This window comes from Microtus pennsylvanicus, chromosome 8 (genome assembly GCF_037038515.1).
Source record: "Microtus pennsylvanicus isolate mMicPen1 chromosome 8, mMicPen1.hap1, whole genome shotgun sequence".
Lineage (NCBI taxonomy): Eukaryota > Metazoa > Chordata > Mammalia > Rodentia > Cricetidae > Microtus > Microtus pennsylvanicus.
Genome location: NC_134586.1, coordinates 11,858,175 through 11,930,263, shown reverse-complemented (window position 1 = coordinate 11,930,263; position 72,089 = coordinate 11,858,175). Strand labels below are relative to the sequence as shown.

At 41.2% G+C, this 72,089-nt stretch overlaps 1 protein-coding gene across 1 annotated transcript; it reads left to right on the top strand.

Moving 5' to 3' along the window:
- Positions 1-43,915: 43,915 nt before the first annotated feature.
- Mgst1 (microsomal glutathione S-transferase 1) lies at positions 43,916-60,109 on the top strand. The gene is made up of 4 exons (XM_075982457.1): positions 43,916-44,031; positions 52,465-52,615; positions 55,169-55,263; positions 59,499-60,109. The coding sequence occupies exons 2-4, from the start codon at positions 52,490-52,492 to the stop codon at positions 59,743-59,745; spliced, it is 468 nt and encodes a 155-aa protein (XP_075838572.1). The 5' UTR covers positions 43,916-44,031; positions 52,465-52,489; the 3' UTR covers positions 59,746-60,109.
- The last annotated feature ends 11,980 nt before the right edge of the window (positions 60,110-72,089 follow it).

Here is a 72,089-nt window from a genome sequence, read left to right as displayed (position 1 = left end):
CAACTAGTTAGCCATAGACATCAGGCAACTTTTAATCTCTGCACTCAGGAGACAGAGGCACCCTGGCAACACAGAATCAATCCAGTCTAAAAGAGGATCAGAGGCAGGTGGTGGTAGCTCATACCTTTAATCTCAGTAGTTGGGAGTCACGTGCCTTTATTCCTAACACTAGGGAGGTAGAGAAAGGAAATGATTTGGCTGGGTGGAGAGAGGAATATAAGGTAGGAGGAAACAGGAGCTCATGGCATTCAGTCTGAGGACTTGTAGAAACAGGGTACCCCATTAGGTCAGAGCATTGGTAGAGAACTAGTGTCTGGCTCTTCTGCTTCAGCATTAACCCTTTTATCTAACTCAGGGTCTTTATTAATAAGAACAATTAGAATTTGTGCTACGTACCTAAACTCTAGAACCTCCCTGAAGGAAAGAGAAGCGCCATCTTGAGGTAAATACTGAGAGTAAGTTCATTATGTAAACAAAGTTGCATGCCAGATGTTCACAGCTGGAATAAATCTTACTTGCCTGAAGCAATTGTACAATCATTTTTGAGCTGCTTTTTATATCTTCAGGAATTTTGCTACCAAGTTCCAAAATTACTCCCCTCACAGCACGGGGGGGGGGGTATAAAATAAATGGTTAGGATGGTATCATGTTGAGGAAAGTTTGATAAAGTGTGTTACACAAAAACAGAAAGAAAGCAGGGATTAATCACTCTGGATAGTTAGTATCCATGAAGGCTGGATAAAGCTTTGCTTTTCTGGTTTGTTATTTTATTTTATTATTTTTTTTAAAGAGGAAAGACTTTGCTCTGGTATTTATACTGAAGTTTATAAAGTAAGTAAAGAATGCTGGGGAGCTCATTTTCAAAAACTAAGCAGGCTTTCAGCTGCTGGGAACACATAAAACCCAAAAGGACAAATTTTACCTATGCTTGCTTTGCTGAAGCCAATTTTCACAACCTGGTATTTAAGTTGAACTTGGGGACACTTGGATAATCCCACAGGCTCTCATGGATCTGGTAGTCATATGTATCTTAGTTTTCTGCTTGGGGATTTGGGATGACAATTACCAGCCTGGGAAAACCACATCACATACAGGTGATTAAGCAGTCCTTAATTATTTCTTCTGACCCTCTTGTATACCAATAAATGACCCATTTACAGTACATTAAAACGGAATTCTTTCCATTAAAAATGATTTCCTTGCTAGTGAACAAGATCTAGGTTTAATGCACAGGATTAGTTAACATGAGGCTGTCCTAATGTACAGTGGATGCTTTTCAGTGTCAAGTGATTGGAATGCTAATTAGGTTTCCGGGCTCAGTCAGTTAACCGGGAGGGGAGATGAGCTTCTCCACAGTGATCTAAATATTGCATATATTCTTAGTTTGTTTTTGGCCAATAACTTTTTGATCGAAAAAGCTGGAGACTGAAGTGAAATTGTATAAAGAGTTTTAGAAAATGATGAGCCTAAAGAGACATTTTAGATCACCTCATCAGGTCAAATTTAAAGTTTTATTTGGACATGCAAATGAGCAAATGCAGTAGCCATTTCCTTTGGTTTCAGGCACACACTTAATCCTATTGAAAGCACTGTGGGTCCCTTGGTGTACATAGCAGGTATCTCATGGTTAATCTGGGGAAATGTAATAATTCCAGGTGTGATTGCTATTACAGAACCAGGTCTGGCTCACCCAAGAAAGCCAATCACAGAACGGTGAGATATGTGGAGGAGGGTCCCTTGTGTACATTGTAGGCATATCATGATTAGTCTGGGGAAATGTAATATTTCTAGGGGTGATTGATGATATAGTATCAGGTCTGATTTGCCTAAGAAAGCCAATCACAGAACAGTGAGGTAAATAAAGGAGAAAGAATTTAGTCAAACGCAGATGGGAGAGCAAGGGCCCACTTCCTCTTCCTGAGGACAGGGTCTAAGTATGTTCGTGGAGTAAAGAGAAAAAGGGCGTTGAGGTGTGTGGAAAAGTTCTTACAAGTGAGAAAAAGCAAGACTTGATATTAGCCCAGTCAATGGTCCCTGTGGCCCTTTGAAATACTCATGCTTTGAAAGCCATGAGATAGCACATTCTGTAGATGACTTTTTGGTTTTCAACATCCAAACATCTCTCACTGGACACCCGCACATGCCCAGGTATTGGTTTTGTGGTTTCAGATCAGTTTGAACTCCCTTTGAGTTTCTGAGAAGTAATTAGAAAGTCATGATGTGTGTGACCCAGACACTCGGGAATCATCTCTAATGGGGTTACAGTGTTCATCTATGTGAACTCCAACATTCCTGATGAGAGCAAATGCCTACACGCCAGTACATTCAGACACTTCCAGTGTCTCTTGGGTTCCATGTAAATTGTTATTCCCATGAACTTAAATTCAGAATTTAAAATTTGTAAAATATTATAATTTGTTTATCTTCCTTTCAGTATCGGGAGTGGAATCTGGGGCCTTAGGCATCATAGGTAAGTCTACTGGCCACAACTGTTCTTTTATTTATTTTTTATCTCTTATTCTTACTTTGAGAATGGTTTTCACTAAGTTGATTAAGTTATCCTTGAGCTCACTCTTAAGCCCTAGCAAACCATGACTTGTATGTTCCTGCTTCAGCCACCTGAGGAGCTGAGATGGCAAGCCCTTATCATCTGTTCTGATGGGACATCAGATGTTAAATGTGGCACTTATTTTAAAGACCAATTTTATTACTTTTAATTATATAACTTTGTATGTATATGTCCGTGGTGCATAGAAGTGAAAGAGTTTGTAGATGTGTTGAATTTCTCTGGAACTAGGGATACAGGCTGTTGTGAGCTTCCCAACATGAACATGAATGCTGGGAATTGAACTTCATGGTTTTGTGTGTGTGTGTGTCTTTCCAGCTTTCCAGACAGGAATTCTCTGTGTATCTCTGGCTGTCCTAGAACCTGGAACTCATTCTGTAGACCATGCTGGCCTTGAATGCAGAGATCTGCCTGCCTGAGCCTCTCGGGTGCTGGGATTAAAGGCTGGAACCACCACTGTGGCTGAACTTTAGTCCTCTGGGAAAACAGTATACATTCTTAACCACTGAGACAACTTTCCAGCCCAAATATAGCTATTGAATAAATAACATAGATAATAGATATTTTAAAACTGTTAGATTGCAACCATACCAGGAAAATCCAGGTCATGAACTCACTAATTATATGCTATCAGGAGGTTAAAGGGAGGATTTAATGTATTTTTGAGTTGCTATGTAGGAATTTTATTCATTGAACAAATATTTACTGAGCTTCAAAAGAAAAAAAACCAGCCACATTCCTTGCCAAAATATCACAAGAATGGTCTCTAGTCCATATGCTAATATTCTTCTACTCTGAAACTTCTTGGCTAAGGTCACAGTAATCTATATTGCTGTCATCACTACTGCCTTCCATGTTCCTACTAATATAGCTCTTTAAGCCCCACTTAACGCATTCAACTGCTTTCCTAATCCAAAACCTAAAGTCCAAATTCCTCCAAATAAAATCACTGTCAGGCCTATCACAGCAATTCCCCACTCCTAATACCAACATCTGTCTTACTTAGGTTTTATATTACTGTGAAGAGACACCATGATCACAGCACCTCTAATAAGAAAAAGTGTTTCATTGGTGCTGGCTTACATATTCAGATGTTTAGTCCATTATTGTCATGTCAGGAAGCATGGTAGTGCATAGGCAGACATGACGCTAACAAAGAAGCCAAGAATTCTACGTGTAGATCAGCAGGGAGCAGGAAGAGAGAAAGACACTGGGCCTGGCTTGAGCAAATAAAACCTCACAGCCCACCCCTGGTGACACACTTCCTCCAGCAAGACCACACCTACTCTAACAAGGTCACAGGTCATAGTTCTTTCAAATAGTGATATTCCCTATGAGCTTGTGGGGACCATTTTCATATAAACTACCACACACATTAAACCAAATAAAGACTTAAAGGTAACAGGGATGCTGCTTTCTATCCTCTCCCTATTCAGCTTTTCCATTAACACTCTGCAGACAGATTACAAAACAGGATCACTGCACATTTGATATCCTAGTACTCATGTCCATGAGATAATGCAGATGGGCTCCAAACCAGCAGCCATTGGATTTGTACACTACACCAAAGACTGGGAGAACAGGACTAGAAAAATGAGGAAAGATCATTTGGGGCAGATGTGTGAGAGGGGCACAAAATGAAGATGCCTTTGTTTCTCATGTGAGAGGTCACCAGAAAACTCTGCTTCCCCAGTGACCAAAAGAACCCAGATGGGTGGGTGAGTGGCCTTGTTTTCTGTCTGCCAATCATACCTGGATTTCTATACCAGAAGGTCGTCAGGCAAAAAAAGGAGTAACACTAAAGGGGCACGGGTCTGACTCTAAAGATTCTCAGCAACTCACATACCTGAACAGGAAAGGAAGTATGTCCCTGAGGAAGGAGATTCTTGGTCTTCATTTGGGTCTTTGGTCTACTGTGGCAACTTAAATAGGCAATTGTAGCCACCGCTTATATCTGAGATATCACATGAGGGCAAGGACTCCAATCAGTTGAGTTTCTGCACAGGGAAATGAGAATGGGTAAGTGAAGAAAGAGATAGAAATTTCAGTATGACTATAGGATTGGTTAAAGCAGTTAAATCTCTGACGTATTTTGAACATAGAACACCCCCAAAGGCATATGCAAAAGGGTATGCATTACTGCTTGGTTCCAACTGGTGGCACTATTTATGATGGTGACAGAAACATTAGCAGGTGAGGACCACCTGACTAAGACAGGTCACTAGAGTAGGGCCCACGGATCCTTGCTTGCTCTGGTCTGGCCACTCTAAGGTGGTAACCTCTATCACTACCTGCTCCTATTCCTGTCGTATTCTGCCACACTTCTACTCCTAGGGAGCAGGATCAGAACCCTGTAAAACTGTAAGCTAAAATGTATTTTCCTATCCTAAACAATCCTCTCAGTTGTTCAGGTCACAGCTAATTGATAACTTCTTGTATATTCCAGAAGAAGAAACAGGTGAGATCCTGGACTGGACAAGTAGCTCTCCCTTGGGGAAGATATGAGGATATCTTAATCATATAGAAGAGTCTTTTATTGTTGATTGGCAGAAACACAACTGCATAGTACTGAGTACACTTTATAAGACTCAGTATAACCTGCTCTGGTAACCTATAAACACAATACTCTAGAGGTGGAGATGGGAATTGAAGGCGTAAGTCACAAAACAATCCCACAAGAGTTTGGAATTATGATTGATAAAAGGGTTATTTATTTAAAGGAAAAACTTACAGATCACCATCCTATGTGACCAGGAAAGGAGTCTAGTAGCCTGAAGCAGAGTCTGCAGCAAGAGAGAGAGCTTCAGGTTGTTTTCCTTTGTGTAGGCTACAGAGAAGCTGAGGATAATGTTTCTGTTGGTTTCCGCATCCATCACATCTTCTTCTATAGGTCTTGATTCAGTTCTATGCCTTTCTTGGCTGTTTTGATTGAGAGATATTTGTTGTACTCTAAACTTATTTTATTTTAATTACAGTATTTTATCCATTGTCTTTTATCCCTCCAACTCCTTCCATATGAAGATCCCATCTCATGCTGCCTCAGTCATGGTCTGTCTATCTATATCTATCTATCTATCTATCTATCTATCTATCTATCTATCTATCTATCTATCTATCTATCATCTATCTATCTATCTATCTATCTATCTATCTATCTATCTATCTATCTATCCATCCATCTATCTATCTTCTATCTATCTGTCTTCTGTCTGTGTATCTCCTGCTCAACCAGTAGGGCTATGCTTAAAGAAAACAATGGCAATAACCAACCAACCACTGAATAGACTTGAAGTTATAGGACAGTTCCTATGATGATGGTTAATCTCATAGATGGGGTTTTATATAAGCCCATGCGTCTTCAGTTGCTCCATGCCAACCTAATCCTCAACTATTTGTCTTTCTTCCTGGCCAAGAAAATCCAGCAATATCCCACCTGGTCACAAGCCTCTACCACAGTGAATCTTCTGGTCTAACAATACTTCCAATAGAAGTAGTCTTGTCAGGAGCAAGGAAGTATGTCCTGGGATCCAACTTTCAAAGCATCTACATAGTGAGAACCAACCATATGTGGGAGTTTTGGTTTTTAAAGCTGTTTGGGAAAGCAGCTGCTACTTTAAAGGTGATTCTCATCTCATTCCGTCACAAGAAGATGGTCCTGGAAATAAAGCTAAGATCTCATTACAGAGTAATGGAGCAGGAAAGACTTGTTGTTCCGCTGTATTAGGTGTTCTATTCCACTTAGATGCCTTAGAGATATAAAGCCTGACCCATGCTTTGGAGTACACAGGCTAGACAATATGAAATCCTAGTGTTCTTCTGATGTTCTTGTATGGCAGAAGAGTCTTTGTTAAGAAGATTTCTCTCAGTTCACCTGATGTCCTCATCCATTCAGTCTGTAATAACAAAACCCTGGAGGCAGGAGGCTTCTAAACAATAGACTCTCATGCCTCACTGCTCCAGTAGGTGGAAAGTCAATGAAAGACTCCAAGAATGCACCACAATTAAACAATTAAATACCCAACACTGGGAATATGCTTATTCTCCAGAGAGCAGTGAAAGGGAAATAAAAGGCTATAGACATACTTGAATTATGAGTTATGTGAAGTTGATAACCAAATCACTCGGGTCAAAGGGAAAGTCTACAGAAGGCAAGGAGAAGAACCAGTCTTACTGGACCAATGCTGACTCACAGAGGGTCATGTGGGTTCATGTAGTCAAGCTATGATTATCTTACAAGTCTCTTGAAGCATATCTGAGTGAGATAAATAGGTTACAATGTTGGTAGAGGCCAATCACTGTTTTTATGATGTGTGGTGTAAAGTCTATTAGGATAGGAAGGAGCCAGTGGAAATGCCTGTATTCACAGTCATCATTCGGATAACAGAGTGCGTCAGGAGCAAGGTTCCATTACAAAAGCAGTCACAGAGATTGGAACCTGTGTTTGCTCCTTTGCCTTGTAGATGTTTCAAGATCCCTGGCAATAGCAACTCGAGAATGATTCCTTTAGCTTCTAGGTTAAAGGTATGTGGTTTCCTATGGCAGAGAAAGAATGCAGCCCTAGAATGAGTAGTTATTGTGTCTACAGTCACTAAACAGAGAGGTGAACTCTTGCTTGCTCTTTCTCCCCTTTTTATTCAGCTTGGGATCCCAGCCTGTGGCATGGTACCACCCATGCACAGGGTGGGCCTTCCTGCTGAAGTACTTCTGTAGAAACTCTAACGGCGTAAATGAATGCAGACAGATTGTAAAAATATATACAGCTTTAATGGGGAAATAGACTTACAGAACCACCATTCCCATGGAGACCAGGAAAGCAGAAGCAAGCCCTGCGAGCACGCTCGCCAGATTTATAGGTAAACATTAGCCCGAGGCGAACACGCCCCCTAAGGGGCTGGACTTATCCCTACAAGAAACAACACAGACAACTCAAAGATGTCTTCCTAAGTATTTTAAATGTGGTCTGGTGGGCAGTCAGGTTATAAATCACAGTGAAGTGAAGGACATGAAGGCAGTCCCCTCAGGTTTCCATTGCACCTTAACTGTTCACCCTCTGACACCAGATGATACAACAGGCTTACTGCACACTTGATGTCTCAGTGCCCGTGTGCATGACATATCCATACTGTCTCCAAGCCAGTAGCCATTGGGTTTGCACACTACAGCAGAGGCTGTGAACGGGGGAATAATATTAGAAAAATGACGAGAGAACATGTGGGGCAGATTGTGAGAGGGGCACCAAGTGAAGACGTTTTTGTTTCTCAAGTGAGAGGTCACCAAAAAACATCTGCTTCTGCAGAAGCCACAAGAACCCAGGTGGGTGAGTGTCCTTGTTTTCTGGCTGCCATTCAGACCTGCATTTCCACAGCAGCAGGTCAGCAGGCAAGATGAGTTACACTGAAGGATGCTTCTGAAGAGTCTCAGAAACTCGGAGTCCTGGACAGGACGAGAAGCATGTCCTGAAGGATGGGATTCCTTTTCTTCACTGGGGTCTTTGGTGGGATGCCACAGCTGAAGCTGGCAGTTGTAGGCACCATCTTGGCTAGAGACTGGAGACCTTTACAATAGAACTGTTGCCCTCCTGGAACAACAACAACAACAAAAAACCACACCATCAGGTAGATTTCTACACAGGATTATTAATGAGGGCAAGTGAAGGGAGTGATTTGTTTTTCAAGATGTCCATAAGATATGTTAAAAAGGTTGAATCTCAAAATATTTTGAACATGAAATACTCCCATAATCATACACACACAGGCATGCTTTGTTGTTTGGTCCCAGTTGGTGGCACTATTTTTGGTAGTAATGAAAACTTTTAGATGTGGAGCCCACTTGGCTGAGACAGGACACTAGAGTGGTGTCCACAGACCCTTGTTTGCTCAGTTCATCCCGTCTGCTGCAAAGCTGCTGTGAAGCTTGGTCACTACATGCTTATATTGTTGTGGTGTCCTGCCCAAACTTCTAGTCCAGGTGAACAGAATCGGAACCCTGGGAAACTGTGCGCTAAAATGTACTTTCCTCTCTTAGACAATCCTCTCAGGGGTTCAGGTCACAGCCAAGTGATAACCCCTTTCTATGTTGCAGAAGAAGAAACATGATCTTGGGATACTGGATAAGTAGTCCTCCTCTAGGGAAGATATGAGGATATCTTAATCATATAAAAGAGCCTTTTATTGTCTATGGGCATAAATAGAACTGAAAAGCACTGAGCACACTTTACTAGACACAGTCTATGTGGCATCCCACACCAGCCTGTCTCTCCTGCCTCTACAAATGATGTTCACCTATTTTTCAGACCTTTCACCTCTGTTGAACCTAGCAAGTGCTTTCTGAATGATGGCCTTTGGACTTACCTTTCCACCCATCTTCTCACACTTCCAATTGTCTCATATTTCTCAGAGGTATAGTTCTCGGCAACTGAATAGTCTATGGAATTCCATAGAAAGCCATGAACTCTCAGTCTGTCTGCAAACTTGAGTGGGTAGTTAAAGCTTCCATTTTCTCCATTGGCAATGGAGAAGGACAGGAAGCCAGGATCAACACGTGGGCTTCACTGTACTAGTGATAGACAATGGACACTTTCGTCCAATCTGCGTCTTCTCCTGTCTTTTCTCCAGCAGAACATCCACTCTCTCCTGTGGATAAGAGCCATTGTTTAGGCTTCCTTGCAAACCTGGGGCCAGCTCAGTAAGAGATGTTCTTCTTTATTTCCCTCCCTGCCTCAGCTGTATCCCCACTCACTCTTCTCGAGAAGGTGTTAGAGCTTACACTTTACATTGAACTCTGATTTTTTCAGAACACTTTGGCTAAGATATGATGATTGAGTCTTGTTGAAGGTTGACTATGGGGGACCTCACGTAGACAGTAAAGAGGGACTGGAAAGTATACAATATTCTTGGGAGATTGGGAAATCTTCGTATTTGATTTTGAAGAGGATTAGGATTGAAGAGCTAAGTGAAGGTGAGACAGGCTATCATGAGGATATCCACACACCTGCCTTGCTGAGATCGTGGTTTGTGGATATCTGGAGGACAAACACGTACAGCTGAGACAAGGGGGCAGACATTGAATATTTCCTAATGCCAGTACCTCTCTGACCAGCCAGGTACTGACATACTGCAAGGACGTAGGGAGCTGCCCTTGCAGCTAATGTGGTGGCGTTAGTAAATGAAAGGCTTGGGTCAGTTTGCTGCTCTGTAAATTTTTTATACACAGATTTTTTACAGCCACATTTCTGGCAGACATGTAGGTGTGTTTCAACAGTGAACAGAACACCTTTTAGAGAATAAATCACCTGGTAGCATTTATTTGAATGTCCCTTGCCCTAAAACATTTTAACAACCCTGTCATTTATTTCTTCCAAATCATCTATCATTTATCCTCTCCTGGCTGAGGCCACATTTATCCACAGGCCTGGCTATAATATGCCATCGAAGGCAACAGCACAGCAGCTCTGGGTCCTGAAAGATCCATACTGCCTTGTTTAAGCTCAGGGTTCACAAAGAGCATTTCTGCTATTGAATAGAAAATGCACGTGGTCAGAATTCTGTGGATCATTACCAGGTGAGGGAGAAGTGAAGCTATAATTAGAGGGAAAGAAGTAATGGCTGAGAAAGAGGGAGCAGGGAGGCAGAGGAAGGAAAGACAGAGAAGAAGAGAAAAAGGACAGAGGGAAGCAAGAAATGATGAACAGTAGGAAAAGGGAGGGGGAACACAGACAGAAGCAAGGGAGAGAGAGGAGAAAATGAAGAAAGGGGAGAGAGAAGGAAGAAGAAGGGAGAGAGGAGGAAGTAGAGTGGGGAAAAAGGAGAGGGAGGTGAGAAGAAGAGTAGAGCACATGGAGAGAGAGAGAGAGAGAGAGAGAGAGAGAGAGAGAGAGAGAGAGAGAGAGAGAGAGAGAGAGAGAGAGAGAATATCTCAAGGATTTCTGAGCAGTGGCTACAGTTCAGGTTCTGTGTTTGTCATTGAACTTGATTCATGACCAGCCGAGTGCACCCTGTTTCACCTTCTCTATCTCTGAAAATCCAGTTCTCCGAGATTCTATTTTATTATGTATATGAGATCAAAAGGAACACTGCAGATGCCTCTAGATTTGCTGTGTGGATGAAATGAACAAAAGACACTTTACTTGTGGCAGCATAATTTTAATTACCATTTTGTTATTATGTTTGTGTGCTACCTCTCCCACAAGCTTCATGATGTCAAGTACCATATTTCCATCTTACTATATTTATATTCCAAGTGGTAAAGAGCCAGCACAGAGCAGGCATCCAGAGAGTATTTTTTTTATTGAGTGAGTGAATGAATAGGAATGAGTAAGTAAGAACTCACATGATAGTCAATGACAGCCGTATATCTACCATATGTTTTACATGTCTGTACCCACTTGCCTTATGACCATTGTGCACCAGATCTTATGATATTGGTACATACTATTGAGACTCTTAACAGGGCAGGTGAAGAAAGAAAAGTTTTGAGCTAAGAAGTAAAACAAATTAGTTAGCTGACAGAATTTTCTAGAGATTAGCAAGAAAAAAATCATGAAATTAAATACAAATAGGGAGCTTGCTGGTAAATTAGAGAAGTAGTACTTTTAATCTATAAAAATAAAAGGTAGGGTAAGAATGAGTGTGTTTAAGAGAGGGAGTGGCATTCAAAAGCAAGAGGGTCATTTGACAAGGGAGTACAAATATATGATTAAATTGGCAATCATAACCCTTCACTGAAGAGGAATGCCTCACCATGCTTTGCAACTGGATGAGAGTAGTCTCTCCTGAGGCCATGCAATTTCCATTTCTCTTATTCCGTATTTACCAAGCAGTCTTCAAATTTAAATTCAATTTCTCAATGTTCCCTGACCTGGATAAGGAATCAGTAAAAACAAAACAGAACAAAAACTCACAAAAATACCGATAACCTGTCTGCTTTAAAGCAATAATTTTTATAGAAAACTATTAAATTTGTTCTCTCTTGCTGACTTGAGTCATGACGAATGGGGGTTAGCGCTGTGTAAGGGGCCCTTCCTGGCTCTGACGGTAGCACAAAAACTGAGTGAAATAACACACTCTTCTCATCGAAGTCCAAAGTTCTGAGGTATACTGTTTCAGTGAAGCATGAACCTCATCAGCTAGAGCTGGCCAGCCATTGTTTGTCAAGTCTTCTGCATACCACAAGGAAGGGACGAACTCTCTGAGAGAATTGCATTGCTTCCTCTTTATTTATAATTCTCTATCCGGGGAGATTGCACTGACCGTGTTGAGCCACCAAATGACTGAGAATGCCTGGCCTATGACAATGTCTGCCTAATGCTGACCTCGAGAATTTTTTAATTAAAAATTATGTCTATATCTCTATCTATTATCTATCTATCTATCTATCTATCTATCTATCTATCTATCTATCTATCTATCTATCATCTATCTATCTATCATCTATTATCTATCTATCTATCTATCTATCATCTATCTATCATCTATCTATCATCTATTATCTATCTATCTATCTATCTATCTATCTATCTATCTATCTATCTATCTATCTATCTATCTATCTATCTATCTATCTATCTATCTATATCAGTGTCACATGTGTACAGATGCCCATGGAAGCCAGAAGAGGTCATTAGATCTCCTACAGATGGGCTTACAGTGGTTGTGAACTGTTCTGTATAGGCTTTGGGAACCAAACTGGTCCTCTGCAGGAGCACCAAGTGTTTTCAACACTGTCTTAGCTCTCTGACCCTATGGATTTCCTTTTCTGTTATGGCCTTGGGAAAACTTAAGACACCAAGTTTGTGTGGTCTTAAAAATAACTTCAATATGCTCTCTGTCTCTCTGTCTCTCTCCCTACACACACACACACACACACACACACACACACACACACACACACACACACACTTCCTTCTTTTACACACCATTTTTTACTTTTCTGAGTTTTCTTTCTACTGTCACAGACTAGAGTCATGTACATTGTCTGGAATGAGCATGGGTGGAAGGAATATGAAGTTCATATAATTGCAAAAAAACTTAAATGAACTTGTTTTTCCTTGAATTCTTTGGTTTATTCATTAGCTTTTAATGCCAGAGACCCTTTAGAATTATCCAGTAAGCTTTGGTATATGGTATCTCCTTTTATTAGTCTTAAGATAATATGGAATCATCTAGGCATGCTGGTACAGGCCTGTAATTCAGATACTCAGAAGGCTGTGGTAGGAGGCTCATTAGTTCAAGGCCAGCCTGGGCTATGCAGTGAGTTCCAGACAGGACAGATCTATGTAGTAAGTCCCTGTTTAAGAGAAATGACTTATAAGTACTCAAAATTGCATAGTCCTTACATATCAGCTGTGGGAAAGATAAGATACACCCAGAACAAAGGACATAGAGTTGATACAGAGTGGCTCAAAGTATTAGAGAGGAACTAGAGGCCCCTGCTTGTCAACCTGCTCTGTAACCTTGTAACTCTGACTTTGGTCCCTGAGTTTGTTAGGCTGGGCTTCTCATGTTCCTGCAGCCCAGATTGAAGTCAGCCTAAGACAAATCCACAGCCTTTCCCCCCCATCTCTTCCCGCCCCCAAGCCATTGCTTTTTCATAGTTAATGTCTACGTGGAAAGGACTCACTGCACTGGCTTTCAATTCGCACTCCCCAAAGCCTCCTCCGGAGTCATAAAACCATGAATAAGAGGAATTAGCAAATAGAAAGCCTGTGATTTTAGAGTATCTGGGGTAAATGGGAGTATAATTAGACCGGTGCTGGTTTACTATTAGGAGAGGGATTATATCAGCCGTTACTCGCTATCTACCGAGGTAACCTGGAAAAATATGACTAATTTGGAGGGGCATTGCCATGTTAACCCATAGCTCCGGGCCAGCCCTTTGCTCCCCTAGCCAGTGGAGCTCCTTCTTAAAAAAAAAATCACTGGCTCCTGCCCCTGCTGCCTTCCAAATGCTCTCTTTAGTCTGACACAATTGTGCTCTCCTTGTCGAGCAATTTCCATTTAGAAATGGGCTTCCAATTGTGTTGGCACACCTCATTAGCGGAGACCGACCTCTTAAGTCAGGAACTTTCATACAAGTGTTAAGCATGGCAAGGAAAGGAAAATAAACAGACTGACAATTGGAGAAAAGCTTCAGTGTTCTCGAAAATGAATTCACATCCCAAGTTACTTGTTCTAGCTGATCTTAAGGCTTATCTTTGTTGTTATTGTTTCTGATGTTGCCTTATTTTCCTTCACCTTGGGTTAAGAAGTCATCATTTGTGGGTGCTGAGGATGCTATTGGAGACAGCTCTGGCCGTCTTCTATTATTTATCTCTCGAAGGCTCCTGCTGTCCTGCCTTTGCTACATCGTCAGGTGTACCATTTGGAAATATCCGGCTAAATCCATTTAAAGGTTTTTATTTTATCAGCCTCTGCCGAGGCTGTGTTTGGCAGTTTGTTTGCTTACTGGTTTATCCACTGAGTCATTTTTCAGTTGTCTAAGGGAATATATGTGCAGAGAGCTGTAGCAGGTGTTTAAGCCTTTGGCAGGGCTTGGCACTTGGAAGAGGATCAACCTAGCTTGGGCCAGGTCATGTGGTAGTAAATCTCAGGGCCCCTGTAGCTTTCTCCTGCTCATTGATGATTTACAAGTCCGGAGGAGCATCTAGAAGGTTCTATTGAGTCAGATGAGGCTGGTGGCCTCAGAAATATTTAATGAACCAGTCCCCAGTAAAAGACCAGACTGGAGACAATCACTTTTCTATTTTCTTCTTCCACATCCCCCCCTTATTTTCTCCCCGAGGTCTTTTGTGTGAAAGACAATTGCTTCATAAACCTGCTGTGGGCAATTAATAAGTGATGCTTGCCTTTTCCCGGACATATTTTTAATGTGACATGATTAGCTCTTGCTAACATCAGAAGTGGGGGAGAAATTTCAGGACGGAGTAACCACTGTTAAGGGAGCTCATGTGGCAGACCCAATTGCCAAAGCTAGAAAAGCACATGACAGATCAGCGGTGATTGGCAGAGTAGACAATGCTGGGAGGGGTCCCCTCTCCCAGGTAACACTGCGCACCTCGCTTCCTTTAGGTTCTTTTCTTATGGGTTGTTCCGCACAGTGCACGATAGTGCCTTGCTTGGGTAAATTCGCAGTTTTTAGAGTCTGGAGACTTTCCACGGCCAGTGCAGGATACGGTTTCTCCGATTCATGGAACTTAGTTTAGTTTTCAGTCTGTCCTCTCTCTTTGTGGGCCACCAATCAGCGGCTTCATTCTGGTGGTGACCATCATGAGTGATGCTTTGAGACCCACCATTTTAATTTTGGATTGCACCATTACCCCTGAAATAGGTTCAAGGAGCCTACCACTTTGAAACACATATTCTATTTTGTTCAGACATGCTTCCTGTACCTCCAGTATTGCAACAGTCTGTATTTGTCCTTTTAAAACATGGAGATGTTTCTTTGCTAATTTGTTTCAAATTCCTTGTTGTTGGGGAAGAGGAGCAGTGTTTCTAAAGCTTGTCTAAACGTAGTACCTAGCTTCTTGAAGGAAGTGATTGTGAATATGAACTAGGTGGGTTTGAATCAGACTCTCTAGGGCAAGGGACACTGATGGAGGAAGGTCATTGGCTAATAAAAAAACTGCCTTGGCCCATCTGATAGGGCAGAATTTAGATAGGCGGAGTAAACAGAACAGAATGCTGGGAGGAAGAGGAAGTGAGCTCAGAAATCATGCAGCTCCTCTCAGAGCCAGATGCCATGAAGCAAGCTGCCAGGTCAGACATGCTGAATCTTTCCTGGTAAGACTGATGCTACACAGATTATTAGAGATGGGTTGATTGGTATATGAGAATTAGCCTGTAAGGGCTAGAGATAATGGGCCAAGCAGTGTTTAAAAGAATACAATTTGTGTGTTGTTATTTCGGGGCATAAGCTAGCCAGGTGGCCGGGGTGCTGGGAACGCAGCCCCACCACTCCTATTACTACAGGACACAGGAATGGGCAATTTTGACAGAACTTGTTCTTTTCTTACCAGACAAGTTTCAGAAATACCTCTGTTTCTAATGGCTTGTCTATGTGAGAGCAAACAATGGTCTATGAAGGTAGAAAGAAATGGCTTTGATTCTCTGCCATTTACTGGTTTTGTGACTGTTACTTTAAATAAGGAAATGTCTCTGAGCTTCAGTTATTTGATTGTACATGAGAGATGCCACTGACAGGGTGAGGCTTGCATTAAAAAATAATTGACAGGGCAGACGGTACATCAGGAACCAATCGGAATCAATACTGATTACACACTGCCAGTATCCAGCTTTGACTTGCTTATTCATGGGAAGGAAGAGGGTAAGTGAACAAAGACAGCCTGACAACCCTGGGGTGGGAGGAAGGGCGTTTGGAATGTTGGATCAGTGGTGGCTTACCAAGCAATGAGTATGTGTGATAGAGTTTGCACACTCAGGTATTCTGTCCATTGACTTACTGTCAGCCCTGGCTAAATAAAAAGAACTTCTCCATTCCCAGCAATAAAATAATGATTGAAAACACAGTGCCTAACACCTGATGTATATTTAGCAATAGTAGACTTTTATTTATTATTATTATTATTCAATTTTCTTTTAAATTTCTTGGACTTTTACTATTCAATTTTCTTTTCAATTTTCTTTTAAATATTCAGCTTCTACTTTGGGTATCTAGAAGAACAGACCAGGATACCCTCATAACTTCTAAGATAGAATTATAATCCAGCTTCAGCACTAGGAGAGCAAAAGCATGCCTATAAAAAAAAAAAAGGAATCTGAGATCGGAGTATTCAAAGGGGAGAAGAGGTACTATGTAACCCAAGGTTAAAGATAATGTTATATCCAGGGAGCCAAAGAGGTAGAATATAGTCATATTATTTTGAGTACCTAGATATATAGGTGTGATACAAGTAGCAAATGTGGACTGGGGAACATGGACTATAGACCTGTGGGAAGGGTGTGAAGTCCAAGGGGAAGGTACTAGCTGATTGGGTTCATGGCTAGGTACCTCCCCTTGATGTGTGTACAGATATTTTCTTGCTAGATCTTTACATGGTGGAGTGAGAAATCATGTCCTATGTATCTTCGTACGTGGGCACAAATTGCACCTTGACCTAATATTTCCATCCCAGATACAATCACACTGAGGGTTAAGTTTTAACACCTGAGTTATTGTAGTAATATGAGTGGCTGACTGTTTCCCTCCACCCAGCTAGCTTTACCCGAAATAATTACACAGAAACTGTATTCTTTTAAACACTGCCTGGCCCATTAGTTCCAGCCTCTTATTGGCTAGCTCTTACATATTGATATAACCCATTTTTAATATTCTGTGTAGCCCATGAGGTGGCTTACCAGGGAAGATCTTAACCTGCGTCTGTCTGGAGTGGGAGGATCATGGCGACCAACTGACTCAGCTTCTTTCTCCCAGCATTCTCTTCTGTTTACTCCGCCTACCTAATTTTCTGTCCTTTTAAAGAGCCAAGGCAGTTTCTTTATTTAACCAATAAAAGTAACTCCTCCATCAAGTTATGGTGAGAAATGAACATTGCATGGCACACCGTATGAGCCTAAGTAGTAAAGATGAGACGGGATTAGGAAACAAGCCTTGGGGGAAGTTGGTACATGGGTCAAGTGTCATGGTGATAAACTAAGAGACTTAAATAGAGATGGGAGTTCTTAAACATGTACACTGGCGCTGACTGCTTTTGAGTACAGAGCAAGTATTAGCTACAGATGAGGATTGATGTCATGTCTTTAAGCTGCACTTCAATCTGCATGGGAGAAGCCAAAGAAGCTCTAGAGATAATGGGGGAGGATTGGGTGATACGCAGTGGGATGCAGTCTGAGATGCAGGCGTAAGGAGCAGCCATGGGAAAATGACCCTTTGGGAATGTGCCAGTGTCTTTCCCACACCTACTCTCCTCTAACTTTTGCCCATTCCTGTCTCATCAACTGTCATCTCCCTTGTAACATAACGGTGTAGATATATCGCCACATTGCTCCAGGAAAGGATTGGCTACTCTCAGTCAATGGAAACAAAAGTAATTGTTGAAAACTGAACTTTTCAGGGAAAGCTCTTAAGTGGTGTTAGGAGTATAGTTGGTCAGCTTGCCATTGAGCCACCGCCAGAAGGAAGAGGAATCTAGATGCTGACACCTCTGGAGGAAACTGAGAGCTACCAGAGCCAAATTTGAGAATATTTTTGTGTTTTGTAACTCATAGCAGTATTGATTGTTTTCCACGGCCTTCTGTGGGAGCCAGAAATAATTGTAGCAAGAAGGCTGGCTTGGGGCAAGTCGAAAAAGGGTCTTCCTGGTCATTGCACATGTGGGGGTGGGATGGGGAGCTGAAAGCTCCGAGTGTTCAGCTCTCTTCTGCATGTGCTCTGGCCACGCTGATGTGGCATAATGAAACTAATTTCTCCATTCTAATGTTAGTAAACACCCAAGAGAAATCTCACCAACTGCCTCCTGGTTGCTTTCATTTCTAAACTTTGTGCTAATGACTAGAGTAATTTATAGAGTGGGTTCCTTGTATTCAGTGGCTTAAATAAAGCAGATTTATTTATATCTTTAAATAGTATCTTAGGCCTCCTGTGTTCTGAGAACTGTCACGGCAGAACTGAGGAGGGTGAGTTCACCCTGGAAAGACACTTTCTGCTTTCTGAGTTTAAATGAAAATCCTTGACAATATAAAACATTACGGGTATATTACCACTGGCAAGTGTGTACTGTTCACATAAAGGACTTTTAAAAAAACTATTGCATTATTCAGAATTAAGTTAAAAATTCTTTTTTATTGTGTTTGAATGTTTTTCGAATGTGGACAGATCAATATTTCTAGCTTGTGCACACACTCTACCTAAGGGCTGTGAATCATATTTGCTTTGAGAGAAATAGCACTTAAGGGCTGTCAGTCAAGTCAGTTGTAAAAAAACATAGAATTAAAAAAAATTATTCTGCCTCCTCCTCACATCTAAATATAGCTAACTGGTTGGGATGTCTACGAAAGACAGCTAAGCCGCTTTTAAAAATGGTCTAGTTACAATTGATCAAGGTAAGAAAATTCTTCAGGATTTTCATCTACATACACAATATAGGTCATCTTTATTAAATTGAAAGTTAAATAAGATTATGAGCAAAGAATGTGTGTTAGGAAATGGCCCATGTTATTTTTCTTAGTTTTTTCCCATGTTCTTAAAGTTGCTTGTGTATCAATATTGCAATATTTTGCTTCTAAAATGATAGAAAGGGGTGTAATTTCAAATCTAAGTTTGGTCATTGCTTAACTGCATCATCTGTTTAGCCTTCCTCATCCCTATCATGTGACAGAATCACATGACCTTAAACGCTTGAGCTTCCTGTTCTAACCTTGTGATGATCTGACAGGCTAGCTTGTTTATTATTTGTTTAAAGCAAACGAACACCCTCACCACCCCAAATCCCTACCATTTTAATCTCTTTCTTTCCAAAGTTTGGTTCTCTTTCATGCTACAGGTTAAAGCCAAAATATTAAGAATTATTTGGAATCTAAGTATGTAGTTCACAGACAGAGCGCTCTTCTGACAGCTTAGGGTTTGGGGTTCTATCCCTAGCACTACTAAACCAAAGAATTAATGACATATGCCATACTTGTTTGGTGTATCCCTGAAAAGCCAAAGTTAATATCAACACAGCTTGATACAGAAAGAAAAAAAAATCCTCCCTTAACGGTGAAACTGACTCGCCTAATTAAAATGTGTTTACCATTTCTGAAAGTAAATAAAAGCACACTCATTCCTCTCACAGCCCATCTCCTAATAACCTAACAACTGTTTATCTAGCGACTCCTTGCTTTCGGCTCGTTCTTCTATGAATATATTTGATCTTCTCCATGTATGAGCTTTTGTTTATCTATCACATAATTTATATGTACAAAATGGTATTTGGATTCTTCTGGTGCATTAGTGCCAGGAGTGCCAATAAAAGAGCCACACTGTGCCCTGCTATTCCCAATTTTTTTTGTACTGGTGTGTGTGGCGTTCGTATTAGCAGAGGGAACAATGGACTGTACCATTAAATTAGCACAATTTTGCAGCATTGCCTGGCAGAAGCTCACACTGAATCCAAGAGGTTATTCAACCCTATCCAATATGATTACTCTATAAATATTTGCCCAAGCTCAGCACCAGCCATTAGATCACTAATCACACACAGGTTTGCGATAGTGAAGACCCTGAGTGTCAGCAATTTGAGAAACAAAGCTAATTAGTTTTGATTTAGGGATGAGAAGAGTTAGTAAGTTGAAGGCAAATCCATTCCCGAAGTACAGTGTCTATTTAGAGCATACATGAATGCGAAAATTTATTATTGTTTGCATAGGGTTTTAAGGAAGAGTGGGAGAGCTTGCTGGGTGAGACGTGCAGACACATGCGATGGTCTGTGGCAGTATTCAGCAGTGACTGGTGAGAGGGCAGGCTGTGGGTGGCTCCGAGACACACCACCTTAACAGTCCTACATTAAATAATTGCATGTCTAAGTAAACAGCAAGTCTCTGGCTTTATTGACTTCTCTTTTTTGGTGTGTTTGTTCTTAGGTTTATTTGTGACGGGTTCTCAGGTAGCCTGGACTGTCCTGGAGCTCACTATGGCATCAAGGATGAGCTTGAAGTCCTGCTTTTCCTGGCTTTCCCTTCCAAGTGTTGGGCTGACAGGCATGAGCCACCACACCGAGCTCCTATTTTCACTTCCTAACCTGATCATTGTCCTGAAATTCCCACCATAAGGAATTTGGCGAACAGCACTGGCCCTGATCCAGTAGTTTTGACTTGGGAGGAGGGTAGCAAAGGAGTCCACTACCCAGACACTGTCAGCGGTCATCTGTGACACTTGTGTATTCAAACATGTGTGTTTTAAAAACTATCTTAAATGACAATCCCAATGTAGTCCTCCTACTACTGGTGTGGCACTGTGATTGTTAATGTTGGTCGCCAACTGGCCAGGATCTAGAATCACCAGAGGACAAGGCTCTGGCATGCGTGGGAAGGCATATACAGATTATCTAGATCAGGTTATGGGAGGAGGATGGCAGCATCCCAGGGGCATGGAGAGGAACAAGCTGTTGTCTCCAAACTGAAGATGTGATAGGCTCCGGATGTCATCCCATGTCTTCTCCTCGCTGTGGTGGTCTGTACTCTCAAACTCTGTGCCAAACAAAATATTTCCTTATGTTGCTTTTTCACAGTGCTAGAGAAAGAAGCTAATGTAATAAATAACAAACAATTTCATAAGCTGCACAAATTAGCACAACACCCTCATTCTAGGCTTTGAGAGGCAATGTTTTTTCTATGGAATGCTGGTCAGTCTGATTAAGGGTGAAAATTAATACTTATTGAATCCAAAATTGTGCCAGATCTGTATCACCCTTAATCAATATACTCTGATTTAATTTGATAAGGCTTTTTAGTTCCATCTTAATGGTAAGATCTAATAAAATAACCTCAATAAGTTCTGTAGTTAAAGGGTACTTGTGCTTGCAAAAGATCCGGATTTGATTCCCAGCAACAACATGGTGGCTCACGATCTGTGATTCTAAGGACCACATGGTGACTCACAAGTCTGTGATTCCCAGCACCCACACAGTGGCTCACAAGTCTGTGATTCCAAGAACCCACGTGATGGCCACAATAGTCTGTAACTCCTGACCTAGACAATCTGAGGACTTCTGGCCTCTGTGGGTATGCTCACACCTGGTGCACATACATACATGTAGCCAAAATATCCATATACATAGATGTACGATAAAATAAACAAATCTAAGAAAAGTAAAATGACATCTGTGAGGTCAATTTATCCTGACTTCCTTGGGAGCCAGTTCTTTCCACTCACATTTGAAACCTTTGGTCAACTGTTGCCTTTTTCTGGGTCACTCTTCTCTTCTGTGAAGTAAGAGGAGATGACATGAAAGAGCTTCTGAATTTCCTGGCTATATGTATGTATATATGTATGTATCTATGTGTGCATGTATTGAACTCTCTCTTTTCTGGAAATTGAACCTAGGGTCTCACACATGACAAGATTACCATAGACCCTACTTTGGGAACTACAGATTAGACAATGTGCATAGTTCATATAAGTTTTTTTTAATCTATGCCTCTTTGCTGATTTACTAATTTTACTAGCAAAAAGATATTTAATAGAAAAGACAGAGGATCTAGGATCTAGGGGGAATCTAGGGTAATAGCAGCTCAATCTCAATGATAAAGTGCCTGTCTAGCAAATGCTAGGCCCTAGATTCTATCCTCTGAACACACACACACACACACACACACACACACACACACACACACAGAGAGAGAGAGAGAGAGAGAGAGAGAGAGAGACAGAGACAGAGACAGAGACAGAGACAGAGAAATAGAGAAAACAAGAACAGGAAGAGAAGGAAGGGAAGGGAGAAGAGAGAAGTTGGGTGGAGCAAGGGGGGAAGCCAGATAAGCCTGGAAAACTGAGGCCAAGAAAATTTCTTTGAACACCCTGAGCAAAGTAATTTAGAGAAAATAAGAAGTTAGCAAATGAGGAAGAGAAGTTGTGGTCAAAAGATATGATTGCATAATAATAATTATTATCAGGTCAAAAAAATAGAAGGTATTGCTACCCTTGTTTTAAGTTTAGTTAATAATCTAATCATCACAATAACCTCATTAGATAAGTGTCATTCTTCTTGCTGTTTACAGGGTGGGAAGGCATAAGAACAGAGGTCAAGAAGCTTACATACAGCCATTTACAGAGTGAGTGGCAGAAATGAGATTCAAATCCAAACACCTGGCTCCAACACCAGACAGTGAAGGCAAGGAGAATCAGAGAGCACTATGAGGTGTCTTTAAATATTTTGTTAAAGAGCTTGTCATGAACCAAGACTGCCCCATCCCAAAATGTGCTCCCATGTTTCCTCTTTGATGTTGGTAGAGGCTTTGCTACCATCCTCAATTCTAGAGGTAATCCCATTTAATGTAAGAGATTCAGGTGTATTTCATTTGACTATTTTCAGAGCTATCTACCTGACCAAATTTAAATAAATTTGCATCCATGAGGCTAGTCTCATGATGCTTTATGCTTCTGGGGACAAATGTCTCTCACAAACACAAGGGACGAAGTTGCCTAGAATGGGGCTAATACCGGAAGCAGGGAAGTTAAATGGCCAAAGACCCAATGTTATTTTATGAAACTTGATTCAAACCCCGAGCAACACAATTACCTGAGTGAATGCAACTCTTTGATTTGAGTTTGGGTTTGGTGTTCTCAATACCAGCCATACCCATAATTCTAGCACACAGAACGATGTGAGGCAGGAGGGAGGTAGACTCTGAGATCAACCTCAGGGTGCAGGTAGCCAGTCAGACCTTTTATCAAAGGACCAACTGACTACCAGGCAGACCTGAGGTAGCACCTGGGGTGTTTTCTCTTGTTCCTAAATGCAGAGAAAAGCTTGCCTGACATTTTCTGCCATATGCATGGCTACTTCCTTGATGGATTTGTGAAAGTCCCATCTACTGACTAACAGGTAAATATGCAGAAGGCAGATTAAAACTAGAAATGTGGTTGTTGACTCCACTGACCCCTATTCTCTACACTTTGACCAGCCATAAATTTCTGCTGTCACCACCCATTGCATCAAGAAAGTCCTCTGATGAGGTCAAAAGACTTCACTAATCCATGTATACAGAGATAGAATTTAGAGGGCAGTTTGATACTATGTCAATTTAGCAACATAACAGTAGCACATTCCCTTCTGTGAGCTAGTCATGGGTTTTTGGTTAAAGTCACAATATCAGGTATGTGTTTAATCTTGTGCAACAGACCTTAAACCTAGTCAGAAAGTAATTGGTTACTCCATAGTATTTGTGCCACTATTGCAGCCATAGGTATATAGTGCAAGTCTGATCATTATCATAGATCACAAAGTTTATAGTTGAATAGATTTTTGATGATTTCCCCTCTAGAATCTTATGCAGTTCCTTCCAGCACTATAAAAGCCAGCCAGTCAGTTGGGAAGAAACTCCTAGGTCAGTAACATTGATTTCACCATGTCCAATAGTCAATGTAGATGAATCTGTATGGTTCATCAGAATCTGTTGGGCAACCAAGAGCAATAGCAAAATCTCCTACATGGGGCTTTCTCGGACACCTCTGACCAACAACTCAAACAGAGATATCTTATACTAGTGTTGTGTTTTGATTTGACAGCCTATGGTTTCTGGGGTAAGCATAGCTCCCTGTGTAAGGAAATGCCAATTAGCCTCTCTTATAAAAATATTCATATTTAGGAAGTTTATAAAATAGTAGGTTTCCATATTTTTGAACAGTATTAGTGGCATAATTATCCATAACATCCTCATCTGCTCTGCTGCCAGACTTCCTTAGCCTTATTCCCCAGCAAAGGTGAGTGCACTATCCGCCTGTTCCACAGCCCCATGACATAGGACAATCAGACACGATAAGCAGTCAAGTCAAAGCAGGAGCTCAGTTTATTACTATGAGTGTCATCTTATATAGATTAAGTGACATCGTGCACATATCACCCTTTTTTGTTTTATACCCCACGCTCTACCCCAGTCACCAATCCAAAATAGCCCACCAGGGAGAGAGTACAGGCCAGGGCCACCCCATCTGGAGTTTCAGCCTGGATACCCTCAAACTGAGAGTTCATCTGTGGGGTGAGACGTATTGAGCCTATCATAATGTGCTCTAAGGGCCATCAGTTATACCTGTTGTATCTGTTTTTGGAATGCTTGTTTCAGTTTTTGGAGAACAAATGGGCCAAAAAACATCAATAAACAAATGGCCATTGGCCCAATTAGGGAAGAGATGAGTGTGGTAAGTCATGGGGACCAATTAGGTCTCATAGGGGGCCCTTGATTCAAATGAATCAATATCTTTTCTTAACTCATCTAGGGTCCTTGTAACTAGCTCAAAATGGTCTGCACAGAAGCAACACTCTTCCCCAAGTGTCCTGCAAATTCCTCCCTGTTCCATAAACAGCAAATCCAAGCCTCTCCTATTTTGTAAGGTTACTCTTGCTAAGGAATCCAAAGACTTTTGTAAATAATGTAATCCAATCTCTGTCTTTTCTAATTATGTTCAGTCCAGTCTGCTCTCATCCCCAGGAAGAACAATAGTAATCAGGATCCTCCTTCCTCCCCCGGCAGTTTCTAATAGCGGAGACAGTCTGGTTGTTTCCTGGGCATACATAAAAAGGTGCCTGCAGGAGGGCATGTCTCCTAAGGACATGAGAACACTCAGGTTCATTAGGGTGCATCCTTGAGAACGTCTGTATTCAGGTCTCCCTTCGATTCCTGGAATCCAGTCTCCCATGTCCCAGCTCCCACGCAACAAATCACAGAGGTCCAACATCAGGTCAAGCCACCATGTCTAGGGTGTCATCGTCTGAAAAGTCTGGTTTAGGTTCCCTCCAGTGCCAGTGCTTGACAAGATTCATGTCACCTTCTGTGGTTGGTCTTGCTGCCTAGACCTTGTTCCCCATGAGAAGAGTTAACATGATTACCTCCGGGAGAGCAATCTGAAATAGGTAAACAGGCAACACTTACCTCAATAGTCAGTCTTCCTTAAGCAGTGGTGATTTTTCTCTTCTTATATTTGATTTTAAAGGTTGTCCACCATAATCTCCTTCTTTCTTTATTGGTCATCTTGGTCTTCCCCGTTGTCTTGAGGAGAGGGGAGAAATTTTAAGTTATGAGCAGGTAGCCATATAGGTGTTTCCTCTCTGTCTGGGAAGACATATTCATATTCTTGGCCCTGTGTCAGCAAGGGATCTGGGCCCCTCCATTGATTAGTGAGAGGATCCTTCCACCTAAACAAGGCCTCGTTGGTAGGGCTCCCCAATGTTTCTAGAATCTATTTTGTTCATTTGATTTTTGAAAATTTAAAATATTGATGGTTAATAATGCCTTTTGCAGTTGTAGATGGGGGGATACTTCTCTCCCATTTTGTTTTATAAAGACCTCATTGAGATATTGGTGATGTCTTTTGACAATCGCTTGACCCTGAGGGTTGTATGGAATTCTGATGGTATAGGATATATTTTATCTCGGGAGAAAATTCTTTTAATGTTTTACTTATAAAACAGGGGCCATTGTCAGTATTGACCTGTTGTGGTAGTCCCAACGTAGCAAAACATTGTAAGAAGTGGCTTTTGGCATGGGTTGCCTTTTCCCCTGAGTGGGTGGTAGCCCAGCATGCCTTAGAGTACAGTTCTATGGTCACAAACATATATTTTAATTTGCCAAATGAGGGTAATGTGTTACATCTGTTTGCCAGATGATATTGTGTCCTGACCCTCTTGTAACCCTGTGTTCACCCTGAGCCCTTGTAAAGGCGAGGTGCAGAGAAACTGTTGGCAAATCTTACACGTATGAACAATTCTCTTTAATTCTGTTGTTGGGATCTGGAGGTATAGCTATTTGAGTCCTCTCCAGTTGACACGAGTTAAGTCATTTGGGTAGCATTTTGTATGGGCAGAGTTGAGACCTCTCTGAGACAGGCCCCTTAAGCTGCAGCATCTGCAGCAGCATTCCCTTGGGAAATGAGGCCAGGGAGGTTTTGGTGTCCTCTGAGATGTTGAATATATATGTTTTTTTTCTTCCTCTAAGAGTGATCTGAGTTGTATCATCAAGGCAGACATAGGATTAGCATCCAATGTGATATAGACATAGGGTAAGTGTGGCAGTACGTTCACCACATGAGAGCTGTCTGAATAGAGGTTGCAGGGTTCTGGGACCTCCTGTAGGGCAATTAATATGGCCACCATTTCCTTATATTGAGTGGATCCCCCACAAGGGGGAATTTTGGTAATCTTTGTCTTGGTCCCCACTGCAGGGAAAACTACAAAGGCAGCCCCATTCTTCCTGCCATCTGTGTAAACAGTGGGTGCTTGAGGCAGGGACCTAGAAGAAAAGACTAAGGGGACTTTCCAGTGTAGTTCTTGATACAGCTTCATTAACCAGGACTCCCCAGAATAAGGACTTAGACTTAAGACTAAAGGCCCCTAGATATTCCTCCAGGGTGAGGCTCAATCGAGAACAATGTCTAGCCGCCCATTCTAAATCCTTAATTTTGAATGGAATTATTAATTTAGATGGATCTTTTCCATAATGTCAGAGGGATGTGTCCTTAATTTTTATGATTATATCAGCTATGTGATCAACTAGAGAGTACACTCTGGGAATGCCATCCAGGGTGGTGTGTACCCATTCTAGTGGTTGTGACTGCTGAACAATGGCAGCCAGCATGGTCTTCCTCCCTAATAATATCCAGCCTTGGATTGGAATGGTAGGATTATGTCTCTCCAAAGAAGCCTGACGTTGACGAATTCAGTGTCTGACGGCCCTCAGGGGGCAAGAAAATGATCTCAGAAGGTTGCCTCCCTTTTAGGAGCTCATATATCACATCTAGTCTCCAAGTCTCTACAGGCAGCCAGGGCCTTACCTAGTTCATTTCCCCCAGTATCTTTTGTAATCTTGATAAAGTGAGAGGCTCAGGCAGGATTGATTTGGGTCCATTTACTTTGGCTCTAGTGAGTGTGAATTGGGATCCCAGTATTTGAAGTGAGGGTACCTTTTGTATTTTGTTTGTGGCTATTTTAAAATCATATTGTTGGAGGATATCAAAAATATGGTTTACCCAGGGAGCTAGCCCTGATTCTTCCAAATGCCCAATAATTAGAACATCCATATAAACATATAGAAGGGTATTATCTTTGTCAAAATGAGAGAGAATACTATAAAAATATGCTTGGCAAAGGGCCAGACTATTGGCTATCTGTGGGAGAATAGCCCATTAGTATCTCTTGTCAGGTTGAGAGGAGTTAACTGTAGGAATAGAAAAGGTGAACTTTTCACAATCCTCCTCATGAAGACGAATTGAGAAGCAGTCCTTTAGATGCATTACAGTTAGGTAAAACTGGGAGCGGATTTCTGGGACCCAAGGTAAGCCCTTTTAAAGGGGTCTCTACTAGCTCTATACGGGCATTGTTTGCTCATAAGTCCTGTAATATTTTCCAGGTCCCATTAGGTTTTTGTATCCCAAACACAGGGCTGTTCCAGGGGCCCATCAAGGGCTTTATCTTTCCTTCTTTTAAGCAGATTTCTGGTCATTTCTTTGATCATCTTAAGTTTAAGTTCTGGTAATGGCCACTGATCCACCCATATTGACTTACCCTGGAAGCAGTGGCCTCTACTTTTGGGTGTGAATCCAGGTGTCAGTGGTCTGCCTGATGACACTTTGCTCACTTTTGCCATCATAAAAGGCTAGGTGGTCGGTGGTAATAATGGCATCCATTTGTCCTAACAAATCTTGTCCCAGGAGGTTTGCACACAACCCTGGGAGGATCAGAGGCCTGAACTTTCCTTTGTCTCCATCTGGCCCCACCCAAGAGCATTTTCATTTTCTCCTGGCAAGCATGGAGCCCTCTTAATTGTCCCTTCCCCCTTTTCCATTTTATCCTTTCCAGGGTGGCTGAGGGCATAAGGAGGTGGCCACTTCCTGCCACAGATATTATCTACTTTCCTTTTTGCCTTTGCCTCTGCCTGCCTTATTCCTTCTTCCCGAGACCACTCATCAGTAAATTGCGGCCATGTTTGATCTTACCCCTTGTCTGTCTTCTTTTCTCCCATTCTTTTGGTTAATTGGTAATTTTTGGATTCTTTAGACCTCTCCCTGTCTCTGACCTTTTCCTTACCTGCCTTGGAGGGGGAGGCAGAGCAGTGGGGGGTGAAAACATGCCTTAAAGGCTATAATAGTTCAATAGGATCCCAATGGTGTAGGTCTATCAAATTGTTTTTCCTTTTCTCTGGCCAGAGTCTCCACCTGGTTCCACATGTCTTATGAGAAAAGATTTCCAGTGGGTACCAGGGGGGCAGGGTAATTATATCCTCCCATACCTGGTTTGCATTGTGGTCTGACAAGCCCAGGCCTCTGGGAGTAGCTTATACCTCAGCGCCTTACGTGCTGGGTCATTTTTGTGTGAAGTTGTGTTACCCATCATGGGGTCCCACTCACCTTGACTGACCACTTTGCCCTGGGACCAGTCACTCCAGACCTCCTTAGCCTTATTCCTCATGGAAAGGTGAGTGTGCTATCCTCCTGTTCCACAACCCCACAATGCAGGACAATCATATGCAATAGGGAGTCAAGTCAAAGCAGGAACTCAGTTTATTATTGTGAGCATCAGCTTATATACGTTAAGTGACATCAGATGAGGTGGGGATACCTCCAGCCAATGAGAGACAGCCAAGCCCTCTCTCTGGCTGGAGAGGTGTCTACCTAGATTTTGATGTCTCATCCCCGCTCAGTAGCCTTAAGACTTTTCTTCACACTCAAGCCAGGCTTTTCTCTGTCCTACAGGCCTTGAGGTACAGGCCCTGAGATAATTCTAGCCCAACACCCTACCCTCTCATCTCTTTCCCTACTTCAACCTCTTTTCTCATTGTTCTCCTTTCGTTGGGACTTTTGTTGTTGTTTCAATCTCTGTTAGTCTACTTAAGTTATTGATTTCTTATTGGTTTAATTTTGGTGGTCTGGATATATCTAGACATTCATTAATTTCTTTTAGGTTTTCAAACTTAATGGGGTATAGGTTTTTTAAATATTCCCTTGTGATTTTTCTGTGTTTCTTTAGTATATAAGATTTTCTCATTTATTTCTAATTTCATTAGTTTTGGTTTCCTTTTTCTTTTGATTAATTCAGCTAAAGATCTCTCAATCTTGCTTATCTTTTCAAGAACTAACTCTTAGATTCTTAGATTCTAAATATATATATATATATATATATAGTTTTGGAGGGTTTGCCTTGAAATGCATCATTAAGTTATTTATTTGCATTCTTTCTGATTTTTAAACATAGGCATTGCTTGATTTAAATTTTCCTCTTAAAACTGACCTTAGTGTATCCCAGAGGTTTGTGTTTGCTGTGTTTCCATTTTTGTTTATTCACGGGAATTTTTTATTTTCTTCTTTATTTCTTCTCTGATCCATTCAACACCTAGTAGTGTGTTGTTTAATCTTCATAAGTTTGTTTATCTTCTGTAGATTCTTTTATTTTTTGTTATATTTTACATTATAGTCTGATAAGATAAATGGAGTTATTTCAATTTTTCCATTTTTTTGAGATTTGCTTTATATCCAATACATGATCCATTTTAGAGAGACTTCCAAAGGATGTTTAATAGACCATGCATTCTGTGGGATTTAGGTGGAATGTTCTACAGATATATATTAGGCTTATTTGATGCCATTTAATCATCCTGTCTTTCTGCTTATCTTTTAGGATGATAACCTATCTTTTTGAGGAAGTGTGGTTTTAAGATCATGCACTAGAACTTGGTTGAGATTGATCTGTATCTTGAAGTCTAGTAGTACCATTTTTAAAAAATAAAATTGGTTTTGCCAGAATTTAACATTTATATGTTTAGGATTATAATATTGTCTTGGTTCATTGTTCTATTGATCATAATGATGTGTCTTCCTTTATCTTTTCTGTTTAATTTTGGTTTAAAATTTATTTCATTAGGTATTAAGATAGTGATGCCTGTGTTTTCTGGTCATATTTGCTTGGAATTTTTTTCCATCCTTAAAGAAAATTTAAAGTGCTGCTTGTTCTTGAAAGTGAGGTGTATTTGAAGACAGAAAAGAGCTTAAAATTGCTTCTTAACCTAATTGATTACATGGCATATTATGATTGGACACTTGATGGCACTAATATTCAAAGTCATTACTGAAAGGTGTATACTGATTGCTGTCATTTTGTTGTATTTTGTAGTCTCATTCTGTATATTAGTAATTATATCTTCATTTGTTTACTTTCTCTAGTTTCTTGACTGTACTTACTCCTCTCTACAGTTCATGTATTGATTCTAGTATTCTCTGTAGTGTTGGTTTGGTAGACATTGCTTCTTTAGCCTGTTTATATCATGGTAAGTTTTTCTTTTTCCTTCAACCAGAGCAGATTAGTTTTGCTGGGTCAATAGTCTAAGTTGGCACTTATAGTCTTTTAGATCTTGAAGTTCAAAGTTCTCCTGGCTTTAAAAGTTTCCATCACCAAATCAGTTATTCTGATGGGCTGGCCTTTACTTGTGTCTTGTGGGTTTTCTCTTACACTTCCATTTGTTTGTTTGTTCTATTTATCTAATATTCTAGCTATAGGATGATGTAGGGTGCTTCTTCTCCAGACCTGTCTATTTAGTGTTCTATGTGTGTCACATCTGTATCGGGCACCTCTATGCCGTTGATCTGGAATTATAATTTCTTGTCAATGTCTATAATTTATACATTTGGTCTCTCCCTCAAGATCCTTCATATTCTTTTCATGTATTTTATTTTATTTTTTTAATTTCTATGATTGATTGGTTCCATTCCTCTATTTTGTCTTTGGGTCTCAGTTGTCTTCTGTGTGATCCAGACTTGACTGTGTTTCCAATATAGTTATCAATTTTTTCAATTCCATTTTTTTTATTTTAGCTTGTGTGTTCTTCCTTATTTGTATATACTTATTGAATTCTCCTTTCCAATCCTGGATTTCATTGCTATTTCATTGAGTGATTTGTTTGTGTTTTCTTGGACTTCAATCTGGGGTTTATTCCTGTTCCCTTTAAGTTCATTCATGTTTTTGTGACCTCTTTAAATTACACAAGTTCTTAATCTGTGTTCTGAGGGTCTCCTAGGTAGTTCTCATTGTGGAACATTTCTATGGGGCTAGTGGCCTTTCGGGGGTTGTTGATCACCTTGGTCTTTTTTATTATTTGTGTTTTTTGTGATGGGAGCTGGGCAAGTGGCATAATTTCATTGATCATGCATCTAATAAGAGAGTTTCTATCACACATATGTTGAATGTGAGTCTCATTTTTCTTTTGCTAAGCAAACGTGGTTGATTTGAGGCCAGGTAGGAGAAGTATGAAAGTTCTTTCAGTGTAGTCTTTGAGAGAGTTGGTGTTGAGTTTGGATTGGAGACAGTGAGGTGACTCCAGTTCAGTGGCAACTGGTGTATTGAAGGGGTCCTAAGTGATGACCCATTTTCTTGAGTGATGTTCAAGAAAGATCTGGGTATGAAAGGGCAGTGTCGGTGAAGGCCAGGGACCAGGTGAAGTCATCAAGAAAGCATGTGAATACCTATTCTGTTTCTTTTTCTTAACAGCTACATGATACTTTGAAGTTATTTAAAGTTTGTTCTTCAATTTCATAGTCTTTAAGTAGAGGACGAGACTTGTCTCCAAGTGTAATTTTGAGGCTCAAAATATCATAAAAAAAAACCTGGGGGAGAAAATGGATGTGTTTTAGAATTTGAAAGGCACTTGGGGTATAAAAGTTATTTAAACCCATATTCTTGAGTGAGCTATCTTTGTCATTGCTTAAAATAAAAAATGACATTTAATTTATATAAAATATATTTCCCTTCCTATCAATGTTTGTAATTTGGTATTGTAGTCTTAGGTCTGTGAAACACTGGTAAACATGAGTATTCGATACATGAGAAAATTTTTAATTGAATATAAACATATAGCTCCATAAAATTCTTTCTTGGTTGATTGTAAAGATTTTGAATGACATGAGTCAAACCAGGAGTTCTCAGTTTGGAGTGAATTATTCTCTACTCACTACAGAAATTCCTAATAATATTTAATAATCTCAGTGCCTGTCACCCACCCCTTCCTAGCACAGAGGCCATTTCTCAGTTATTCTTGCAAATCTGTCCTGTTGCTATGATGTTTCTTTTTCTAGAAAGAAACAGACTTTCATTTTCAGGGCTGTCAAATGAGGAGCTTCCCGAGCACACACAGACTCCCTCTCTTATTGCACATCACAGAGCTCATGCCTCTAGCTTGGAAATAGAAGTCTTTGGTGTGAGCATTTGCCTGCTTGACAGCTCTGTTCTAAATTTTGAAACTTGCGGTGTGTAAAGTGCCTGTCTGACAATGCTATACCAGAGCTTACCGGTGCGAAGTAATTACTGTTCACGGTTCCTTAGCTGGAGTCAATAACTCCCTGCAAAACACAACATAATGCACAGATCTAAAGTTACTAAATCAAAACTGAGAAGAAGAATTTTAAACAAGTTTGGCAGAAGAAAAAAAAATGGGCTCGATGAGATTTGCCAAGTGATTTCTCATCAACTATGGATGGATCTAATCTAAGAGGAGTTTTCTGATAGAAAACTTGATAATTTCTATTAGTACATTCTGGTAATAAAACAGTAATCAAAGAAACGGGCTATTCCACAGGCAGTAAAATGCTGTGCACTGCCTGTTTTCTGAATTTGAAATGTTCTGTGAATTCAGTATTTGAAAGTCACCAGGACATCACTGAAGAGGTGATGTTTTGTAAAACACATATGTTTTACAAGTACATACATGCTCATAACCCATATAAACCATAAGTGTAAACTTTTTAACACTAAAGATGTATGTGTACATAAAGACTTACTTTACTTACTCATTTCAGTTTTATTTTTGGTGACTGAGAAGGCAGGTTGCTTTCCCCCAATCCCACATAGGATCCACAAATCTGTAGAGCAGTAGGCCTTAGAAACGTCAGTTATTAATCCTGTAAATGGTGCTTATGTCTCGATGTCGCCCGAAGCCTTTGACAGGGAATCCTGGCGAGACTGGGTGGTGTTGCTGGATGGCTTGAATGAGAAGATGAATCTTCAAGAGGACCCTGTGGAAACAACCTTTAGCTTTTCCCCTTCTTCAAGCAGCTACAGGGTCCTTCGGCGAGGCAGGCACACAGGAACCACCAGGATTTCACAGACTCCCGTGTGACTGCTTCACCTTTGCTCCTCTCTTTGATTTCGAGTCAGGATCCAGGTGAGAGGAGCCAGAATAAATAAGCAGCAATTGTCCCCAAAGCTCATTGCTACCTTCTGTAAAGACCAAAACTTTTAACTGCCGATCTTTGTGCTGTAATGTGGATGTGATGAGATGCACTGATTATGAGTGTTTAGGTCGTCAGCAAGCATGATCAATGTATATGCCTGTACAACAAATACTCTAATCTGCACCACTCCAGAAAGATCTTTATGTTCTGCAATGGGTCTGAATACTTGTATCTCCAAAATCTGTGTTGAAACCCAATTGCCACTGTGGTGATACTGAACAGCTGTGCCTATGGGAAGTGGTTAAATTGGAATGGAGTTAGTGTCTTTATAGAAGAGGTTGGAGGGAACTGCCTTGGAAACTGAGTGAGGCTCTGCTCTACAGGCAGAGCACAGCCCTCCCTGGCACCAGATCTGCTTGGTATCATGACCTCAGACTTCCCAATCTCCTAAAGTTCTGTTACCCATAACTCCATGATGGGCAGAGAAATTGGGCACTTAAAAGAAATTTCACACTGGCATAGAATCAAACAACTTCCAAAACATACAACAAATCACAGAGACAACTGGCTACCTGGGCAATCACCCAAAGTCACATTAGCAATGCTGAAGCAACCAACTTTGGCTAAGGCCTAGAATAACTGACAGATTATTTTTAAAGGCAAGAAATTTTTAAAAACTGTTTTACCCTGTCTTGGCAAGATTTGACAGTCCTGCTTATTCATTTCCAGATACTATGTATTTTGTCAGTGGTTGAGGTATGGGCAGTTCCTTGCCCAGAGGCCAGTTTTGCCAAGAAGAAGACAAGCTACAAGAGGAGTGTCTTTGGTGCTCAACATTCTCTAGGGAATAGGTCGGTGTTGCCAGGAGCAATTGTGTCTCACTACGACAGAACTCGAAGTTATTTAAATGCCATTTTCTTGAGCTCTTTGAAAAGGTTAAAGATTGTCTATCTATACAGAATATAATCTCTATGTATCTAAAGAACCTGATTAATCTAACTATAAATGTGACAAACATAAATGACTGTTATCTATAATTTTTAATACCTATCTAACTTTAAAACTAAGACAAAAAACAACTGTGCAATAAATGAGGTCAGTAACCTCCAAATGCAAACAATGTATAAGTATCTTGATCATAGGTAAAAATGTATACTGCAATATGGTAAATATATATATATTAATATATAAAAATGTTTTAAACAGAGGTAGAAGCATGCATGCATATATTATTTAACATAATTCAACTTTGTATCAATATACAAGAATCTATACCAATCTATTATCCTATCATCCAATTTTCCCTCTTTTTTTAAAAAAAGATCCCTGAGCTTATAAAATTCCTCCCCCAACCCTCAACTGTTTACCCATTATAATCAACCCCTAAATTAGTCCTTTACCACACTGCCTACATATACCGGAATGCCGAGGTTTCTTATTCTTGCCATTCCCAGATGAGGTATTATTCCTAGAAATTCCTTGCCTGCAATCCCTTTTCTGATGTCCTCATTTACCACAATTAAACCATTTTGCAGTTTGATGTCTCCTCATTGCTTTGGAAATCGCTTTTCCTACTCAAGATTCATTATCATAGTTAAACACCTCAAAATTCATCGAATGCTGAATCCATTCATCCATAGGTGCTGATCTAGACCTTAAAGGCCCAATTATCTTTTTGCACATTTTAAGTTTGCATTTTTAAAAGCCAGAGATTTAAGAATTATTAGTCTATCTTTTAGGTCTGTTACTCCTATTTAAAGAGCCTTAATTAATCTTTGCAAAAAGTCAGTATAGGGTTCTCTCTGTCCCTGCCTAACCCTGGTATATGATTTGATCCTTTTCCTGATTCTTGTATTCTATTCCAAGCATTCAATGCTGCTTTGTGGCATAGGGACAATACTTCTTCGTCATAAAGATCTTGGACCTGTGGATCAACATATGCTCCTATGCCAAGAATTTTATCCTGGGAAGCCTCCACACCTTTTGCTCTTCCTTGCTGTTCCATATGTTTGGATTCTTCCCTGAAATAAATTCCAAACATCAAGGAAGGTCCATCATACAATATCGCTGATGCTAACTGAGAGAAATCATGGGGTATAGCCCTGATATTAGAAGCCCAAGTCCTTATCATTTCCTTAACAAATACAGAGTGCAAGGCATAAGTAACAACGGCTTGCTTAATTTCTTTTAGATCATTCATTCTTATTGGCGTCCATCTACCTTCTATTGGCCTTTAGAAGTTGGTGCTTTGTCAGAGTAAATTACAGGGTATGACACTAAAACCCTGGGTAAACCAGTTCTGACAGCTAGTGGTAACATTTTATCCTGTCCTTGTGCCTTCTTCCCTTGTTCACCAGCTCTAAAGTCTTAATGTTTCCCTTCAAAGATAACATTTCCTCCTTGAACTGCTCTTAGATATCATGTAAATTGCCATCCTGGAGGTACATTCTGTCTGTTACCTTATCAAAACTCTGTGATAACTTCTGAATGTTAAATTCAACAGCCTGAACCCTTTCAGGTAACTTCCTAGTACCCTTAGATATTCCTGCCTATCATGGTATCTACTTGTTCAGATAACCTCTGATTTTCGATTGTATTAATCCTACCAACTAGTGCCATATACTTCCTTAATGATATGATATGGAGAAGAAAACTGAAACCTAATAACCAGTAAATTGAGGTATCCCCAAAGTCATATGGGCCTCATGGAATGCCCTCCATCGTGATAGCAAAAAAATGATGCAAAATTTCCATTAGAAACAAAATCTGCCGTATTACCTGTTAACCAGCAATTGGTGCTGTTTCCGAGTCATGACTGGAATCAATGCAATGGTGCCTCAACAGATCCTGTGTTAAAATCTGTCCACAGATTAGATGTAGTCAAATAAATTCCATACGCAGAGCAAAAAACACAGAGTCCAGGGACAGGGAACAGAAACCCAGAAGCCGAAAATCAGGCTGCTGTCCTGCCACAAGGAATCATCCGGGGCAGGTTGCAGGTTGGTAAACAGTGGCCTTCTGTGCTTTGGCTGTTGCTTAAGCGCTGCAAACGCCGCTGTGGCAGCACTTTGTTGTGGTGGGGATTTTAAGGGGATTTTGGCCCGTTAAGTGGCTCGGCAAACCCCCACCCCAGGCATGGAGTCTAAATCCACGTTGGGGCACCAGGTGATGGGCAGAGAAATTGGGGGCTTAAAAGAAAGCTCTTACTGACTCAGAATTGAGAGATAGACCGTTATTTATTTGGGGGAAAACTTACAAAACCAGGATTCTCTGCTTGAATGGCAGATGGGATGAGATCCAAAAAATAATCCGATTAACCAAGCAGAAACCAGGGGGACCCGAGAGAGAAGCCGGATGTGCTTCTGCATCTGGGTATATAGTCTATGAGGTCATGCCCCTGTAGGTGGGAAGTTACTAGCTGTAAACCTTCCCACAACAACTCCACATACCATAGGAGCAGACAGAGACATTTTTTTATTCCCAGGCATTCACCACCCTCATTCTAATAAAAAACAGCCACTTTTCTCATTACTATTATTCTAAATTAGTTTCCCCTTAAAAAAATCTTTCACAAAATAAAGTCGTATAATTTGTGCCTGGTCTTCTTTTGTTTAGCACAATAATGAGTTTGAATCATGCCATCATATGAGCACTAGCTTATTGCTTTTCTTCCTATGATATAGACAGGAGAAACTTCTATGAACATACTATAATTAGTTTTTCCACTCTTCTACTCATGAATATTTTGATTGTTCTTGGATGTCTTTCTTTGTGACCATACTTACTTCTCTTGGGTCAATATCTAGGACTAATCTTGTTGGAATATAAATCTGTTTATATTTATGAGACAGTTTTTTCTCATTGTATGGTATAAGACTTCAATATTCTCTACCACGTTGTGTTTGCTCGTGTCTGCCTCCATATTTCTTCCCCTTTAATGCATGCAGAATTAAACTTTTGACGGCATGTGCACTTCCAAAGAGCAGTGTTAATCATGAACTTGAAGAAAAGTGTTTTACTCAAGCAACTGGCCATAGCAAGCAGGATATGCAGAAGTGGATAAAACAGAGGTGCATGCTAGAGAATGACAATCTGACTGCATGCTTTATTTGCAACACACACACACACACACACACACACACCACTGTTGTTTCTCTTAGTTTCATCCAATTAGACCAAACCAGACAGAATCAATTAGGATGTTTTTAAATTCTGGAGAAGACCGAAAATGGATTTGCTCTAGGATCCTGCTTCGTCTTCTTCAGTAACTCATAGTTCTACAGCCTTAAAGCCAACACTTTTAGATTTCAGCCTTCAAACTACTACAGGTGGCAGGGCAGCCTGTTAGTGCTCACGTTAATGTCAGGGTGGTCTGTCCCTTTTGACACACCTGTAGAAATGTTTGGGAGAATAAACCAAAGTGAATGATGATGATTTTCATATTTCTAATAACTAATGACATGATATACCTTTTAATGCACATTTTAGCCAGCCATATATTTTTTGTGATGTTTCTGATCAAATATCTTGCCGATCTTCTGTCTTAATAGTATACTTTTGTATATCAGTAATTGTCATGTGCATTATTTTGCATGTGTGCTCTTTGTCAATTGTAATATTTTATGTGACTATGGGACATCTTCTGATGAATAGATTGTAATTTTCATAAAAACCAATGATCACACTTATCTTTTTTGTTGTTTTACATATAAAAAAGCTTCTGGATCCTGTCTGTGGCACCTTTGCCTATGCAACATTATGAAGTCCATTTGTGTGTGTTTTTCTAGAAAGAAGTTTTAGAGGATTGTGATCCATTTTGTTTTACTTTCTCTGTGTGGAGAAAGATATTTGTTTTCCACATGGATGTTCTGCCATTTCCACACTTTATTCAGCGACTTCCTTTCTCCATTAGATTGTCTTGATGTATTTGTTGAAATCAATAGCCCAAATAATTGTGGCTCATTGTCTGGACTCTGATCTTTTTCTTTGACCCATTTGTCCACCCTCAAGCTCTTCTATGTTCTCTTGGCTGGTTTTAGTTTGTTATGCTCTTCTTTTGGTGGATATCTTTTCCTTTTTGTGGGTCTTATCTTCAGAGTTTACTTCATAAGCCAAACTGGATATCAGTGTCCATACATTAAATAGGAAAAATAAGAATTCCTTTATATGACTATGGTCAAAAATAAACAATCTACTACATGTTTTAAAAGTGTATTATAGGGGAGAAAACAAGAGCCTTCCCAGCTGTTAAGACTGATCAGGAAAGGAAGACTCACATGCCTGCCTGGGGCTGTCTGCCTTGTGTGGGAAGGAGAAAGCACATTTCCTACCAAGGACAAGTAAATACAAGATGGAGTGTTGTGAATTATCACTTTAGCTATGTAAAGATATGTCACACTTGTTTAATTATGTAAAAGATGCATTGCTGTTTTACCTTGTCTGCCTAAGGCACCTGAATGGAACAGCCAATAGCAAGGCAATAGAGTGGTAGGTGGGGCTGGCAGGCAGAGAGAATAATAGGAGTAATCTAGGCTCAGGAGAAAAGAGAATGAGTGAGAAAGAGAAGGAAACATGAAGCTGCTAGCCTGCAGGCATGGAGTCAAACATATAGAAAGAAAGAAAGGCAAAAAATTGTGGTAGAAGCTCGCTTGTTCGTTCCTGGCTGTCCAGACTCAAAATAACCACACAGAAACTATTAATTAAATAACTGCTTGGCCTATTAGCTCTAGTTTCTCATTTGATATCTCTTACTTCTTAAATTAACCCATTTATATTATTTTATATTTACTGTGAGGCTCATGGCCTACTGGCAAAGTTCCAAGGTGTCTGTCTCTGGTGGTGGCTACATGGCGTTTCCTGACTCTACCTTCTTTCTCCCAGCATTCAGTTGTTTTTCCCCACCTAGCTCTGTTCTGCACTGCTATAGACTCAAAGCAGTTTCTTTATTCATTAGACAATAAAAGCAACACATATACAGAAGAACTTCCCACACCAAAAAATCCCTGAGGCAAAGCATAGATGAACAAAAACAGCTTAAATTAAGTTATAAGTGCTAGCAAGAAACAAGCCTAAGCTAATGTTGAACATTCATAATAATAAGTCTCTGTGCCATGACTGGGAAGCTGGTTGGTGGTCCAAAACAAAGACTGTCATGGTGGGGGTATGGATGAGAAAGACAGGATGGTTCATATCCTGTGGAGAGAGGTAGATCTGTAGAGGTCAAGGTGATGAGGAGCAGGTTGAGGTGGGTGGCCTGTTTGCCACCTGAGGCCATGATAATATCTGGGCTTGGGCTGCTGCCAAGGGCCATGTCTATGTCTGTGGCCCTGCTGCAGAGCAAGGTCTGTGTAGAAGGAGCGGCGGGCTGCGTTCCCTCTGCCTGGCTCCTGGCCACCGGCTAGCTTTACCCAAAATAATTACATGGAAACTGTATTCTTATAAATACTACTTGGCCCATTATATCTAGCCTCTTTTTGGCTGACTCTCACATCTTGACTAACCCATATCTAATAATCTGTGTAGCACCACGAGATGGTAGCTTACTAGGAAGATTCTAGCTTATGTCCATCTTGGGCAGGAGCTTCATCATGTCTGCCCTGGAGAGGAGCTGCATGGCGTCTGGCTCACGTCCCTTCTTCCCAGCATTCTTTTCTGTCTATTCCACCCACCTAATTTTTCTGACCTATCAGACCAAACAGTTTTCTTTATTGACTAACCAATGAACTAACAGATTGACAAATGACCTTCCCACATCAGGTCTGTGTTGTTGATGCCCATGGCTTCTGTTACCACCAAAGGCCTAGAGGATAGGGCTACACAGAGTTGTTTCTGGCCCTCACTAGCTGTAGCACTTGAGAGACCAGGTCCCTGCCCCTTGCTGATTACTTCATAGGGTTATCTAGCCAAGTCAGTGCTATAGAGCCCACCCTGGTATTGAGGATGAACAAGAGCTGACTGGTTGACCAACCCAGCAACCATGCAGGCCCAGAACAAGGACTATGAATTGGCCCACACCATCATCCACACAATCTATAATCTTCTGGAACACTTGACAGGGCCTGTCTGCAGACCCAAAGCTTCAGGATCTCCATGGAACAGACAACGGTAGGATATTCAAGAGGTGTCTCAGTGAGGGCCCGGTATTGATAGTATAGCAGAAACCAGAATCCTATAACAAGACCATGACTCATTGCAATGAACACTTGCAAATAAAGATGTAAGGGCTAACAGGTATACTGTGTGACTTACTATGTCACACTATAGCTTCCATGATGAGATTTTTCTTTTTCTTTTAAATTTTATTTTATTTTCTTGGAAGTGGGGGTAAGGTTGCAAGGGCAGAGGGTAGATATGAAGGGACAGGGACATCAATGGGATCTAGATGCATGGTGTGAAATCCGCAAAGTATCAATAAAAAGTTAAAAAAAATTAAAGGCTGGGGCATGGATATAGTATGGTAGAATAATACCTTGCATGCACGAGGCCCTGGGCTAGATCCTCAGTGCTGCCAATGGCAGTTCAATGTAATCCTATAGCAACATTTGCACATTTGGAATACCGCTTATATTAAATTCACATTTTTGCTTTCCTTGAGTTTAAGGCATGCTTGTTTATTCAAATCTCTAAGTGGATATTCTTAAGTAGTGGGGTGTAAGTTGGCGGAGATTCTTGCTGACTTAAGGAAAAACAAAGATCCAAGGCAATTGAAAAGGGTGATAGAAACCCGTTTTCCACGCATTTGCAGGAGGCCTAGTCTTGCATTGCTGGCAAGCCCGTCTCTTGTTTTCCCGTTGTGTGCAAAAACGTTGGGAGTGCTAGGAGCCTAGTGCTTTGTCCTGGTAGCTCTACCTCTGTCTTTTCCTGCTAGGGATTTTTCTTTTTATTACAGCAGATATGTTTTGCAGAATGATCTTTGCTCGCTCCACCTCCAAATCAAGGGCTTTTGAAACTGTTGTAATATTTACTGCAGGACTATTTGTCTTGAAGTTTGGAGTGAGTTTTTTTTTTTGAAAGGTTTATCCTAATATTAAAAGGGTGGTAAGGGAAAAGGTTGAAAACCAGAATCTTTTTTTTTTTTCACTCGGACTAAGACAAGTGAAACAGCAATCCTTCTCTTTAATCGTGTGAGAGCACACCAGGAATGCAAGAGGCACCCAAAGCTGTGCTTGCTCCTCACCTGGGCCCCAGGCATCAGCTAAACACAGGATAAAAGCCTGGTGTCTCTGCTATGTTTTTGTGCCTGTCCCCTTTTCTCTGGGACGCCTGCTTGTCTTGGCAGATCAGCACGTTATTCTCTCAAGTAGTAGCTGCCTAGCCTGCCCCATCCTCCTGTAAGCCTGAAAGCACAGAGATCAGACATTGTTTTAAGTCTGCCGCTGCCTTGATTCCAGCACAGAGGACCCTCTATCCAGATACTGCATTATCCCTGAAAGAAAGTCTGCATCCTGTAGCAGAAGCAATCACTTCCTGTAAACTACCTGGCCCACTCAAGTGATAAGAAAACCATCTTCTGATCACCTTGTGGGACCAGACCTGAACAGGACCAACTTGAGCAAGACCACATTTTGATCAGACTGCTACGTTATGTATACCTCTCCCTTGACCCATTTCTTCTTCCACTTAAACCTACAGCTCATGCCCTGGACATAGATTTGGGGTTCCTACACCCCTTTATCTGCTCCTCTTCTTAGAGTGGCCACACTGTGTGAATCTCAATGTTCTTAACCGGCCTGCTGGGGACTGCTGGCCAAAGCCATGGTTTCCTACCTTACTGTAGTCACAGGAACATGAGTGCAAAGTATCCGTTCTTTCATGCCTTTCCTGTCTCATTTCTACTTCATGCTCAGTTATTAACCCTATATTCAGATCTTTTATTTCAAAGTTCAATGGCAGCTTAATTTTTTGGGGCCTTTTCTGTAGTATAAACTTCCTTTAGTTATAAATTTTATTTTCAAACCAAATGTGCTGGATTCACTTAATAAATTTTTACTGAATTTGTCTATTCCGAGCAAATGCTCATATTACACCAGAGCAACATACATATTGTGGTCTTTCTGCTATGTACATACATACAATCGTATTTACCAGACAGCCCATATTTGCTAAGACATTATAACACAAGCCCTACATTTGTTGCTTAATTAGCTGATAGCTTGGACACATTTCAATTAGATGAATCTGGTTGCTTTTCCTCTATAAAAGCATGGTATTGACCCTTTATTGGCTTTCTGAATATAAGATTATGAAGTCAAGAACTCTCCCGTATACTTCCTCCTCTATGATCTTATCTGCAGGATTTGTGCCATCTTCCTTGGCATAAATGACGTTCTCTTTAAGTCCTGGAGTACTCAAGTTTCACAGGGGAATTCAAGATGGCTGCACCTCCTCTCAAGTTCCTTTCCATTGTAGTCGGTGTTCCAGCCGGGTTCCAGAGAGGAAGAGCTAACTAAGCCAATTTTTCAAGTGAATTTAAAAGTGAAACCGTACACTCTTTTCTGATGGTCTCTGAAGAAACCATTGTCAGGCCCAACTACAGAAAGCAAGGTACCTCTGATTTCTTTTTGGTTTAAGAAGGGGGTAGAACATAGAATTGTCTATTAAACCTTTAAAGTAAAAAAGAGAGCAAGTCTTGGTGGTGCAAATCTCAGTACTCAGGGACTGAGGCAGGAATGGTCACAAGTTTGAGTCTAGCCTTAGTGTATACAGCAAGTTCCAGACTGGGCTAAGTAGCAAAATCCTCCCTAAAACAAACAAAACCAAACTGAAGAGGCAAACAGACAAAAGTCGACCAGAAATTAAGTGGTACATACTAAAGAAGAAGAAAAATGAAAATGAGGAGGAGGAAGAGGAGGAGGAAGAGGAGGAGGAGGAGAAGGAGGAGGAGGAGGAAGAGGAGGAGGGGAAAGAGGAGAAATAAAAAAGAAAGGAAAAAAGATTCCCAGAGCAGTGTGGGGTACAGGTGTGAAATGGTGTATATATATCCATGAGTGAAATTGTACAGACGGGAACATACAACACTTGGAACTTGTCAGAGAAGCCTTCAGAACTGTTCTTGGCCGCTCTGGTGGGGCTGTGTGCAATAGCTTTGATGTTGCCCTAACAACCCTGCCTTCTTGCGACACTTTTCTAAAAGTCACTGTGGAAAACACGCAACGTTAATTGCCTAACAGACTCAGAATTTCTCTGGTTCCACTTTGCACCCTGAAGGAGGGGACAAAGATGTCACAGCAATAGACTCCTGCCCCGAGTTTTAAACTTCCCAAAAGTTTTGTTTTTAAGTTTTCCACATGCAACACTTAAGGTCTTTTGCTTCCAGCGACATAAAAGTTAGCAGCCTTCCTATTTCTCTTGCTCCTGAACCACAACAGAATTGCAAAGGTCCTTGGCTGAGCCGGGTCCTGGCCTGCAGCAGAGCTGAATTCAGGCTTCTTCCGGGTGGGCGGTGGCCGGACGGCGGGTGATTCGGGGGCGGGGCTTGGCGAGCTCCGGAGGTCCGTAATTAAAGAAAAGCCTGAAAAGCCGCAGTGCCAGTTCCAGCCTTCTAGGTGAAAAGTCCCCGAGGTGTGCTAGCTTGGCCCCACAGCTTGCAGTGTTTCTCCAGGGATCAGGTGGGTGCACAGCCTGGGTGCTGCGCGGCCGCAGTGCTGCTTGCAGGCAAGGAGAGGGTGGTGGGTGCAAGGGGCCGGTGCGGGGCAGGTGTAAGGCAAGAGGATGGCCGTGCCTGTCTGACAAATCTTTGTTTCCTTTCGCTGCTTAAGTGTCTCCTTTGGTGGCCCGTTCTAGAAGAGAATTGTGCCTTTCTTTTTCTGCATTACTTTCTGTTTCTCAAACTTCAAGAAGAAACTTGCAAGCACATGTCGTTTCGTGCTTAAGAGATAGCTTTCTTCTTATTTTCAAGCCCTTTTTTGAAAGGGCCATTTGATCTTGAGGGGAGGGAAAAGTACATGCGAGTTGTAGCAAGATGAGAAGCCACTGTGGCTTCAGCAACTTCTGCCCGTTCGTATTGTGTAAAACCCTTCAGTGTCTCCTGTGACTCAGACATGAAGGCCTTTGCGCTTGCGGAAAGGCTGCTTGCTTTTCTAGATTCACCTTTGGTAGGCAAGAGATGCTTCGAAAAGTCTTTAAGATAATACTGTTGTCAGATGCTTTGCAAAGACTTGGCAGGTCAAGCTATTGTGGTACTGTAGGCAGAGGACCAGAGAGCTGAGGGAGCAGCCTTTGGGGGGCTTAAGTCAGGGGCCAACCTCCCCCTTCTCCTCTCCAGTCTGGAGAAAAAGGAAAGGACAGGAGCGTCTGCTTTGGGCTGCAGCCTGTGTTGCTCTGGGTGGACTGGGGCAGTAGTGGAGGTGCCTGGGTCTTCCAGTCTGTTGGGTTCAGGTGTTCTGGGGGAATTCCCGGGACTCTGATCACTTGTTTTTTCCTTCCCACTTTTCCTCTAAGTGCCGGAGGATGCCAACTAAGCTACTTTGTAAGAAAGAGTCCCGGCTGAGGGTCTGTGAGTCTACAGTGTTCAGGAGCCATGCTGGAGCATGTTTTCCAGGAAGTGCCTCTTCCAGTGAGTTAGGGCAGTATTGCTTCTGCTGTTCTTGGTTTATTCCAAATCAAGAGGACAGACGTGTGCTGGCAATATTTGACTATTTTTACATATGACAAATTTGGTCCCGACTTGAGTCTTACTCTGTGATGGACAAATATTTTTAGGAAGTCGTTTTTGGTAATTCCTGAAGTTTGAGAGGAAAGTCAACATGGTCTCCAAAGAACACCTGACTCCCCAGGGTCTCCAAGAAACATGATTCCCCATAGCACCCTCTCCCTCATATCCTCCTCCATATCTATTTCATTACTTATCCCCTAACCTACCTCTCTCTTTCAAACCCACCCCGGACCCTTGTCCACTCCGAAATCCAATCCCATATTCATTTATCCCACGTCCACCTTCCCTCAACATGCATTCCAGCCCCACAACTACCCTCTCACGTAGTCATCCCTTGCATCTCACGCTCCCCTGTAAGCCACCGTTCTTTGGGCTCCTACGTTCTCTTTCAATGAGGCCTCTCAGCAAGCTGAGGAGGCTTTGGCCATCTCAATCCCTTCAGGACATTGTAGAGCCCACCAGCAGCGGCGTGGCTCTTGCAATCCTCTTTTCTGTTATCCCACAATGAGCCTGCAGCATTCTGGAGGTTCAAAATTGAAGAGTCATGGCCTTGTGGCCGTGTGCCCAGATTTTCTCTGTTTCATAACACTGAGGCAGGAGAGCTAAATAGTTGTGAGAAGAAAGGAACTTTGCTCTTCTTGGCCAAGGGCCCATGAAGGGAAAGGAGTGCTCTTCAACTGGAGAGGGCATCTTGTCTGTGAAACAGGGTGAAACATGGCGATGGGAGTTAAAGAGAATCTTCCAGGAGAGCAGTTTCTTCACAGTTCCTAACGTGGAACTCCATAATTCCTATCACTGTAAGGAGCCCGGAAATGATAGGTTGAGAAAACTGGGCCCCAGACTCATGCCTCCACTGTACCACCTGACTTTATTACTACCCTAAAGTGGACAAAAGTCTTCACTGTGTTGTGTGTGGTCTTTCATCCCTAGCCATTCGTTTCTAGTCAGCTGGCTGGTGTCCCTTTGTTCTCTCCCAACAGGAATCCTGGGTAAATGAAGTGAATCTTGTGTAGTGGTGGTGGTCCCTAGAGAGGGCCTGGGGTTTAGAGGCTGGACTAGCAGACCTGGAGGCTCGTGGCTACAAACAGTTTGGAAAGCAGAGTCCCACAGTTTTAGACTCTTGAGTTAAAGGTGCAACCATCAACACCTCCAGGCTTGGCAATTGGTAGCTTTCACCATTCTCAGCTTCAGGGAGCAGTGAGATAAGTGACAGCAACCTGAGCAGGCCGCAGAAGGTAGTGTTGCTGTTCTTCTATGGGCCTCAAGTTCCGGTCCTCTCAGCCTTGCAGTGACAGGCGTACAGGATCCTTAGCCTTGACAGTGACCGGTGTTCTAGTTCCTGGGCTTGGGACTGGAAGTCTAGCATTCTGACAAGTCTTTCTGGGATCAGGGATCAGAGTTTCTACCGTTGGCCCTTATTGTCATTGTTACTTCTACCCTACACTGTTTCTTGCCCAGCTGCCTCTCATGGTTATTACCATGGTTCCTGGTACCCTAGGACTCTGTGGTCTTCCGTTGGCTTCGTAGGCAGACCCACTGTGCTAATGATGAACATCACAGATAGTCTAGAAGCTTATAATTCCATCACTTGGGAGGCCGAGGTAGGAGTGTAGAGAGTTTGAGGCTAGTCTGGGCTGTATTGGGAGGCTCTGTTTCAAAAGACCACACACACAAGGTAGATGATAAAAAGCTACTCACAAAAAGGCTTTTGATGCTGTCACAGCAGGAAGCAATGCAGGAAGGTGTCTCTATTCCAGCTTACAAAGTAATTCAGAAAGGGAATCTTGGCATGGACCATAGCAGGCATGCATGCAAGTTAAGGACTGTATTTGCACCAATTGTGGCATCGTCCCTATGCAAATGAGAAGCTGTATTTATTTATTTATTTATTTATTTATTTATTTAGTCACCTCTACCCCCATGGACACCCTCCCTGACAATCAGCTTTCAGTGGACATATTTTTGTCACTACACAGCCTTGCCATTATTCTGGTTTCAATTAGGGGTACGCAGGCTCATGACAGAAGGAAAAAAAAAGCAGAGTTCTATTGTTTTCCTCCATGTTGTCAGTGTTTCCTATTTGTTAATGTTCTTAGCATTACTCTTCATCCCCTCCCCCACATCCCTAGGAAGTGGAAGATGCCTGAGAGAGGAGGCTCATGGTCCCGTGGTGTATAGTGTGACAGGGACTTGGTACTGGCCAGTGTCCCAGAATCACAGGCTTGAGGAGTTCGCCCACATTCCTGACAACCTAGCAACTCCACTTTTTATCAGCTCCTTGTTTATTGTTTGCAGCTGCAGAAAACCTCCATCTCCCTTTCTTTCCACCTGCTAATGCCTTTGTATTTTTCCCACTGACAGTTCTAGAAAGTTCCTGGTTTTTCTCTTTTTCTCCACCATGCTGAACAACAAAAAAATAACCACCACCAACAAAACCTTCCTGACTTGTTGTTCCAGCCCTAAAAACATTTTGTTCTGGGAACAATCACACAGACTTTTATTTTGAAGGTTATTAAATAGCAGAATTTTCTACTTGATAAACTTCCTGCGTTTTTTTTTTTAAATTCAAAGTTTTTGTTGTATTTTTTCAAATCTCTGTTCCGAGGCATGGACCATAGGGATTCTTTATTAAGCTAATTAACTTTGCAGGAGCTCTGAAGGATAGGGCATTTTACCATGACTTTTATTCCCCCAATACCAGAGCAATAGCAGCTATATTAAAAACTACTGAGAGTATTATCTCGCACTGAGATAACACACTATGCTTTCAAGACCATGAACTCATGGAAGTGGATTAATTTACTGTCATATATGGAATTTAAAAACAATTTAGAGAATAGTGAGCCCATTATTTTGTGAACTTCATCCAACTGTAGATAAAAAAAAAAACAACAGAAGAAAGTGTGTCTGTGCTGAGCGTGTGCAGAAGTTTTTCTTCTCACTGACTTCTGAACGGTGCTGTGCAGCTGTTTGTGTGCTGCATGCGGCGTTGGGTATGGAAGATGGAGATGAGATGATGTCCAAGCTCCACTCTTTCGCTGTCATAGGTCATCCCGACCAAAAGTCAGTTAAGAAGGACAGGGTTTACTTAGCTTACACTTCCAGGCCACACAGTCTATCATTGAGGCAAATCAGGACAGGAACTGAAGCCTAAACCATAAAGATTTCTCTCTCTCTCTCTCTCTCTCTCTCTCTCTCTCTCTCTCTCTCTCTCTCTCTCTCTCTCTCTCTCTCTCATAGCTTTCTTATTCAGCACAGGCCTACCTGCCTAGGGATGGTGCTGCCTATATAGTGGGCTGGGACCTCTGACGTCAACCAACAGTTTCTCATGGATGTGGCTGCAAGCCAATTTGATTGTGGCAATCTTTTAGTTGAGGTTCCCTCTTCCCGATGAATTTAGGTTTTGTTAAGCCTGCGATAAAAACTGTCCAGCACATATGATTTAAAGTATTGGAAGTTGTCTGGGAGGTGTGCATCGGCAATGTGGTAGAAGACATTTGAACATCTGTGACTATGGTACTCTCAGGAAGCTTCTGAACAGGACCCCTGGGGATGATGTGTAGTTTCTGCTAGATTACATGCAAGGCACATTGTTTTTATCTTAAGAAAATTTCAGAGTTTTTTTTTAAGGAAGCTTCAGTTTTATTATTTGTAATATAACAAAGCACCTGGCATATGGCATAACCAAAAAGAAGGAGGGATGTAAGGGATGGGAGATATGTCTGCTAGGGTCAGCTACTAGTAGACATCCAAGGTTTAGTTGAATTATATATGATTAAACAGAATCAAGAGGTTGAAAGGAAATGCAGCAATTGTCCCCAAGGAGTCAGCACAATGTTTTAACATGTGGAATGAGATGTCAGAGACCGGGGTTTGTACCTCAACCCCCGTCTGTATTCTGTTCCTATGAAACAGATTACAGTATGCTCACAAACATCATGTAGGGTTTTGCAGTAAAGTCTGAGGTATTGCTGGATACAATAGAGTCTTACAAAACTAAGTATTAGTGGAGATGCTTTTGATTACATTCTTCAGCAACACATGAACAACTGACTAGCAGCAAATAGAAGACAGATGTAGCTTCATAGACTATAGTCAAATGGAAAAAGCTTCTGGAGGTTAAGCTAGAAAGCTACAGAAAGGAGTAAAAGGGCATGAATGGATATCATGGAGCAGCCAAGAAGATTCAATGCTGCCTAAGGTGAGTGTGAGAGCAAATAAATACTGCAAGGAGGGCATAAAGGCTGATGTCAGGGTCAGAGGCTACCAAAAAGGGTGGGGAACTCAGTTGTTAAGCCTAACCCTAGTTACTGTCTGTGCCATTTCTCCTGGGCACAGCATATCTTTAACCCCAGGATACTTCAGTTTATTATTTACTTTGTTTGTTTAGTGTGTGCCCATGTGTGTGCTTGCACTTCTTGGTGTGTATGCATGTGTTTGACAACTTTCAGGAATTGATTCTCTCCTTCCACCATATGGGTTCTGGGGTTTGCACTCAGGTTGCCATGCTCAGCTGCAGGCACCTCTCCATGGTTAGCCATCCTGCTAGCCCTTCGGTTTCCCCTTGACAACTTTTTAGATGGATGTGAATATAGAATGAGAAATGATCTGATCTGTCCTGTGTTGGCAAAAGAGCTTCACAAAAAAAATGGAATATAACAACGGCTTATTTAATTTGGGATAAACTCACAGAAAAAGGAGTGATCCATAGTCCTCTGCATGTGTTGGTAACTGGAACCAAATCCAGCAGCCAAGAGGTCTGTGCACATTTTTTGTCTGCATTTATAGTACATGAGACGATGCCCAAAGTGGGCATCTTAAAGGCTATTGCCTGAAGGAGTTTCCACAGCACCTCCCCCTTTTGTCGAAATGAGAGAGTTCTAGGCCTAATACAAAACTATATACAATAAGAATAAATATCAAGTGTTGTCCAGGGAAAAGAAGAGGCAAAAACATACATAAAAATTAGAATTACAACCGGCATGAACAGCATCAAACAAGAAACATGCTAAATGTTTCAATAGTTATCCTATCCTAAGGAGTCTAAGTCTTATATTAAAAACGGCTTGGCTAAGTCATGAGAGTAAAGTAACTATGAATATCTAGTCTTCAACCCCCATCAGAGACTTGAGAAGGAAAATAATATTACTTGAGTAAACATGAAGTGCAATCAGGAACTTCCTAAAAAGTACAAGAAATGACAGAGACAACTTGCTACATGGGCAATCACTCAAAGTCTCATTTGCAACGTTGGGGCAACCAACTTTGGCTAAGGCCTAGAGTGTCCGACAGACCATTTTCAGAGGCAGGAAAATTTGAAAAACTGTCTTAGCCTGTCTTGGCAAGGTTTGTCAGTCTTTTGCTTGTATCCTGCTTGTCCACTCTGGACACCATGCATTTTGTCAGTGGTTGAGGCGTGGACAGTTCTTTGCCCAAAGGCCAGTTTGCCAAGAAGAAAACAATTTCCAAGTGGAGTGTCTTGAGTGCTTAACATTCTCTTGGGAATAGATTGGTGCTGCCAGGAGCAATCATGTCTCATGTCAATAGAATTCTAAGTTATTTAAATGTCATATTCTACAGTTTTTTGAAGTGTTTGAAGATTACCTATCTATGTGGAATGTAATCTATGCATCTAATGAACTTAATTAGTCTAACTATAAGTATGAAAAACATGGATGACTATTACCCGCAATTATTATTACCTATATAGCTTAAAGATTAAGGCTTCATATTAAAAACTTAATCTTTAAACAAATGTGACGCAAATGAGGACAATGAACTTCAAATGTAAGCAATATATAAGTATCTTGATCAGAGGTAGAAATGTATAGTGCAATATGATAAATATATCCTAGAATTGCATCTCTATATAGGTCACCTTAAGCAGAGGTAGAAACATGCATGCATATGATATTAAAAAATAACTTTGCATAGGCACACAAATATTGTAAACGTAAATAGGAGCATATTCATTATCACAAATGTAATTTGAATTTGTATCAATATACAAGAATCTATACCAATGTAAATTTTCTATAAATAATAACTCACAAGTAAACTCACTATTACTCACTATTATTATTAGTGTGAGTAAGATACTAATCTACCTATTATCTCAACCCATCCATTCTCCCTCCTTTTTTTCAAGAGAGATCCATGAGCCTACTTCACTTCTACCTCCAACCCTATACCACTTATAACTGACCCCTAATAATGGCCCTAGGCCATTCTCCTTTTCCTGGTTCATCTTTCCACATGCACAGTTTCCTTGCTGTGGGCTTGTGGGTCTTGAACTGGGATATCTTTCTTCTTCCACCAGGACTGCTGCTATACTGGCAAGGGTCTGGTGAAGTTTATTAAGCCAGGTTTTGTGACACAAGCCTGTAGTTTCAGTACTTGGGAGGCAGAGACTTGAGGATCAAGAATTCAAATTTACTCTCTGTCTATAGCCAGGTAGAGGCCACTCTGAGATACCTAAGAAACATGCCTCCCAAATGAGCAGATAAATGAAGAATAAACTAATAAAGTATGGATGGCCTCCCCTGCTACAGTTGGTTACTTTTGCATGCATTTCCAATGCTTGCCTTGTTTAAACATGATGGTAAGTATTGTTAGAGACTACTAGTATTCCTATTTTATAGATGGAGGTCTAAAGTCTCAGAGAACTTTTATTCCTCAAGCAAGGTCAGGAACCAAACTCTGGGACTTGAATTCAAGTTTTGGGTTCCTGGGAGGTTGGACATGACTGAAAGGATAGAGAGCAGTGAGCTAGGTTTCTAGCCCAGGTTATGCATTAAAAATTTAGGCATTCCCAGTAACATGGCAGTACTGCTGTGGCTGGAGCTTGGTGCTTTTGAAGATCCTGCCATGACCTCTGCACTATTCTTTGAACCCTTCGTTCTTCCTGATACAAATCTCTATTTTATTTCATGTTTGGGGCATTTTGATTGTTTTTTTGCTCTAATACCTCTTATACTTCCCTTTAGCATTTTCTGGGTATCTTCATCTTTAATGATACTGAACTAGAGAAATCATTATACAATTTATTCTAGAATTATATTTGCTTTGAATTGATGAATTAAATTGTTTAAGACAAGAGTTTGCCATGTAGCCCAGGCTGACTTGAAGCTTACTGTGGAGCATATGGTTGCCTTAAACTCAGAGCAATCCTCCTGCCTAGTCTAGCAACAGTTGAAATACAGGAGTGAATCACCATTGAAATTGCTTTTTTTTGTTGAAAACTTTGTGAGGATGTAATCATTTCCTTTGTAAGCAGTCCATGATACTGATATTTAAAGAACAATGTGGTTAGTGCAGTTATATCAGCTCAATAAGTGATCATCAAGTTACCTGGGGTGTTTCTGCTTCCCCTGTCTCTTGTCTACAGTCATTTAAAGATTGAGACTTGAAGAATGGCTGACCTCAAGCAACTCATGGACAATGAGGTGTTTATGGCCTTCTCCTCCTATGCAACGATCGTTCTTATGAAGATGATGTTCATGAGCACGGCAACTGCGTTTCAGAGGTTGACCAACAAGGTAAGAGTTCAGAGGCAAGCTCTGCTCACTTTCATGCGTTAAAGTTCTGGAGAACAGCCTTCTTCATTTCTATTGCACCGTTTAAAATATGCTTAGTCAGTAGCAGGTTGTGCTGTGAATGAAGTCTGAAATGGTCTGGCCTGGGTGTTTCTCATGGCACAAGACGTTTGCTTTCATGATGAAACCATGATAGTTGTCTTTTTATGGGTATCTCCTTTTGTGATTCGCATAGCAAATGAAATTTCCAGAGTGTTCAGGTTTGGCTCATAGTAATCCCATTGCCGGGCTGGTCATGGGATAGAACACTCTTTTGTTTCTCACATGTACTGAACCCCTTCATCATTTTGTGGCAGCACTAGCAATCTCAGTTGAAATGAAGCCTGGTCTCCTTTAGGAGAAATGAAAGAGAGGGGACAAGAAGATGCCCAAGTCATTGTGGTCCATGGCTGCAGTGTGTCACTGAAGGGGAGGCTTATGAAGTATGTATTCCTCATGGCTCTGCAGGGTGGCAAGCCCGAGATCAAGATGCCAGATCTGATGTCTAGCCAGGGACCCTTTCGTGATCTGCCCGGGGCCATCCTCTCCTTGTGTTCACGTTAGTTGAAAGAAAAAGAGGAGAGTAGAGGATGTGCCCTGTGTCTTTCTGTAAAGGCACTCATCCCACTCACAAGGGGCCCATCCACATGACTTTACGTTGCCATAGAGGCCCTACCTTCAGACACCATCACCCTGGGAATTCGGCTTCAGCTTATGCATTTAGGACAAAGCCAACAGTCAATGGTAGTACTTGCTTGGCCTTGCATGACAGGAGGGATGGGATTGAGATGAAAACTCACCAGAGAAACAGGCTGTAGTTCAGTGGGAGAGTGCTTGCTTGGAATATAGAAGGCCTTGATGTCACTTCCAGCAACCCTCTCCAATTCAGATTGGCTTAAACCCCAACTTTGGATATTTCTCACTGTGGTTTGTTTATTCCTTTATTCAAAATTCATATGTTGCACATCCAATGCATTCCAGGTACTCATATAGAGGACATCATGAGGAGCAAGGCCAACAGACCTGACCTCAGGAGCTGACTCTCACATCTCTGCTTAGCAATTCTCCTTAACATCTTCATTTGTAATAAATACTCATATGTTAAGAAAATGTTATAATAGTTATATTTTTCAAGCTAAAGTTAAAAATATTTTACATTCTGTTTTTTATTATAAATTATTAAACAGTGATGATCTTAAATGCACATTTCAAGTTTCAAGGAATGGGGCAATAGTTTCAAAGAGCATAGTCATTACAGGAAGGAGTCCATCCCTCACCACTTCCTTCTGCTTGCCTTTTCTGAATGCCTTGGAAGGCAAAGGCATTACTTGCTGAAAACCGAGCATCTGGCACATTGATACACTTGAGGGAGGGTGTGGCAAGGTCACTCTGTAAAGGATGCCAGGGTACCATGTTGATGGTCTGCTCTGGCTGATAATTATGTCTCTTATGTCTTTACTCTCTTGGTAACTATTTTTTTAATTATTTATTCTGTCATTATTTGTGTGTGTGTGAGCATGAGAGATAGAGATAGATAGATAGATAGATAGATAGATAGATAGATAGATAGATAGATAGATAGATAGATTAAGATTGAAATTCTGCATGTGCTGTGTGTGCAGGTAACATTTTGGGGGTCAGTTCTTCCCTTCTGTGGGTTCTGGGATGGGAACTCAGTCATCAGACCTGTGCAACAAGTTCTTTGATCTGCAGAGTCAACTCCCTGGTCCCTCTTCAGGATTTTTATATTCTAGCCTTTATTGAAGTTTTCATTCACACTGATTTGAAAACATTTTTGTGTTGATAAAGATTCAGGCTCGGTCTGAACATGCTTCCCCTCCTCGCTCCTCCTCTGTTTGATCAATTGGTTGATAATTTCTTTCTGTAAGGGCCAACCAGGATGCCTGGGCTTCTTTTATTAAGACTCCAATTACTGGTGCTTGGGTTATCGCTCAGTCGGTCAGATGCATGCCGTGCAAGCGTGAGGACCCGAGTTTGATCTTCAGCATTTATGTTAGGGATGCCAGATATGGTGGTCTACATTTACAGTCTCACCAATGGGGAGGTGGAGGCTGATGGGTTTCTGAGGTTCCGTGGCAGCCACTTAGCCTACTCTGGGAAGCGTTGGGCTACTAATAGAGGCTGTCTCTAAAACAAGGTTCACAGTAATTTCCAATTGAAATGAAACTTGAAAATCCAAGGCCTCTACATGAACATGCACCCAAGTATATATGTTCCTGTGCTCATGTGTGCACCCATACAAACCTGCACACACACACACACACACACACACACACACACACACACACACAGGCAAATTAGCAAATTGGTCACTATGCCCACTGTTCCTTCACAGTTCACAGTATTTGGAATTCTGGTGCTTCTTTTTTCGGTTTGCTTTTGTTGTTAAGTTGATACTAATGGTTGAACGTGGGGGTTTGTGCTCATCGTCAAGCGATATATCTATCCCTGGCATAAGTGGCTTTTTCTTCTTCTCCTTTTTGGTATTTGGAATAGATTTTTGCCAACCCAGAAGACTGCGCTACCTTTGGCAAGGGAGAGAATGCCAAGAAGTACCTTCGGACTGACGAAAAGGTGGAACGGGTGCGAAGGTGAGCTTGTGCCTCTGGAAATTTCTCACCCCAGAGCCATGGTCAAGGAGTCCAGCCTTGCTCAGGACTCCGAGAAGAAAGGGAGAAAGCATTCGTTTCCTGTGCTCCATGGCATGAAGAACAGCAAATCTCCGCGTGGTGCTATAGCTGCTCCTGTCACCGATTTTGCTAGAATTCTCCATGGACTTGGTTGGGGCTGGAATCTCCGCTTTGTTTTGAGATACCCTGAAATAATAGTAGATAGGAGGTAAGGTGCAGACAGGCAGTTCTCACAGGCATGTCACCTCTCTCCCAAATTGAGACCGTCCATTCGTCCATGCACACAGAAGGTCAGGTGCTTTTGTAGAAGAACTAGAATATAAAGTTGAAACTTTTCAGAGAAGTAAGTTCTCTCCCTTATGCCTTGGCTGCCTTGTAGCTCTGTCTCTCTCTGCTGATTTGTTTCTGTATCTCCTTCATAGCTATTATATTTAACATATTGCAAGTTCAATGAACACTGAAGAGAGAGAAGCTGGATTCCATTCTCACAGTTTTGTTTCAAATGTGCCTGGAACTGTGCTTTTTCTTAATCTTCGTCATAAAGTCATATGTTATGCTACTATTTTATGCAGATATTCAATGCCAAATTTAAGTAATAGCTTCCCCCTTTTTATAACACATGGACTATCAGAGGTACCTGCTGTCTTCCCAGTTGCTATTATCTATCACTCATCTGAGCCATACCCCAGCCAGTGATGTTATAGAAAGTTAAAGGATTAAGGAAGTTTTATAGGCACCAAGCAGCCTTGTAGTCCTGTGATGGAGAGTGAAGTCAGAAAAGTAACACATACGTGAATAGATTTCCTCAGTTTCATGTGAATGACCCTGAAATAGAAGTCGAGAGCAGAGAGTTTTCCCTCTGTGCATAGGGTCAGGTAAACTCTCTGGATCATGTCTGTGCCACCCCAGCTCGCTTCTCTGGGAAGGTCTGAAAGCCCTCCCGGGATAGTTACAGATTCTCTCCTGCCAGGACGTATACAGGCTCAAGCTGAATCGTCCTCTGGGGTCATACACTCATGCTTGCTTCCAAATTTTGCATCGGATGTAAAGTAAGCTCTTCTCTCAATTTCCTCAACAAATCAACTGAAAACCTGTGCACAGAAATGGGCTCGAGGAAATTGAAGTGCATGGGAGTTTACACTGTGCACTGCAGACATTTCTCAAGGAAGAATGTTTTTCTTTGAAGAGGAAGTGTGTGCTGGGTTCTTAAGCGCATTCCGTACACTCGCTTCTGCTTCTGCAGGTGTTGTGCTGGGGAACTCAGTCCTCCTACGTGAGCCAGTCGTCAAAGCAGGTTGTGCCAAGAAAGTGCACCAGAAATAGTTCCAGGACAAAAGAATCAAAGTGGAAACCTCAAACGGTGTCAAGTGTTACGAGGGCAGAGAATCAGATTAGAGCGATGTGTCAGACGCCACGGAGACGTTAAACCGTTTAAGTCTTTATCTGTTCCTTCTCGGTTTCTCTTTGACAACAACAGTAGCACGGTTGATGCTAATCGTGGTGTTCTATTCATACAGCAGGCCAGGACTAGAAAACACCGACTGTATCGCAGTGGCATTATTAGCAAGATGGAGAGGAGCATGCGAGCCTCCTCTACGAAACTTAAAAACAACATTTTATTTTGAGAGATCAGATTCTCTTTGTTATTTACCCATCTGCCACCTTTATTCTTCTGTGGGTACTTTTGGAGGAGAAATCTATAGTCTAGTCTGATATTCTTCTCAGTCTACAAATACGTGTAACTGACATTTAATGCCACTGACCTTAGCTCTAAGTGCCTAGAGAGGCAGAACACCAGTGTGCACAGCGCCCTCTGGTGGTCAGAATCTGAACTTCCAGTGTAGCAATAGGCAACCTTTTGCAGAAGGCCAAGGATCACATTTCCAGTAACTTTTTTTTTTTTTGAGAACTGATTGCCTTCATTAAATAAAACACTAGCACTCACTTGAAACGAATTTTAGAAGTTGTTAGAATCTCCTTTTCTGTCTTTATAAGCCTGTTGCTAATTCCATAGTCAAATGGCGGAGTGGTGCTACCAATGAAATGGAAGCTATTCTTGAATTAGTCATAAGATTAGTACATGTACATATAGGACCATAGCTGCAAGCTTAAAGTAGCAAGTGTTGGCATGTCAAGGGATGTAACTTAGTGTTAGTAATTTGAGTTCCACACAGACCCAAGCCAGAGTTGATTAGAAACACTTTACATGTATACGGATTTATCTACTTAATCCTATTTCACCTCATTCTGAGAGGAATTTAAGACCACACATGCACACTCAATGCTACAAGATAAATGAAACCCAAAAGGGAATCAAGACGGCTATAAAAGTAAAGTGAATTGTTCTGAAGAACTTGAGTTTAGTTTTAGGGAAATGCCAGGAAGCTATAACACGCTGTCTTCAGGGGCGGAGAACACACCTTCCTCCAGAGTGTTCCTAGAACCTGAGGGGCCCATGTGAGAATTCCATCAAGAGACTGAGCTATGGGTTAGAGGCTAAAGTAGACATCCTTTGTGACCCCAATTCTTGGACAAAGCAGCTACTGGATGTTTCTTATATGTCTATCATGGTCCTCCTTTCCTTGGGACGCTATCAGAAATCTCCCTAGAAGATGTGAGAGCCACACACATGTAGTGGCCAGGAAATGACAGGAAGCGGTTGTCTGTACCTGTGAAGGCGTGGTGGGATATAAGGAGTACATCCCTGTAGCATTTTGGACTATTTTGTGGAGGAAGAAGAAGTGATGAGAAAATATTAATTTAGAAAACTCTGTGAGAATTCAGACACCCTACTGTATGCTTAGAATCAGAACCCTGTCTGAGCAGAGGGCATTGGGGAAATATGTCTGTGCCCCCTAACCCCCACCCCTTGCATAGTTGGCCACTGTTTGATAATTCATTTAAAATTCTCAGAGCAACTGTTGTCCAGGTCAGACGGATGCTAAAAACCAGAAAGCCTGACCTGCGGGAATGAACTGTGGCAGTGGCTCCCGAACCTTGGCAGGAAGCTTGGCCATAGCATGGGGTACCATTCATAGGGCTGAGGGGAATCCATCAGGGTAGAAAATGGTTACTCCCAAAAAACATGTGACATACCGCATATGTTTCTACTCTTGTTTAAGGCGTTGAATCTATGCAGCTCATTTATTTATTTATTTTTATCAGGTTTTTTTTTTTTTAAAAAAATACCAGTCCAAATTCCCACTCTCTTCCCTCCTCCCATTCCCTCCACACACCCTCCCATCCCACCCCGTCTACTGGTCAATCAGCTTTTATTTAAAATATAATTGACAGAATACAGTTGTCCCACACCAAGAGTCCAAGTCAGAAAAGACCAAGGTGCCACAAGCCACAGAAAAAATTCTGACTGAAAAGTGTTTTAGGTTTCCTTCTAGTGGCAGTACACAAACAAGAGTCTAAGAAATCATATTCTCTTTCTTTCTCTGCCCATCTTCCCTCCCCAACCCGGTCACTTCTGTGTAGACCTGTACTTTTGCCCTTTCTTTGCTAGTTCCTTCTGTGGTTTGAATACAGAATGCCTGAAATCTCGCCCATTTCTGGGGGGATGGTTTTATCTGGATATAAAAGAGCATGCGACTTGATGATGATTTGTACAGAGGGATTTCTACTAATCACTCTGAAGTTAGGGGGAGGGGAAGGGGAAGTTTTGAGCAAGACCATAAGAGAAAGAATTTTCTTTCCTCGGGAACAAGAATTTTCCATCAAACAAAACTTGAATTTGAAAGAATGATATCTCACACTTACAAAAGTGGTGTGTGTTTTTCTAGATAGATGACATTTTAATATTCTGGAAACAGTAAACTGCCATCTCAAGATAAAATAAAGATTTTTCAAAATGTGGTGTTCTAAATAAAAGCCATGTTAGTAAGGAAGCAGGGCAGCTGGGAAGAAAAACTGAGATTATTCCTTTGCAATGTACGATCCTGTAGCAGTGCTCTGTGTACGTGGATCCACGTCTGTAATTGTAGCATTTGTCAGTAGACACAGATGCACTAGGAGTGTGAGGAGAATCTGGCCACATAGTAAGTTTCAGGCCAGCTTCGGCTAACCTTGGCTCTAACCAAATGAAACCCACCCAACCCTTACATCCATCAAGACATCATTTTGCTTTAGAAGAGAGGGAAGGATACGTGCATCCCACTGATTTTTGAACTTTGTGTTATCATCTCTCACAGGGCCCACCTGAACGATATTGAAAACATCGTTCCCTTTCTTGGTATTGGCCTCCTGTACTCCCTGAGTGGTCCAGATCTCTCGACAGCCCTCCTGCACTTCAGAATCTTCGTCGGTGCTCGGATCTACCACACGATTGCCTACTTGACTCCCCTTCCTCAGCCGAACAGGGCCTTGGCATTTTTCGGTGGCTTTGGGGTCACTCTGTCCATGGCCTACAGGCTGCTCAAGAGTAGGCTGTACCTGTAGAGAGAAGTACCATCCTCGTCATCTGATTGCTGTTTTTGAAGAAAGAATTCTATTTCCAATGTATTCCAACAATTTCTAAGGTTTTGTGTAGGAGAGGAGCAGAGAAATTAGGAGTCTGAGAAAACTTAGTTTAAAGACTAGCATCAATTGTCTCTCTTCTTGTTTTGTAATAGGGATAGACATTTAATATAATCAACCTTAACCATGTTCTCTAGCTCCTACAGTACTTTGTGGTAAGTCTCAATTGTGTCGTAATTTGTAATACTTATCTACATTTCGTCTCATGCATCTATAAAAGAGTATGTGAAACCTGGCTTTCATACTTGCTGAACTAGGCACATGAATTAAAAACATTAAAAATGAATTTTGTTGTTTCTTTTTCAAAGGATTTCATTTACTTACTTTGTATGTTTGTTTGTTTAAGCAGGGTTTCTCTGTGTTACAGCTCTGACTATCCTGGAACTTGCTCCTTAGACCAGGCTGGTCTGAAACTCACAGAAATCTGCCTGCCTCTGCCTCCCGATTAAAGGGGTGCACAACCACTGTCCAGTTTATTTTTACTTTTTATTGATGTTTATGACTATGTGTCTGCGTGTGTATGCGTGTGTGTGTGCAGGTACCCACAGAAGCCCCTGGACCTGGAGTTACAGGCAGGGAACTGATCTCAAGTCCTCTACAAGAGCGAAGTGTTCTTACCTGCTGAGTTGTATCTCCAGTCCATGCTTAGTTTATTTTTCCTGTTTTTTAATAGTAAAAAAAAACATATGGAAAGGTTGGACGACTGAATAACAACCCTCTCCATGCCTGTCATGTTGAATCACTGACTTTTAACATTTTGTCCCTTCGCTTTGGCTATTTTTTAGGTTGTATTTTTGGAACATGTGAATTTCAATTGCAGACATCAGGGTATTTTCTTCTAACCTTGCTATGCTTCCGCCATGAAGAAGGCAGTGTGCAGAGGGCCACAATAACTATCCCACCCATGAAATATAACACCACAGTTACACTAGTCAATATAGCCTCCACACTCAGTTTCTGCTGGTTTCCCAACAATGACCTCCACAGCTGTCTTGTTTCTGACCTAGGAACCAGATAAGGAGCACAGATAGCCTCTGGATGACCAATGTTAAGAGTTTCACTAAGATGGAAGAATTTTCTTGTTCAGTTGACGTTTTCTTTTGTAAAATATGTTTTGAGAATAATTTTAAATTAGAAAATACAGACACAGAACATTGTGCAAGCGCATACATGTATGTGTATATAAAACACACACAGAATATACAGAAGAACATTGTGGCATTTCAGACATACTTTCCTTTAGTTGATCCCCTCCCCCACTCCTCTCCTCCGCCTCTGGCCTGCCAACTCTACTTTCCAGTCACATGTTCTATTGCCTGCCCCTCCCCTCTGATAGGTCCCTTTTTAGTTTCTCCAACTTCTACCCACACTCATTCCCACATACACACATATATGAAATTCTGCATGTGAGGCACGGACATGTGTTATCTATAAATTGATTTTTTTTGAGGAGTATTGGCTAGCTATTTTACAGTACAGATTTAGTCTGGATTTGTTTTATCTCTAGCTTCTTAACTCTTAGGTCTAGATTAAGTACTTCCAGTGGCCCATCTCACACGCTATAATTTATGAGTAAGGAGATGACATCAGTTTTCCTCATTGTTATTCTGATTATAAATTGAAATCACAGGCAAATGGAGTCATATTAGTCAGGCTGTCCCTTGGGAAGATGTGGCTTTATCTTTATAATCATATAGGGATCATAACAAATTTCTCCGAACAAGTTTAGCACTTGGTTCGGTTTTAATGTAAAAATATAAATATACAAACACAAAAGTGAAGTATTTGTAAGCATACATAAACCCACATAAATGTAGATTACTGGTCTCAAATGGAATTTTGGATTCTTAAAGCTTATATTGAAGGGTGAACTATTAAAGTCTCAACATTTTCTTTGCACATGCAGCCATTTATATTCATTCTCCTTCCCATCACTAAACAGGATCAATTTTTACTGCATGCGTATTGCTTTTTTAAAAAGGATTTTTTTGTTTTTAGTTTATATGTGAGGCTTGCCTGCATGTATGGGCACCGCATGGATGCAATGCCCACAGAGTCCAGAAGAGGGCATCAGACACCCTGGAACTGGAGTAACAGAGGTTGTGATCTGCCACAGGGGTAGTAGGGACCAAACCCAAGTTCTCTTTAAGATCAGCAGGTGCTCACAACTGCTGAGACATCTCTCCATCCCTGAATACCTATTTCTTAAACAACAATTTTAGTGACCTTTACAAATTGTTCATTTAAGTTTATCTCTCAAGAGGAAAATCATTGTGACATTTCAGTTCTGATAGTCCGAGGACATCTAATGTTCAGAAACAAAACCCATCAGGCAAGGAACTTTGTGCATGGGAATCAAAGTGAAAAATCTAAAACTTGGGGATTGGATTTGTAGGCACACCAGATAGGCACAGGCAGACAGACAGACACACACACACACACACACATACAAACACACACATACAGACAAGCAGACACAAACATATACACACTGAGACACACCACACAGGCACACATACATGCGTTCATCAATGTACAGAGTCATCACATACCTACAAACACATAAAAATACTTATACACACAAACACTAATGCATATACACCAATGCACACACAGACACACATGCACACACAGACACACATGCACACACAAACACAATGCACACACAGACACACATGCACACACAGACACACATGCACACACAGACACACATGCACACACAGACACACATGCACACGCAGACACACATGCACACACAGATATACACACTAGGTTTGAGCAACCATCTTACTGTGTCTGAGTCAGTGCCTTTGTGGTTTTAAATGGGGCTCTTGAAGGTTTGCATGTAGGGGAAGCATATGAACTAGCATGCTTAAACAAGAATTCTTCTGTGTAAACACACCAGTCATCGGTTTTAGTCACACACAGTCAGTAGCTGAGCTTCCCCTCACTTTGAGTAGCAGCTACATTTAACCTTAGCCATTTCTCCCACTGTTTCTTTAAATTTCAAGTCTCAGATTCCCAGCAGGATGCATTGTGGCTATTCTGCTTCTATCTAGTCCTTACTATTTAACATCCGTTTGAAGGTGATGATTAGGAAAATGGATATTAAATCTCTAAGGTCTGAAATCCATGTATAAATGCAGAATCCACTTAAAGAAAAATAAAGTTCCCAAGGATTACCCATTTCAGTTTCTAAATTAAGCAATAGCTGTAAGTAACTTCAGAATAGTTTCTAACTGAGTTTTCATTCACAAGAGAAGCTGTGTTGAGAAAACTATTAATGAAACTGGGTTGATGGGGAGAGGGGAAGCGCAGGGGTTATTTGCTCATCTTGTCTTTCCTGCCTCAGGGAATTCTCACTTTGTCTATAGTCTGTGGCTGGTGACAGGAAGCTGAGGGGTCCACACTGCTGACATTACACCTGTTACCTACGAAGGACACTAGAGTGCCAATCAAGAGACCCCCGAAAGGTTCGTGTGTGACATTTTACACTTAGGAGGCCGCTCCTATCATGCTGGAACCTTAGGCAGAGGACTCTAGTGGCACCTTCCAAGTTTCTGTGGGTGTCCCTTGAAGAGAATATTGGAACCTTAGTCCTGTCTCACATCTTTCCTGCTACTGTGATGTGAACAGAGAGAGGACACTTTGTAGGTCTGCTAACAAGAAAACTAGTATCTTATCTGTGCTTGGTTGTCTAGTCAACTGTCAAAGTATAATTGCACAACCTGGGCCCCGCTGTCATTAGTGGGGCCCCTTAAAACCTCTAAGAACAGCCAATAACTACCTCCAAGATCCAACATTCTCTGATTCTATGTCTAGAAGTTTCTTTACCCAACAAAGAGAAGAGAATGGAGTTTCTGGCCCACAATGCATTGCACTTGCACCCAAAGAACCAGTCGTAGGGTGTCTTGTTTGGCTTCTATAAACCATTCTTTCAAGGACTCTACTTTATAATTTACAATTTTAATAAATAGGATTTGGGGGCATTTGCATAGCTGAATCACCCTGACTTTTAGCCTCTTGCTTCCAACAATCCATTTAGAAAGAGAAACACAAAACTCCTCTGATCATCTCCCCCCTGCCAGCCTGAAATGTCAGCCCTGTGGGATGTTGATAGGTCTCCCTGCTATGAGGCAAAGCAGTTCCACTTCCTATGTGCCTTTCTGGGTCCTTGATTCCCTGTAAATTCTATGTAAACTGTTGAATTTGACAAGGAGGAGTTGTTGAAGGCAGACAACTGGGAAGGGTCGATGTTGGGTTGAATTTGGCACCAATCTCTCATTCTTGACAGTTCAAGTGCAAGATGGTGGATGAGCTATAGGACCCGTGCGCCTCCTCAGTCAGCGAGTGCAGGCCCTGAGTCACATTTAATTCAGAAAAGCCTGACAGCCCCGCATAACCTGTGAGCTGGGAAAATGGAGAGATAGAGACTGTGTACACGAGTGTGCCATTATTTCCTTTCACCGCACTTTAGGCAAATTCAAACCGGGACAATATGGACTCCAATACATCACCAAAAGATCGTCATTAGTGACTTCAAGAAAATATTACAGGCATGACACCAAGGCCACATGATTTTAGTGATTGACAGTTAAGAGGAAAATTAGTGAAGGGTTAGAAGATAAAAATTCTACATCATTTTGCTTCAATCACACACATTTATACTGTATGCAAACAAGACTGCCTGCAATTAAGAAAAATGTTAGGATGGCAAAGTGGCTCAGCAGGTGTGGGCACCTACTAGCAAGTCTGATGATCTGAGTTCAATACCGGGAACTCACATTATGGGAGGAGAAAACAGGCTCCAAGCTGTCCCATGACCTCCATATGTGCACACATGTATCAAACATGAATGCACACACATATAATAAGCATTAAAACTCTAAATGAGGAAAACTGTTAAGGCCAGGCAGTGGTGGTATATGCCTTTAATCCCAGCACTCAAGAGGCAGAGGCAGGAGGATCTCTCTGAGGCTTGGGGCCAGCCTGGTCTACAGAGTTAATTCCAGGACAGTTATTGAAATAGTTTGGAATGTGAACAGAATATTGGGTTTGTAAAATGCCTCTGTCTCTCTCAGTCTTGGCTTTGAGACTTTCTTGTGCCTGAAATATCATCATGATGTTTAACTGCTGTTTGAGCCCCATCTCTAACTTTAAATGCTTTGATGCATGGCCCACTGTGTCTATGGTTGATCCCACAGTCACCCTGAAGTAGTACACAGCACCCCTTGACACAATAGCTGCACAAAGGCCTCTGTAGGGTTGAGGGGTCCTGACTGAGTCGGCTCTTATGTCTTCTAGAAGTTGCTTGATGGCTGAGCAGTTATATATGTCTGGGTGCACCTGCACTTTGGGAATCAGCTAAAAGAAGAATGATCTGAAAGGACCTCAAGGAAGACTCTTGAAGACAACTCGATGTTATTCTTTCGGTCTCATTGTCCATGACAGTGCTGGGTAGATTCTGGCCTCTGAGGTAAATCTGTCTGTTGATGGTATTTAAAAATGATGTGTTCTTGGAATACAGCTGTGTTTATTTATTTTAATATTTTCTCTAACTTCTTTCCTGCCACAGTAGCAGAATGAAGTAAGGTGCTGCAAAGGAGACTTCCGCAACTCACAAGACAGGCATATTTACTAGCTGGTCATTCATAGAACAAATTTTCTGACTTTTGCTGCAGTTGGCTGACCTGGAAGTATCACCATGACTGTGACAAGGGAACAAGGGAGGAAATGGAGACCTATAAACCACCCTCCAAGAAAACATCAGTGCACCATGCCAACTAACATGCCAATAGACAAAGAAAGTCACACAACTGACCTCAGAATCAAAGGGTTTAGACTCAGGTTTCCAAGTGAGAGCAGCATCAGCATCACAAGACACAGGGTAGGTGTGATGGAGGAGCGACTGATGGAAAAAAAACGTTCATTCCCACTTTGTGATGCTGTTATGACGTCCTCTGCAGAGACAAGAACGAGCGTTGTTTAACTCTAAAACCTCATGGCATGAAGGCAGCCTTTGTTCTAATGCGTCAGTCATCATCTTATCAGATTAATTGTCACCCATGATATGCTCTGTGTGACAACAATGGTTGCCACTAAGCTGAAAAAAATGCAAGCGTATGAATTTGCAACATGCCGCCTTAGGAAGACAGATGGGATAGGAACAAATATTTGGATAGCCTTATCGCCTCTAGAACCAAGCTGGTTCCCAAACTGTGCCCCGTCTGTTCTCTTGAAATTATCATCTGCACCCTGCTCCCAACCAAACACTTCATAAAATTTAATGTTTTTTTTTTTTAATCAGTGTAGTCAATGCAGATCAGAGAGCATTACTGGCCTAAAGGTAATGGTCATGTTGGTGTTTGATGTAACAATTAATATTAGTCCATGGCTGATATTTGTCATGAAAATAAATACTACTTTAAATTTTTGTTACTCAATCTATAAACTTAATAGCCAAATGTGATAGTTTTATTTTCCCCATTGTAACTTACCCTTTGTAACGTTATATTTAAAGGTGGGACTCAAGAACTTATTCTAATGATTTCTTTCTCACCTGCCCACCTACCCACAGATGAATCACCTCAGGCTCTCTCCATTACAACGAAGTAGATGACTGAAGTGATCAGTGACTGAGAATTCTGTTTGTTCTGGAGGAGGGGTTGGTCTACTCATTTTTAGCGATAGAATGGGAGCCCTACCATTCGGGAGTAATTATAGCAGAGAACCTGTAACCTCATTAAAGAGGTCAGAGATGATTTGTGAGCTAAATAGCATTTTGTGGATTTCATGCCTTAGAATAATAATGTTTAAACTAATTTTTTCTGAATCAATATCATGTCACCAAAACATCACGAACACTCCAAAACATTAAATAAATATGGAGTTCTCCCTGTTTTAGGATTTTTTTCTCCTTATTTTTTTTTCAGAAGGGGAATACATTGTGACGTGAATAGACCAGTCTTTGATAGATATTAGTGTTAGGTGTGGGAGCAACAGAAAGACCAGAAGCCAATGAGATGGAATTCCTTGTCCTATTCATTCTGCGTTTCCAAAATCTTGATCTTGTGAGTTAGATTCCTATAGGCCAAATCTACATACACAAGCTAGGAAGAAGTTTTTAATTCTTCATGAAACTTTTTCTTTTTATTAAACATTTCCGCCTCCTCCCCGCCTCCCATTTCCCTCCCCCTCCCCCCACTCCTCTCCCCCTCAGTCTCCAGTCCAAAAAGCAGTCAGGGTTCCCTGCCCTGTGGGAAGTCCAAGGTCCTCCCCCTTTCATCCAGGTCTAGTAAGGTGAGCATCCAAACAGGCTAGGTTCCCACAAAGCCAGTACATGCAGTAGGATCAAAACCCAATGCCATTGTCCTTGGCTTCTCATCAGCCCTCATTGTCTGCCATGTTCAGAGAATCCGGTTTTATCCCATGCTTTTTCAGTCCCAGTCCAGCTGGCCTTGGTGAGCTCCCAATAGATCAGCCCCACTGTCTCAGTGGATGGGTGCACCCCCTTCATGAAACTTTTTACTAAGAACCTCCCATGTGGTAGGCGCTTGGTGTACAGCCCGGAAGAGACAAGGGTTTGTAAAGAAATCAGAAGAGCTCATTAAAATAACCAAAATCAAACTATACGTGGGATCCTCTGGCAGGATCCAATTCACTATGATCTGTTAGTCAAATCTGCCTTGGCATACTTCAGTAGAGACCACAGGATAAAACGGTGTTTTACTAATAAACATTTATAATCAGTTTAGTGTCGAAGACATTAGCCATGAGTGAAGATTCAAGAGTTATATTTTCTGGATAAAATTTTTTATTTTCTTATTAGTAAACCTGAATTAAGAATGAGAGAGAAATAGAGAGAGAGGAAGAAGAAGAGGAGGGGGAGGGGGAGTAGACTGACTTTTCCAGGACAGCTTCATCTACATTGTGAGTTTCAAGCTGGCCATGGCTATAGAATGAAAAACTAAAAGAGAGAGAAAGAACGGAGAGAAGTCCATCATTATTGTCATTACACATAGAAGCACAGCATCATTGTAGCTATTAGTCTGCTCTTGTTTTCTGGGTTTCTTTGTGAGGCACTAGTTTCTGCCTCTTGACTCATAAAGTCTGAAGTATTTACTAGCACTCTTTATAAGACCTGTGGGCCTGTGATGCACACAGTTGCTTAAGACGTTATAGGAGAGTGAGTTATCTAACTGTTTGGCACATACTAACTGGTCCTAAGACTTAATCAAAGCAACTACAGTGATAATGACCCTTCCTTTTCACAATAAGAGTGCTGGAGATTTATAGGTATAGAACATGCTGAAATCTTGAAAAGTTGGGCATTCTTCTAGGAGAAAGGAAAGGATGGCTATTTTGATAACTTATCAAAGATTATGGTGTTATCGTTCCTATTCTTGAGGAATTCTGACCTCTTTTTTGTCAACTATGTTCTTCAGGGACTTACAGTCTCTCTTGCTTGCCTATCAAAGTTCCCATCGCAAATTTCCCATCTCACTGCACTGGAGATCTCCCCTTCTTCCTGGTATGTGCTCTTGGTCACATCACAGACTCTCTGCACCTTTTCAGCGCTAAGACAAAATGAGAAGCGCCAGAGCAAGAAGGTACCAGCTACTCGCTGGGGAAGACAGGGACCCAGTGCTTCCTGTTTAACTGGGGCTCTTTGTTGAGTTCTAAATGTCTATCTTACTGAAAATGGACCATCAGGGCTGGTGGGATTACTCAGTTTTTAAAGCCACTTGCTACGAAAATCTGACCAAATGACTCCTTACAGTTCTAAGAAAACCACATGACTGCCATCTCTATCCTCTTCTATTTTAACTCAAATTAATTGTTTATGTTTATTAATTGTTTGTGTTGTATTTCAAGCACCAGGGAAGTGGAAACAGGAAGATCTGTGGGACTCACTAATCAGCCAGCATAGCCTATTTGGCAAGCTTCAGGCCATTTTTGAGACATGGTTGTCTCAAAAAACAAAAGAGAAAATACCCGAGGTGCTTGTCTCATGAGCAATGGCATTCTGTTCTCTAGCTTCTGCGAACATGGAGAGAGAGAGAGAGAGAGAGAGAGAGAGAGAGAGAGAGAGAGAGAGAGAGAGAGAGAGAGAGAGAGAGAGAGAGAGAGAGAGAGAGAGAGAGAGAGAGAGAGAGAGAGAGAGAGAGAGAGAGAGAGAGAGAGAGAGAGAGGGAGGGAGGGAGGGAGGGAGGGAGAGAGGGAAAGAGGGAGGGAGGGAGGGAGGGAGAGAGAGAGAGAGAGAGAGAGAGAGAGAGAGAGAGAGAGAGAGAGAGAGAGAATGTGTTAAGGAATTCTGAGCAGTGGTTGCATAGAGAGAGAGGAGAGAGAAAAAAAAATATGTTTATTTTCGTTATGGAAGTGGACTCCTCTCCAATGCCTGAACTTTGACTTGCGCCCCCTGGTGGCTGAGCTTTCATCACAGGCTGAGGTTTCACTGTTACTGTGATGAAAACTAGAGTTTTATCGAAGGTTTGGGAGGCAAGGTCTCTCTCATTTTGGCTATAGTAAATAGAACATACGACAGCTCCAGCGTGAGTCTATGAAATCAATTCTTTCTCAGAAATGGTAGCTAAAACCATTCCTGTTAATCACATCAGAAGCCAAGTCTTTATGCCAACAGAGCGGACGACTCTAGAAACAAAAATTAGAAGCAAACGAAGAGGAGTTCAGAAGGAGCAGACAATATCTACAGCTAATTCAACATTGTTGTTTTCTTCCTGGGACATGTAGAGCCACGGTGAGAGCGCACACCTCCCACGTTCGATGCAGTCATGGTGATTGCTTTTAAAACTGTGCCTAGTTTCTCTGATGCATTTAAACTGTTAGTGTTTCCAGTGCGAGTGACATGGGATCCCACTTGGGGCCTCGTGTCTTCTCACTGTTCTGCCACACAAACAGGTCCTAAATCTATTAATTAAAAACCCATTCAAAATCCCTCTACTCAAAACAGAATCAGTAAGCATTACAGCTAGCATCCTGATTAGAGTTTTGAGATGCATTTCTAAATAGAAAAAAAAAAACACCACGATTTCTGCTCTTAAGCAGTAACTCCAAATGAAATACTAGACAAAAAATATGGAAATGATTTTAAATAAGATGTATTGGGGCACCCTTTACTGCAGCAAAAGCACTGCAAGTCCTTAAAATATTCCCCAGGAGAGAAATTCGATGACTCACGCAAAGTATTATTATGTAGCTATAATAAGGAGAAGACCCTATGTGTGCTGCTATGGCTACCATGGAGCAATATAAAGGATACAAGAGGATTGTGATGCATGTGAGCTTGCAGTCTAAAAGCCACAAAAAGGCAAACTATGAAGTTCAGAAACAAGTAACAAGGTGAATTTTCTTAATATTTCCTTTGAAAGCTACAACCTTCTGAAGTGTATGTTGCATAGTAACTAAATGAAATATAGTTAGCCTTCTTATAAAGCAGTATAAATGAAAAGAGAGGATACCTCCTTGAGAACCCTTCTGGTGACACAACCCCCACCAAGAACCTGTCCCAGGAGACTTTACAGTATAATGTCTTGGAGAACAAAAACAGAATAGCAAGAATATCACTGGCAGTTGAGAAAACATTCTGAAACTAAGATATGCAATGTGGAGTAAAATGAAAAAAGCAGTTAAACTAGAGTTATTAAAATCAGAATTTGAGGCAGGACATAAATGGATTACAGAAATGAACTTGAATAAGCAAAAATAAAAGAATTCCATATTTTTAAGTTTGACCCAGAAGTATTAGTTTAAACTGATACTGTGTTTTATTGTGTGTGTGTGTGTGTGTGTGTGTGTGTGTGTGTGTGTGTGGTGTATTTATCTACTAAAAAGAGCTAATAGCCAAATGCAAGAAATGTAGGATGGACCAGTATGACCTGACAAATAGGGAAAGAAGAATACTATTCAAGATTTCTGTTGGCATGTCAAAAGGACTGTAGTTAAATATATAGGTTCTATGCCAATAAATTGTCATATGACAAAGACCTTTAAACTAAGTAGTCATATATATATGGCTATACATATACACGCACAGACACACACACACATACAAACTAATTTGAATATTGGGGATCTTGCTCTTCTTTTAAAACAGTCCAAGAATTTATCCTACTTTTTCTATATAAATTAAGCCTCAGCATAACCAATAGTTGATGAGAGGGAAATGCCTTTTTGTGGAAGCAAACTAGCTAATAATTGAAGAAATAATTTATCTTTTCAACACCTAATGAGATAATGGATTTAAACAAAGATTATCAATGACTGTTAACAGAAAAACTAGACAGCCAGAAATTATTTACTCCCAAGAGACTCACACAACATCATCCATAAAACTGGGGATAAAAGGCAAGAAAACTCTCCAGAAGTCTCCATGAAATGAGAACTCAGACTGAGAACTGCCCACAAAAGAAGCTCATTCTTCAATAAAGAATTGTGGAGAGAAGATGGAGAGACAGAGAGCTATGCAGGAAAAAACTTCTATCAATGAAAAAAAGTGGGATGAGGTATGGATGTTGCTAAAATTCTAATTACAAAACAAAACTATTAAAGAACTATGAATCATTATTGAATTTTGGTATTAATCTTGGAATTAATATCATTTTGGTATTAATTCCTTCAGTATTTCCTGTGAGTGTGAGAGACGTGTGTATGACTGTTCACAAGGCCGGAGGCAGGAAGAAGGAACCATACATTCTCCTCTGTCTCTCTCTCCATCCATTCCTTTGAGACACAGTCTCTCTCTGAGCCTTCACTGTGCTAGACTGGAGCATCAGCAATGGTGCCAGCAACCCTTCTGTCTCTCAAAGATCAAGAAAGATGCCTGGCTTGTTACCCTGGTGGGCAGCATGCATTCTTTTGTTTGTTTGTTTGTTTTTATTCATTTCCCATTACAACCACAGTTCTTCCTCTAAACCCAAAAGAATTATATGCTGTCTGCTGAACTAATATTTATAAAACATTCTGTATTCCATAGAGGAAGGTTTTTTATATAATCTTGAGTTCCTTTTAGTTGATACTATGCATAGCAAAGCTTTGCATTTTTCCAAGTCCCTGTTCTTTCTCTCTTAAAGTGTGTAGAGGTCAGATAGGGTAGGAATTCAAATATATAATATTCTGTGTGTTTCCGCGTGAATAACAGAGATCATATCTTTGAAATATATTCACCCAGTAATACTATGACTCTATTGAACTTCTCTGGATATTTACTTATTTATTTGTTTATTTATTTACCATTAATGCTATGCCTC

Bases quoted from the DNA above. Each gene is read 5' to 3' on its own strand.
- Mgst1 (XM_075982457.1), top strand. From the start codon at position 52,490: ATGGCTGACCTCAAGCAACTCATGGACAATGAGGTGTTTATGGCCTTC. The intron at 52,616-55,168 runs GTAAGAGTTCAG...TATTTGGAATAG, and splicing joins TTCAGAGGTTGACCAACAAG to ATTTTTGCCAACCCAGAAGA. The intron at 55,264-59,498 runs GTGAGCTTGTGC...CATCTCTCACAG, and splicing joins AAGGTGGAACGGGTGCGAAG to GGCCCACCTGAACGATATTG.